This window comes from Pempheris klunzingeri, chromosome 15, assembly GCF_042242105.1.
Source record: "Pempheris klunzingeri isolate RE-2024b chromosome 15, fPemKlu1.hap1, whole genome shotgun sequence".
NCBI lineage: Eukaryota > Metazoa > Chordata > Actinopteri > Acropomatiformes > Pempheridae > Pempheris > Pempheris klunzingeri.
The window spans coordinates 8,289,808-8,358,697 of record NC_092026.1 but is presented as its reverse complement, the minus strand read 5'-3'; the positions used below and the strand labels follow the sequence as shown (position 1 = coordinate 8,358,697).

Here is a 68,890-nt window from a genome sequence, read left to right as displayed (position 1 = left end):
CATATAATGATTATAATGATATAGGTGTGTTTGATGTGGATAAAATCCTCCATCACAGTTTAGGTAATCTTATATAATGACAGGGACATATACCATGACATGCTGTATTTCTTGGACATTCAAGCTATTTATAGATTAAAAACAGATAGAAATGTGATAGAAAGAACCAAGTGCCTCAGGCTCCTTGTTTTATTGATGACCTCTGAATGTAATATTGTCATAAAACAGTCCAGCTCACTCTGTGACCAACAGCTGGGGATATAAGGAAAGAAATGGTTACATACCTCCTAGAGGTAACCTGGAAATCTCTAAAGCTTGGCAAAAAAAAGCCCACCTAATATCATGTTAGGCAATGATGTAATAAATGAGAAAAAGCAAACTGACAAACTTAATGCTACCAATATTTGATTTGACAAACTTTCTGGAAACTACTGTGCTGGACTGATAGCGGTAAATACAAAGTCCAAATCTTAAACCGGTTAGTCAGACTCATTTGTAAACCCTAAAGGAGGAATTTAGCTAAAGTAATTGACATTAGCATGTGTCTCCTATCTAAAGCATCATCTGTTTGTAGAAAATGAGAATATAAAGAGCAAGGCGGTGAAGGTATCACTGTTACTCCAGGTAGCTAAGGAATCATAGCTGAAGCTTTACGCTGACTTTCTATGCCATCCCTGCCAACAGAGACATTTTATCAGATATTTTCCTTTGGCTGGATAAAATCATAGCAGCTGCCATGGCTGCTACATCCGTGGGTGGTACACCCACTGTGTGTTGCCTACGGAAGGAAAGGGGGCGCGTTTGGGATCACAAACAGTGTTGGAAGCATCACAGTTTTTAAGCAAATGTGTAAAACAAGACATAGAATTATTTTGTAATGTTATTCGTATATTTTTAATTTTGTTGGTTTAGTTGCATCGATGTTATATTCATCTGAACATAAAACTGTCTTCCTGAACATATTTTTAAAAGACAGATTACAAATAAAGACAGTGGCATTCAGAAAACAGGAATTGTTCTCAGAAAATTACCCACGAAACTGATTTAAATTAGCTTAAGCTCTATTTACATGTAAAAATTCTGTTATATGCTATCATTGGTATTACATTATTGTTACTCCTGCATGTTGAATATGAGAAAGTGACAGTATTTTAATGTTGTGGGAAATATAATTACTTCAGACGGCTATATATAATAGTCTATAAATTCTTATACAGTAAATTAAACATTATGAGCTCATCTTATGTTTTTACATATATAACATCTTTCTGCAAAGTGGTAATGAAGACATCAAAGTAGTGAAGTAAAGTAAGAAAGTATTCCTCTCTCTGAAGTGTACCATGTAGTACAAAAGTATGTCACAAAATGTTTATTTGCCTTTTGAAAATGATCTCTGATGGGCCTGTACATAAACCTATAGAGGCTACATACTTATATTTACATGTATCACAACACTTTTAACCCCCTGACGCCCATTTGCATTAATAAACAGAAAGGGTTCAGTTTGTAATTTTCATCTCAGTTTACTCTCCTTAGAGGTAATTCCTATCTGATCCACGTAGTGGCAGTATGACGCCAATTTGGATTCTACCTGAAAAAAAGCAACAGAAGAAGAATGCCACGATGAGAACCAATCAGATTCTTAAATACCCGGAAATAGCGCCAGTTTAAATCTTGGGCGGCGTTGAGTTTGGCATGACGGTAAGTCAGATTTTGTTGCTGAGAAAAGATAAACAAACAAATAAGAAAGAATAATATGATTACAGTTTGATTATATACGTGTTAATTTATCGACTACACGAGGATAGAGTTTTATGGCGAATAGGTAGATGACGCGAGTCGGATACCAAAACGCTAACGTTACCTGAATTTTGATTTGTCCGTCACAGCACAGAGAGGGAAATAAAATGGAGAGCAGCCTGTCCAGACTTCTTGTTGGGCTGTCTGTACAAATCAGTCGAAGTGATGGTGAGCTGGTGTTTCTCTTAGTGAAACTTTTACCCTCTGAATAATAATAACTGTGTGCCTCGTCCACAAAGCCAGACTTTGACTTGCTGATTGTTTATGTGTAAAACAGGCCGAGTGCATCCAGCAACGGTGAAATCCGTTGATACCGTCAAGTCCACGGTTATGGTAGAATGGCACGAGAGGAAAATCTGTCGAGGAAAAGAGGTCAGTAAGTCAATAAACACAGAGAGGACACTTGTTACAACCATTTTTGAAACACTTTCATCTATTTAGGGTTTTAAGCAAGTTGACATCTGAGTTAAAGTTGCTGCATTTCTCCTCTCGTTTGGGTGTGTTTTTGATTCAGGTTGAAGTAAGCGAGTTAACCACACTTAATCCAGAGCTTTTGGATCATATAAATGCTGTCGCCAACAAAGCTGCTGACCCACCTCTTCCTGCTCCAGACAAGGTAAGTCTTACTTTACTTTTCCACATGACAAAGAACCAGAGTCCTTGTTGGCCCATATTTCTTTGAACATTTACACTTTCACAGTTACAATCCAGTATTCAGACCTGTGCTGTGCACTTGTTTTGTCTCTTATAAAACATCATATCGTCTAATTTTCTTAATAATTGATGAAGGAGTGTCACGGTTGAATGGTATAGATGATTATGTATAGCAGGCATACAGTAAATGTGATTTTACTCATCCTTTGTGACACATAGGTTGACAGGGTTTGTCATTCTGAAGCATCTACAGTACATGACTGATGCAATGAGCTAGAGCAGAAACGATTAATCAATAAGTTGATCAACAGAAAACTAATCGGCAACTATTTTGAAAATTGAAGACATAGTTTTACAATTCTGTTTCCAGTTTCTGTCTTGTATCACTGTAAAAAGAATATCTTGTGGCTTTGGACTACTGCAAACAAAATAAGACATTGGAGACATCACATTGAGCTCTGGGAAACTGATATAGACATTTTACAGATCAAGTAATTAATGGAGAAGATAATTGGCAGATCAATTGATAGTCCTTGTAGCCCTTCAATAAGCATTTTTTTCCCCTCCTTTGTTCCTTCCATAGAAGTATGACGGCCGACTTCGCTCATCCAGGATTCCTGCCCCAGTCTCCTGTATGTAAATATATCACACTTTGTTTGTTATAGATTGCCATGCCCTGCCGTTTGCCTCCTAACTGCTTGTTTCCCTCCAAAAGCCTCTGCTCCAGCAGTCACCACAGCTGAAGAGTCAGGTCGGCAAGGCATGCATGTTCCTCTCTCTAAAGCAAATGAGTCATGCTTTCTAATCAGTGCTTTGTTAGTGGGATCAGGGTGTAAGTTCAAAAGAATCCACAACTCATGGCGAGCTGATTTTTTTTTTTTTCATTTCTTCTCATACCTGGCTTCTGATTATAAATAAATAATAATCTGCCTTAGTTTAATGATTAGTGGGGATTCTAAATTCTGGGTGTGAATAAAGAAGAATAAAGAGGAGTGCACAGTATCATCACAGATAATGAAGGTACAGCATTTGTACCAACTTGTGTCTCCATTTAGGATAGATTGGACTGTGATGATGCGATGCAATGCTTTTCTATTTTTACACACTCTATTTTCACATACGCTCTTCTGTACATGTGATAATCTCTCATGGCTCACTTGTCTGTCACTCTTGAGGTCACTTGGGGTCACCATGAAGGATCTCGTTTCATCTTAGAATGGCAAACTTGCTACCTTGGTCACTTTTTATTTGACTACAAATGACTTTCCACTGCAGCCCAGAATTTAACTCCCATTTAACACCAGAAAAATAATGCTAGCAGCAATGTTTGACAAAATGTACTTCAAGGCACAGACACTCATGCTGCAGCTGTTTGACTTGGGTTTGTCTTACTTTCAGTCAGTCGGTCTCAGACCAGACAGACGTGTATGTTCCAGGCCCCGGCTCCTGTTCCAGCTCCAGCTCCAGCACCAGCACCGAACTCTGAGTCTTCTCAGGCAAACCCGGAGACAATCCACCCTGATCTCCCTGCTTCTTCAGTCATCACAAGCTCAGGTTGGCAGTCATCCACTGAAAAAAATATTGGTGAAAAAAAGAATAACAAACTGGAACATTTTCAGCAAGACAAACATTTAGTAATGACAACTTGAAGTATTGATGATCTTTCTGAGCTCAAGTGCATTCTCCTGCCTTATCTAGTGATTCCCAATCAACAACGTAGAAAGAACGAGGCCAAGCTCACACAGTCACTTGCCCGTGAGGCAGTAAAGGAAAATGATGAACCCGAGAGAATGCCTCCTCCGCCTGCAGCCAAAGGTCAGTAACAAACTATATATTTGACATTATATCATGTGTATACACTGAATCTGTTGACAAAAATAAAAATATACATCATCTCTGTGCACTTCAGGCAGAAGAAAATCTGTGGCTCCCCAAGAGCTAAACAAAGGCAACAAAAGGCTGTCTTGTGTTACAAAGCCCTCCGACACACACACCAAAAGGGGAAAGGTACTGATGTCCTGTCATTCCTATATTTCTCTCGTTTTATTGGGAAATTGTGACTAAGATTGGAACTTTTAGACTTAAGAAAAGTTACTTCCCATATTTTATTTACATGGCCCTTTGTTGTCCTCTAGTTCGGAGAGGGTTATCGACCAAACCAGAAGTTCTACGAGATGATCCAAGACTTCAGAGAGACCTTGGAAATAACCCCCATTGCAACTACTGACCAGGTAAGTTTGGATTTAAAATAAAGCCGAATGCTATTGTGCCACTATAGTACATATTTATAACACATCTTGTATTTTTACAGATTGAGCCTCACAGGATTTGTGTGTGCGTTCGCAAGCGGCCCCTTAACAAGAAAGGTATTCTGAGTGTGACGCCTAACATCCTGTACAGAATATCATCTGAATATAATGAAGTAATTAATGCACTTAATGTGTTTTCCAGAGATTAATACAAAGGAGATAGATGTGGTGTCTGTACCTGGAAAAGGTGCTCTGCTGGTCCATGAGCCCAAACAGAAGGTGGACCTTACCAAGTACTTGGACAACCAAATCTTCCACTTTGACTACTCCTTTGATGAGACCACCACCAATGACCTGGTCTACAAGTAATCACCTCATTTGTCCTTTTATTTAGCAACAAGGTGGATCTGATTGCAGGTGTTCTAAATAAGATGGGTTATTTACAAGCTCTCACTGGTCAGTCAGAATATCTTCATGGGGGATATGATTTAAAAGCTCAATCATCTTTCTAGCGTTTTGTTTCTCATCACCCACAAGCTGTAAATAACTTGGTTTACAGGAAAGAGTAAATAGTGTTTAATATGGTAGTAGCAGTTCGGTAAGGTGTCTGGAGAATGTTGGACTTAAAGTGTACTTTTCATACGTGCTATCATTGTCTTTTTCTTGGCATGAAAGAGTTCAATTTCCAACGGGTGTATCGTTTTTGTTTTTTTCTTTAGGTTCGCAGCCAAACCTTTGGTGCAGTCCATTTTCGAAGGTGGTATGGCAACATGTTTTGCCTACGGCCAGACGGGAAGTGGTAAGACTCATGTAAGTGTCTGATTGCTGTATATGGGTGACTTGTCTTGAAGCATTATTTTTGTAGAATGTAGGTATTTATTTTCTTGCTGTTTTGATATTTCCTCCACAGACGATGGGAGGTGATTTCACAGGGAGGCAGCAGAACAGCGCTAAAGGAATCTACGCCTTGGCAGGTAGGACTGAAACATCTCCAGTGGCTCTCTGTGCAAAAGTGTGGAAATGGCTCATTCATTTTGAGATCACAAACATCAATCAAAAGCAATTGTCCAATTTGTTTTCATCTGCATAATTTGTGTTTGTTGAAGAATAAAATAATAATAATGACTATAAGTGCCATTGCATCTCCATTGCTTTACTCTTAAAACTACAGACTTTGAATAATTTTCTCTTTCTTTCCCTTCTAGCCCAGGATGTTTTCACCTATCTCAACCACAGGAGGTATAGTAACCTGGATCTCTACGCCTACGTCAGCTTCTTTGAGATATACAATGGAAAAGTAAGAAAAAAACCTCATCTCCATAAACACGTTTGCTGGGCTCATTTGACTGGGGGAAACTAATCCCAAAATGTACCTTTTGATTTTAGGTGTATGACCTTCTGAACAAGAAGGCCAAGCTCCGTGTTCTGGAGGATGACCGGCAGCAGGTCCAGGTGGTGGGCCTGGAGGAGGTCTATGTGTCCACAGCAGAGGAGGTCATCAAGATGATACAGATGGGCAGTGCATGCAGGTAGTTATGCGCTAACACTGTATGTTGCGACCTCATGGAGCATTATTTTTCAAACTTACGTTTTATTGCTCTCGAAACAAAATGTTGGCTGGAAGAGTGCAAAAATATGTAGTGTTATTTTAGCATGGAAACCTAAAACTAAAATATTTAGATACTTTTGTTGCTTCACATTGCTATTTCAAATGCAATTTCTGTTTTAATATAGAAACAATGCTTTAAACATTTGGCACTATAGAATACATACAGCACACTCATGAATCAGAGTTGATTTTAGGATTTTTCTGACATTTCAGTAATTCTTCTGCTGAAAAAGAAATGTGACACATAGCTGCTTTCCTTTTCCTTCTGTCCCACTCTGTCTCCAGGACGTCAGGCCAGACCTCAGCCAATGCCAACTCGTCCCGCTCTCATGCCATCCTCCAGATTGTCCTGCGACGCAACGACCGCGCCACCACGCTGCACGGGAAATTTTCATTGGTCGATTTGGCTGGCAATGAGCGCGGCACGGACGTCAGCAGCAATGACCGCAGCACTTTGGTTGAGACCGCCGAGATCAACCGCAGCCTGCTGGCTCTCAAGGTAGACCATGGACGCTTTGGAGGTGTGCACACACCAGATAAATATGTAGCTGTGACTGCAAAGTGAGCAGAGTCCATTGCAAAGGTGCAGATAAATTAACCCTGATTCTTAAATCAAAGCCATAAAGAAGAATAAATTAATGTCTAAATATGAAATGTGCATGCACAGCACCTAAAAGGTTGTTGAAAATCACACCCAATATGCCCGCGTGTCCTGCAGGAGTGCATTCGATCATTGGGAATGAACAGTGACCACATTCCTTTCCGGATGAGCACTTTGACCAAGGTCCTCAGGGATTCCTTCATCGGAGAAAAGTCCAGGACCTGCATGGTACGTTAAAATGCCAAACAAGCAAAACTCTGGTTTTAAAGTGCAGAATGTATATGCATATAATTTGCCTTTTCTTCCTGCATAGATTGCTATGGTGTCTCCTGGCATGGCTTCATGTGAATATACAATGAACACACTACGTTATGCTGACAGGTACATACTTTGCTTATGAAGTTCATCTCTATTCCAAATACCTTTTCTTTTTTATGATGCTGACTTTTAATCATGAAAAGAATGTCATGCCTGGGAAGATAAAATCTGAAACATTTTCTGCTCTTTGACAGAGTGAAAGAACTGAAAGGAAATTCCAAAACCAGTGGAGTAGCTAAGGTTGAAGAGCCAATAAATAGCTCCACAGAGGTCAGATTACACAACATGTGTCCTTAAACATAATGATTATTATTGATATCCTTTTATATAATTCGCTACAATGTTGCTGTTCACTTCTGTGTGTTGTAGGAATCTGTTGAGGATACCAGTGTGTATGATGCCATATCTCAAGTGGCAGAGCTGGAGGAGAAAGTTTATGTACAGTTACAGGTAGGTTTGTCATGTCTGCTCTTCTTTACAGCATGAAAGTCATGGTAATGCCATTTTAAAAATGACTTTCCGTCCTCACGCTCTCACCACTTTTTGTTTCTCAGAGGGGAAATGAACTCTTCAAGGCAATGGAGCAAACCTCGTACAACATCGAGGCAGGAGTTCCCGACCTTGTGGGTCATTCACAGAAGTTATTGGGTTTGTGTAAAATTTTTTGGTCTTCTATGCATTCATTTAGCAATATTCTCAAATAAAGTTAGTCATCATCACCACATCTGGTCATGTAGCTTCTGTAGTTGTGAAAAAACCTGAAACCATAAATATGTTGACTACAATTAATCATCTTGTTATTCTTGTTCTTTGACCAGTTGGAGTCTGCGTGACATTGGCAAATAGTTAATCTAGCAAACCTGTGGATACAGCATGTTGACTAGGGAGGAACTTATGAGAAACCTTTTGCTGGCCAGATAAAACATCAATAAATCCCAGGACAAAGCCAAGTTGGATAAAGGACCAAAATCTTGCTGGGTGCGTGTACTTTACTTTTATTTATTCGGTCTTATCTGTCATCCGCAGACACAGTCCTGGCTTTGCAGGCTGCCGTGGATCAGGAGAGAATGGCCAGACAGAATCACTGAGATGAACCCAGGACATACCAACATAAACAAAGTTTGTTTATTGAACACTTTGTCTGTTTTAAAGCAATCCCTTTGATTGTATTATATTAATGACCTTTAATAAAATGTATTCAGGCACTAACTCACTACAAATGTTTGAAGTTACATAAGAAATGTCTTCAGGAGCTGCTGTATTATTGGATTCAGCACTTTTTGCTATGGATGGATGTATTTATGTGACAGCATGAGTTCAAGGGGCAGATACTGGATTGTTTGACATTATCATTATAACCTTATTAGTTTTGGTACTAATGTGGAAGAAGCAGCAGAAATTCTGTTGAAAATAACATGCCGTTAAACCTTGTTTTTTAATTCCAAAAACACACATGGCTTCCATCATGTATTTTATCAGATATCAGACCGACTGGAGAAGGTGCACCACCCATAAGCACCAGTGAAAGTGTGGCATGTACTTTTTTTTTTTTTTCCAAATAAATCCATAATTGAGCACTTTGGTCTGAGTATATTGACAGTAATAACTCTTGTGAAACATGCTCATGCTAAAATTCAGTATGCCATTAATGGACTGGCATCAATTTGTCACACCTGCAAATATAAGACGGTCCCATGTCTGCGTTACAGGTGGAAAAGCGAGGACATAACTGCCAACTATCAACTGTCACTCATCCAAGTTTATATAAAATGTCACATTTTAGTTGGCTAGAGAATACAGATGCATCACAAAAGTGGACATCTAGAGTAGACGTAAGCCCTGATGGTGTGATCAGTGGGTGAATGCATGTCCCAAAGGTTAACTTGTGTTTGGGATGCAAATACATAGTTTGATTTGTCGTTTCATTGGGTTGACGGTCTGGAAATAATACACTCAGGTAAATAGTAGTATGGTGCCTAAGATCTTTGCTTTTGGTCACTAGCATTTGTACAACTTGCACATTCAATATTGGCTTTAGGGGATCATTATGAATGTGTTTTAATATTTGATATAAATTTACACTAACGGCTTCAACTATGATAAACTTAGCTCTGTTCATTATTTATTAAGGGTGCACTTCAATGTACACTTCCAGCACATGTTGCACAAAATATAGGCTGTTAGATACACCTGTACTGTACTATACTGTAGTACTACTACTACTACTATACTATACTGTACTATACTGTACTACTACTATACTATACTGTACTACTACTACTGTACTATACTATACTATACTATACTGTACTACTACTACTATACTATACTATACTCAAACTAATGCACACACTGGTCAGCCAGGGCAGTAGGTGGTGCTAAAGGTGGTGCTGGTGGTGTTTTAAATCCAAGATCAGAGCAAGAGGAAAAGGAGGGACCAACCAGTACTGAAATGTTCAGATTAACCCTCCTCACCACCTGACTGAGTGAGGAAACAAACCCCGGAACGGACGGCGATGAAGTGGCTACGATTTTCGCTCCTCGTCTTGGGGGTTTTCTCGCTGTGCTGCGCCACGTCTGGTGACAGCAGTGGCGTGAAGAAGATGAAGATGCAGTTTGCCACGGGACCTCTTCTCAAGTTTCAAATTTGGTGAGCGAAAATCTGGCGAGTCACTGCACGCTAGCTCCCCAGCCCGGCTAACAACATCGTAGGCCGAAAAAGGACAGAAGCTAATGTTAACTAACCGGAGGGTTGTGTATGCTAACTTATCACAGCTGGACCGTTCATGTTACGCCTGTTGTGTTTGCGAAGTTATTCACCCACCTTGTGAGCACACAGTGAGAAAACGTTTTCTGTGAGTTTAAATATGTTTTTTTTTTTTTTCTTTTTTTTTTTTTTTTACCATTTCTCTTGAAGACTTCGTCGAAAACATGGCTCCGCTTCCGCTGTCAAACATGCGAGTTAGCGCTAAAACCAGCAACAGTCTTCTCGGGTCCACAGGTTAACAAGTTAGACAATTCTTTCACAACCCAAGCTAAGTGTTGTCTGGGATTATTTTATGCAACCTTAAGTTGAACATGTTGCCTGTGCTTGGATCTTGTCGGAAAGTTGAAACTAGCTAATGTATCCGTTCATGACTGTGTGGAGTAACCGTAGTTTAGCTATGTAAAGCTAGCTTAAATCAGTCGACTGTAACACATGTTCATAAGTTGTTAGAATAACGATGTTACATGATTTTAAAACGTTTATGTGCAAAGAAATATGATGACATGCTTTTCCCTAAAGTAAGCAGGCAGCACTTGGAGTACCAAGTGTTGAATTCAAAGCAGGCTAGCATGCTGCCTCTAAAACTTTCCACGAAGAAGAAAAATGATCCACAGATAACTGTGGAATTCACATGTGCCAGATCTCAGCTTGGGATCACAGTATTGTTTTGGCTGTCCTTGTTTGTTCTTCCAACCGTGCACTTGTGCAAGTCTTTCAACAGTGTGTTTGTCTTCACACAGCATCTCCTGAGGGTACAAGCGGGTGTTTGAGGAGTACACGCAGGCCTTGTACCAGCGGTACCCAGACATCCGTATTGAAGGAGAGAACTACCTTCCTGTACCCCTCTATCGGTAAGAGAAAGGTTGGGTGTCTGCCATGTTACAAGTGGATTATATCCAGCTTTATTAAAGCGGTCTGAAAGCCGCCTGAGATTAGCTGTGATTGGGTTTGAGGAAACGGACTTCTCATGCAGTCCGGCTTATCTGGCCATGGATTTGTGTTGGGTAGTTTCATGGACGTAGACGAAACTACTGGCCCTGAAAATGATAAAACCTAAGTCAAAGGTGAATCATCGGAGCTGTGCTGACAGTTTCCATTTAAACCAATGAGGGGAGGCTTTGTAACAAACGCCCCTACAATTCAACAGCACCACAAACAATGACCACGCAGTTGATTAAACACCCCTGAAATGTTTTAACCTTTATGAAGGGAGGAGGTATTGCAGGACTGTTGTATTAGACTGTTAGTTTTAGCTGGATGTGCCTAATAAACTGGCAACGGGGTGTGTATTCCCAGCATATTTGTGGGCTACATGAAAATGAAAGCTTTGTCAGCTTTGCTTTGAGTTGTCGCATGATCTCAACCACTGTATCACACAAGAATTATTGTTCTTGATGAATGATAAAATTAGAAAAATCAGCTGATTCACTCATAATGAAAATCACAATCTGCAGCCCTGAGACTAATACTCTCTAATTTTTCTTCAGCATATTTCTCCCCTTATTTTAGAATCGCCCATGAAATGCACAGATTAGGATTTTGCCTCTGAAAATCACGTCATTCGTGTAATAAAGTCAGCGGGCTTGTGAAGCAGCTGTATTTGGATCAGAGTCTCATTTGTGCAATAGTCCCAGGTGTTGCCGTTAGAGGTGTGGCGTCCCTTGGGTCCTCATCAGTTGACTCTTAATAAACAAACCAGAGATTAGCTCCATTAAAGAAAGGAGACGGTATCACACGCTGGGTTTCTAAGTCTAAAGCTGTGTCTGTCTATCTCTGAGTCACTGTTAGAATAAGCTTGTCTACTAATGGGCTGTAGTACAACCAGTTACACGTGTTGGAGTTTAAAGGCAGTCAAACTGGAATTAATAGGATGCAGGCTCTGTGAAATGGATGGCAATTATTTGCACAGGATGAAGCCGGTGACATTCACTGAACTTCAATTCCTTATGTTTCTGCACAGTGAAGCTTAATTTGTGTAAACTGAGGCCACGCCCTGAACAGTGTTCATCTAATATAGTAACAGTTGGTTCAAAAGTGAAGCTGTATTTTCAATAAATTATTGGATATGATTTATTAAAATGCTGCCACTGTGCCCTTTAGATTATTTCATTTATTATGTCTAATATATTAAATATACTGGGGTTTTTTGGTTTGTTTTTTTTACCTCAAATGAAAGTTTTTCTTTGATACCTGAGAATCACGTTTATTGTACATCTATCTGGATAATTGTAATCAATCTTGAAGGCTTTGTACTGACTTGATGTCTATATCTGCTTTATGTTGTTATGTCTAGGAATTGTATTAAAAGCTAATTTGTTTTATTTCCTCAGACACATTGCTTCCTTCCTGTCTATGTTCAAACTGCTGGTGATTGGGCTGATTATTATCGGCAGGGACCCATTCGCCCTCTTTGGTATGCAAGCTCCAGGCATCTGGGAGTGGGGCCAGGGAAATAAGGTAAGGTTTCTAGGACCTAAAGGGTCATTACAGCTCTGATCTTATGAGAGAACTCGCACTGTAATTTTCATGTATCACCACAGATATTGCACCCGTGCATGGATTGGAAAGAGGGCTTTAGTTTGTCTGTGTTTCTAATACAGTTGTGTGCACACATACTGCCAAGTACAATTCACCCGTGGGATTTCATTAGTTGTTCATTCAGGGACTTCAGGTTGTGTTAAGTGTTATTTGATTGGATCTGTTATCTCCAGGGTAACCAACATGCCACTGGCTCAGGGAGACTGGCCTATAACTGCTAACATCAGACATCTGCAAACAGTTGGCGATCTGTATATACAGAATATTATCAAAACAAGTCCTAGCAAAATGCTAAATCTATAATTTCCTTTGTTTACATCTAAACCACAACTTGACTGATAACAGTTAGTACTGATAACTAGTCTGAGGGTCTCCTGCATTGTGTGTGCATTTAAAGTTGCTGTAAGTGTAGATCCAGAATGACTTTGGTGCTATTTGGTTAAACTGTCTTATATTTTCACAAATCAAGTGACTTGAGAAAAGAAATCCGGTCGCATTGTCCCAGGCCCTGTCATTTTCTACTACATAATCCGACTGTGCCCTAATCTCATCAACCAATAAGGAGAGAGAGAACTCGGTCCATTCTTGACTACCCTGCGATCTGTAAGCAGAAAGCAACATGAAACAAGAGACGAGGCAGCAAGAAACAAATAGAACACTTGCACAGAAGAAAACCTGTTTATAAGTTACCAAGTAATTTTTCACACATCGTTCAAAATCCAAACTCAAATCAGTAACACGACCAGTGTTTGGTAACTGAAGCGTTGCTGCAACAATGTCTGCGTGTGGTTGTCTGAAAGCGTACAAAAGATTTTATTTCTGATGTGGACCATTTGAATCTGCTATCACGCCAGTAATAAATGAACTGGACTGTTTATTTTCTCTAAAAGAAAAGCAAACAACCCACTTAAAGTTTTTGTTGATTTAAAAAAAAAAAAAGACGAGTTTATCAACTGTGTCCGTGCGTCTGCAGCTGTTGCTCACCACTCCGAAGTTTTCTAAAGCAGCTTCATGTTAATCTGTCAATTCATCCTGTGGATCAAATGAGCATGATGCAAAAAAAAAAAAAAAGGGCTAACACAACTGGGAAAATGTTTTTGTGCAGAACTTTGTAACTCAGGTTTCTTTCATGCTTTCTTTTTTCCAGATATATGCCTGCATGATGGTCTTCTTCCTCAGTAACATGATTGAAAACCAGCTGATGTCTACAGGAGCGTTTGAAATCACATTAAATGGTGAGCATGGAGTTTATTGACCCCATTAGCTTTTGATTTAAGATTGATTTTGGTTATCAGACACTGGTAATGAGGGAAATTGTGTAGTCAACAGTTGTTGTTTTTTCTGCACCTGTAACTATTTAATATAATAACCTCTCAGATGGCTGCAAATAAGTTTAAAGAAAAAAGAGTCTTTGTGACATAATATTAATGAAGTCATGTGATGCTTAAATTTCATTTAAGTGACAATTGTCTCTCCATAGATGTGCCAGTGTGGTCAAAACTAGAGTCAGGTCACCTGCCCTCCATGCAGCAGCTTGTGCAAATCCTGGACAATGAGATGAAGATGAACGTTCACATGAACACAAGAACACACCACCACTCCTAACCCTACTCTTCACATCTTGGCTGGAGCTAAAAGCCCCTCCATGTGAGTACAGTAGTGGTCAAAGCACTGTTTTCTATTTTCACTAAGCTTTCACTAAAGATGTTTTTAATATAAATATAAAATAAATGCAGTGAAATACGCATTTGCCAGTGGAAATGTTTATTTTATTTTTTTAAATGTGATCTTCCCGGTCTCTCTGTCCGTCTAGGTTTGAGGTGGGTTTCTCACTGGGCTGTGAAGTGATGTTTATGAAGGTCTGCGCTGAAGGCAGGAGGACTGCTAGCACAGACTGGATGCCCCCATCACTCTTCACCATGCCCCTTAGAGACGTCCCGCCCCTGACGCCAGAGTGGGATCCATGGCAACAGTGCTGGCCATTCTGTCATTTTCTTGTACTATTCATACTACTGCAGATTTCATCCAGGTGACACCAGTGATCCCACAGGGAGAGATTTAACATTGATTCTTATAGTCTTTAACTTGTTGCATATAATTGACCTATGTGAATATAAAAAAATAAATAAATAAAAAATAATTGTCACTTGTACCACTGAGCCATACGTAGAGTTTTAAGTTTATTGTTCTAAAAGTAGCCTAGTCATGTAGAAAATGCAACACTTACAATCTGTCATCACTGTTGTGGAAATAGCATCGGGGAATTGTGTCTTGTATGATTTCTGAATAATTTTTATATTTACATAACTTGAAGGAAGCTGAGAAGATTAATAAAACATATTGTAACTATGAAGCTGTCATGTGGTGAAATATGGTGTTAGAAATAACATCCCAAGTTAACCAAATGAAGTGAAAAACATTTAAATTTTACAGGATGGTGGATACTTTTCAAGGTTTTAGTGAGTGGAAGGAAAGGAAACCTGAGAGGAGAAGTGGGAACTCTGAATGTCCTCTGCTTGGCGCTTGTTTGTTTTTGCGAAGCAGACATCCTGCGTTATTCAAGTGAAGAGTGCTCATCTTTTAGCCATCTGCTCAACCTAATGTTATTAGGAGGACTTGAGGATCTACACTAACTTGATCAGAAGACACAAAACGGATTAAGTCTGAGTTGAACGTAAGCCTAAAACATGAGTGAAGTCACAGTGCCATACTCACTCGCTGAATTTTGGATATTCCTGTTAAGGAATATGGTTACTTTCCTACATAATGAGTTCTAGTAGGAACTGCACCCATATTTGTGAGGGCTTGGATTTGTTGCCAGTATAATCCAATATGCGCAAAAGTCAACATGACCTCCTGCTCCCTGTGGGTTTTAAGATTGACTAGGGAGAAAGATTAGGGCATTCTGTGAAAAAACATAAACATTAGAGGTGATTTATTTTCTTCTTTTGACCCCAAGTCGTGGTCTCAAATACTAACCATGAGTGGGGAAAAAAAAACTGCATCCCTGCAAGCCATGAAATTGTGTAGAAGGAACCAGGTTTTAGCTTTTTTGCTAAAAGACAACATAAACATATGTAAGCACACACGTAGCCAATAAACGGTTATTATTTAGTCTGTCAGGTTCCCCTCAGTTACTGTGGAATACTGTATCCAAATCAAAGTTAAAAATGTGAAAGGAATAGTAAAACTGAAAGGCTTTTAATCTGCTCTGTGGAACTTGACTTCACTAATATGCCTTTATGCTGTAATTATGTCGCAGTGTGCTTTAACAGTGGTATCTCAAAGGCGGTCCTGAAGGCACCTGTGTATGAAGGCTCTTTCGCTCTCACTCATCGTCACATCAGCACTGACTTCCTGGAGGCTTCATCCAACAACATGGAGGTGCGGGGCTTACGTGGTCTTGGGCAGCAGGGGACTGGAGGGCGCTGTCAAGTACTGGTGAAGGTGCTGAATGGCCTGGTGGATCCTGATTTTGGATGCCAACAGTAACAGCTCCTCCTTAAATACTGATGGTCCTGGAGCAGCCCCGTCTGTTTTACACTCACCCTGGAATAATGTTTCAGGATCATTGTGCAGAATCAAAGCCAGCAGAAACATCAGTGAAGAAGAGAACGCTTTGCACACAACAATGACTGGAGAGCCGGAAATACTGGCTACTGCAAGATGGACGTGTTTTGTGGTAGTGCACATCACCAAAACATTGAAATAGGTGGTTAAGAATAGAAAGCAATAGTTCACCTGAGCGCAGCAGGAACCCACGCTGAACCTTACTTGTTGGCCTCTTGCCAGGAAGGAGATAAACACTCGCTCCTTCGATAGGACTCGGATCCCAATAGTTTTGTTGAGGGACAGGAAGATGGGTTGCAGGGGAGTGGGAGTGAGGCTCAGACTGCTCCAGCTCCACCGCCGAACCCTGGCACCTGTCACATCCAAACACTGACCGCCTGATCTGTTTAAGGTAAGCCTGCAACATAAGCACACATGTGCATATATCACATGTTATAGACTATTGACACTGTCATACATCATTCATCCAGAAGATGCACCCATTAGTATTAAAACAGGTATGAATCTATTTTATTAGGATAATTATATTACCTATACTTCACCAATCTATCACCAATATAATATGAGTTATGAGCATTTTAAATATAGAACTGATAAATATAAACACTTTGCTATGTACCATATGTTTCCATTGCTGTGATAACATGTCCCCCTGCCATCAGACTGGAACATGGCTCTAATTGGTTGACATGAGGCATCGCTGTCATCATACACAATGCAGACCCTTCCATTTTCTCCAGTGACCACGACAAGCAGAGCCAAGAGGCCTGAGGGATAACTGTTGCCGTGACGATAAGGACAGGAACGCCCACCTCAGAGTACATGTTGTATCACACATACAATCTAACATCGGTCTCTGTGTTAAATGCCACAGAAAATCTAATCACACGAGAGAGAAAAAACAAAAAACCTGCAGACATTCAGTTGTGGAGTGGATACAAGACCTGAGCAGAGCCATCAGGGAACGCAGTGAGAAATGTCATGCCACTGGAGTAATACTTCTGGAGAAATTCTGTCCCACCCTGTGAAAGTATGAGATTAAACACGGTCAAAAGATGATTAATATTCTTCTACATTTTATAAACTTTATCAGAGTACAATACTAGAGTAATCCTTTAATAGCCATTAATGATTATTATTATAACTATTCAGCCTACTCATGGGAAAAAGAAGCTTGTGCTGCATTTTTACAGTTTTATGCACTGATCAGACACAGTGTGTGGACTCATCACTGCTGATAGCTAAAAATTAACCACATAAGATATTCATAGTATTGACTTTAATAGAACAAACTGTTAACTGCTGCACGGGCCATGAAAGAAAACAGGATAATGATTTGTGGGTACCTGATGATGACATATGCGGAACTGAAGTGGTTTGTGGTCACAAAGCGGGACCAGCACCTGCTCCTCATCTGCTTTTATCTTCAAATGCTTCTCAGTTGAGCGAGAAGGGCTCTGTGTCCAGCATCCTTTTCCTGGAGCACAAGAGAGCCGGAAACTGAGGACCTTTGATGTAGGGGCAGCTAAACAACAGCGCAGAACAGACTGTATCAGTCTCACGGGGTTATTTAAAGTCATAATCATTTTCTTTCTCACCAACTGTGAGCAGCCACTCACAGGTCTCTGTTCCAGGTAGTTGAATTGAGTCACCCTCGTAGACTCTCACTTCTGATCGTTCTCTAATAAAGGATACAGATTGCATTGCACTTGATTATTAAGCTTACCATTTTACAATCTTTGTGCTGGATTAAAGAAATGAAGTGCATTTGTACCCAAATCCACTCGGTAAGTCCAAGATAAACTTGTTGTGATCCTCCATCTCTCTGCCTTGGAAGAGAATCTCCTCCATCTCTGTGGCTGGCTTGTCTCCCAGTGATGTTGCAGTGCCAGGCCTCAGGTCGTATCTCCCCTCAACCAAACATCTCTGCTTTGCCAGCATCTCATATAGCTGCCGCCACCGGGCACAGCAGAAGAGTGGAATTGTCTAAGGTGCACACAAAAGAGGATGCAGGGCAGTCAGCATTGCATCAGGTAGATTTGTGGAATTTGTTTTATTGCATTCAGTTTTTTCCTCACCTCAGGCCACTGTACCTGTGTTAGATCCAGAGAAGGTTTGGCCTTTTCTCCACAGTACTCACATTTGACTGGGTGTTCTGTCTGAGGCTGGGACAGGGCGACAGAGTGCTCAATTTGACTAATCATAAAACCACTTTGCTGTACATGCGATTTTATGACTCTAGGTAGAAATGTGATCTTATTACCATTGGAAGAATGGTGTTTATCCTATGGTTGTCAGACTCCCGATTGTACCTCAGAACTCCTGCTGCTCTGATACAATAGCTGGGAGGGTCACTGACAGACTGTGGACAGCTCTGTGGTATCCTCTTACAAAACCCAGAGACAAACACAAACCGAATGAAATAAACAAGTAATTGATCAAAGACTAAATCAGATATTCATTGATCAAAAACATTACTGAAAAGGAAGATTATGTATTGTTCACTATTGTGTCTATATGTGTCTTACATGGTCATCCAGGACAGACAGTTGCTCACTGAGATCATGCTCCAATGTAGCACCGGCAGCATCTGTGTAATGGTAAAACAAGAGTTAGTGCGGTATGACTTAAGTCCCACTAAGAGTAAGAGAGTGAACACAGGCTTGAATGAGTGTTTAGAGCAGACTTACAGGAAAAGCTGGACTTCATCTTTTTGTCAAGTCACTGTGTGAAGTGCATTTGTCCCAGGACAGAATAACAGAAGATGAAGAAACCAATAGCCAATACACTTACTAAATGTATGTGTTCGATAATTCCAAAGTATGATATTTAAATTATATTACTAAGAAAATAGCACCCACACAAAAACAGCAATGTGCACAAGTTAATGCTCTCACCTTAATGTGTCACACTTGCTGGTGTTGTCAGTAACCTTGGAGATGAAGTAGCTGCCCACAGCAGCACATAAACATGTGAGAACTTAATTTTGACTGCTGGCTGACTGGTTTTAATACCCAGAAGTATTATATAAACAATTACAATAGAAACACTGTGCCGACTGTACACTCCCTCAATGTGAGCTGCAGAAGAGTAGAAAGGAGAATCCTGAAACAGCCTTGAAAGTTGAAGTTTATGAATAATATATCCAACTTATGTATTGTGTGTTCTGAAAGGTTTTGTAAGGTAATGTGCTTTTTCACCCAGTGTTTCAAAACCCTCTTTCACACTTTTCCCATATTTTAACAGTATTTCTCCAGAAGATGGCAGCAGTTGTACTTTTTTTTCCTCATTGGTTAGTAATCTGGGTCAGAATGAGCCTCTCTGATAATCAACTTTTATTATCTGCCATATCCATTTATGTAGTTTTTCAGCTGACTTATGATATCATAGCCTGGTTCTAAACTGAAAAAAAACAAGTAATAAAATCTTACCCTAAACTCACCCCCACCCCCACCCCCACCCAGTCCATCAGCCTTGATATCACCCAGGTGAAACCAATGCCATTAGATCACTGAACTATCAGTTAGTCCATCAAAGGCAGCTTTTGATTTGTTGTTGAAGCACCTGCTCTACCTGCAACAGCAACATAAATAACAGTGTTGAAGCAGTATCTCCCTGCGCTCATCATTTCCAGGTGTCACAACAGAATGACGTGTAAAGGAAAAAGGAAAACCGCCACTCTTTGCTTGGCTGCAGCTGTAATTCTGACATGTTTTTTGGCGCAAACGATAGATTGTTATCGACTGAAAAAATCAGAAAGACGAGAAGGGAGAAAAGGCGCTGACGCAGCCAAAACGAGAAGTTTCAAAGAGGGAAAAATTGTGTTTGGGAAGGTTTTTCAGTCACCAGTCATAGATGGGACCAAGAAATCCTCCTCCAACACTTCTATGGAGGATGAAGCTGCTTATCAAGCAGACTCTGCAGGTACAAATTTCTGAGGTCTTCAACTGTATTAAATTGCACAAGTTGTTTAGTTAAACTTGTATTTGTGGTCTTGATTCAGGAAAAAGTGCTGTTTAATGGAGGAAAAAAAAGGCTTGTAATACTACTAATTCTTGATGATCCCTGTCAGGCCTGCCAGGACTGCAAGCAGCAGATCCCAGTTTATGGACCGGCATGTCACCTTCCCTGCGGTGTGGTGGGGACCAGCTGAAGTTCAGCGCACTGGGACCAGAAGCTTCACATTTTGCAGTAGACCAAGGTAAATCAGTAGGGTTAATTAGCTACACTATACAATCTGATGTTTCCACCAAGGATTGCATAGTCACAACAATTCTGCCCCCCCCCCCACAGGAAAACCCCGTTCAATGCCTCTGTCCCAGGTCCCTGCCTCCTGTGGCTACAGCATGCAGAAGAACCCCTTTGCACTTGTTATGTTGGTTCCCTATAATGGCTGCAACATGGTTCAAGAGGTAAAGATTTGTTGAAACCAACTAACTGCCTAAACAAAGCAAAAACATCAACACTAATGGTCAAAATGCGCTTTTAGACATTTTAATTTGGGTGTAACATTGGTACACATTCACCAATATTTTATTTTATAGATGACTTGACGATTCAAGTAAATCTGTACATATTCACTAATGAGTCACTGCAGTCCTAGGCTAACCCAGCTGGTGTAATGCCTTGATTTGTATGCATTTTTCCTCCCCAAGGGTGGTGGGTATATGCTCCCAATGCGTTGGCGGGGAACTCCAGTCTCTCTCTGGTGTCCCAAACCTGCAGCACCTGCTTCCACAACTACAGTACCGCCTCACATGCATCAGCTGCCCCAGGTGCCTCACATGCATCAGCTGCCCCAGGTGCCTCACATGCATCAGCTGCCCCAGGTGCCTCACATGCATCAGCTGCCCCAGGTGCCTCACATGCATCAGCTGCCTCCGTTCAAGGACCCACACATCTCAAATCCCAACTTTCCCCCACCCTATGGCTTTCCATATTATTACCCTTGGTTCCAAGAGCCTGTGACGACGCCAACTTCTGAACCCACGACCACAAGTCAACCTCATTCACTGCCACACCTGCCCTTCTATCCATATCATCCTTTTTTCCATTTTGCCCCTCCTTTTTTCCCATTTCCAACTCCTCAGCCAGCTACAACACCAATCCCAGAAACTGATGAACCAATCCCCCTACACGTTTATCCCCATGATCACCATCTGTCTCCATTTCTGCCATATTACCATCAATGAGTGCAATTGATTGACTGTTCTAATAAATGATGATAAAACTAAGCTTTCTTGTCCAGGTCTTCATATTTAATGCCTTGACTGAAGTGACTTTCACTCCTGAAAATTACACTTTATCAAGTGGTATTCCATGTCTGTAGAGGTTAACATTTACTCTTGACAAAGGGGCTCTCCAGATGACAAATGGTTCAGTCTAGTTCTAACATCCTTTAATATGAAACTAAGTTGCTCCTCGGATGCAATAAGGATCCTTTTTCATTTAAAAAGGGAGACTGGATTAAAAAAATTTTGGATGTGAAATTGATTCCTTTTTTTGCTTCTGAACAGCCTCCAATCTGTCTTAGTCATGGTGGGGCTGATCCTCCAACTGGAGACACCATGGTTCAACCATTTCTAGGTGTGAGTCTCAAATTTGAAGTAACATGAGACATAGAGTTGTGTTGCTACCTGCAACTATAACCTATTCTACAAGAAATTAAAAAAGCTGAAAGACATTGACAGTAAACAAGGTAGGATGATGCCCTATATAACCCCAAATCAGGAATTTGCCTCGACTCTTGCCTTTACTCTTATATATCTCAAGGTTATGTTTTTGCTCTTAACTGTCTGCCTGCCACCACATTTTAAAAACAATGTGACTCGGGGATGACTTGGTAGCCCAAGGGGTAACAGCACTGACCATTAACCACAATATGTCTGGCCCCCATCAGGCTGTAGACTTATTACCCTCTGATTTCCTGACATCTCTCTTCTGTCAATGGCAAATAAAGGGCCAACCCACTGGCTGTATCTGTGATTGAGAAAACTTCGCTGTTTTCAGGGTAAAGAAAACAATTAGATTTATGAATGAAATACATTTAATAAAGGATTTAAGAGGAGGATTTATACACATTCCTTGTGTATTTCAACATTTACTTTTCATTGTCTGTGCTTGCACTGTTATTTTTTTTTTGCATATTCTCCATCATCTAATCCACATATTTTCCCAGTATGACAACAAAGCAAGAACAGCAGTTTATGTAGACTACCCTAATTCTTTTTTTAGATAATGTTTGGATTTGGAGTGTAATCAAAATCCAAATATAACTCCTTTGAATTAAACGTTTCATCATCAACAGCTATTTCAGTTATGGTCAGACAAATACTGTTGTCTCATGTTAGGCCTGTATCAGTCTGCATATTCACTACTGGGGACAATATTGGATTTCACACCTTCACACTTCAAATTAGACATCAAAGGCTCTTAACGACCCCCACCTGCAAGCTAAATGAACACAGGTGTAAGCAGAATCTGACTGGCTGATCATCTGGTCCCACTGTGTGCTCAGTGTTAAAAGCTCTCATTTAGTTGCTCTGCCATGTTGTCATTTCCATCTTCCCCAGGCGTGTAGCTCCAGTATGGCAAGTGAGGATGGAAGAGGAAGCATATCATGTCGAACTGTAGCAGTCATATTACTCCTCGGCTGTTTGGTTCCAAGTTCAACTTGTTTTAGCTTGCGAGGGCTGAGTAAAAAAGTTAAGCAAGACATGGTAATTAGTGAGGCTACAGTGACTGACGTAAGGACGGGACGCATTTTCTTCAATGGAAAAGAGCTCAACTCCCCATCACGGTCTTCCTCTGCTGCTGGCACCACAGAAAATGAGAGACTAATGCAAGATGAGCCACAACAATTTGACGGCAAAGGTAATTTGTTTTCTAGTCAACTGCTAATTTAATAGACTACATTTGAAAAAAATGTAGCTTGATACTCAATAACCAATATGGCTAGTATTAACTTTGTATCTGAACTTCTTTACTCCCAAAGGGATGTCGACGCACATTTCACAGCTGAACAGCATGGCCAATGAAGCAGCATGGAGGCGCTTGAATCCTTCCCTGCAATGTGGTGAAAACCGGATGAAGTTGAAAGCCACGGGACCAAAAGCTGCTGACTTGCAGCTTAGAATGGGTATTCTAACACAACCAAGCTTGTCTAAAGTCAGTTAATGTTAAAAATGCATGACAGGGTGGTGTAGAATAATAGTCTTTCTCCTGCTCAGGTGGTTCACATCCCCTGCCTCTGAGCCAGGTGCCTGAAACCTGTGGCTACTCAATGACTATGAACATACTGGGCCTTGTTTTGCTTGTTCCTTATGACGGCTGTAATGTGACCCAACAGGTATGCTTTCACTCCTAATTGATTAGCTCCCTAAGAGCTTTACATGGTGACTAATGTATTATCCAGGAGAAAGCATTTAATGTTGCTGTTGCTCAACAAGCCTGTGAATGCAGCTTAAGTTCCTTACTACTAGTACTGGATGTATTCATGTAGCTGAAGAAGAAACTATTCGACTGAGTTTGTCAATACACCTGATGAAGCCAGCTCTTACAAATTCTAAATTCCAGGTTTGGTGTGTCTGATCAGCTTAGCTGCTTTATTTGTTTCAGAATGGCAACTACATGTTGCCAATGATGTGGCAGGAGACTCCAGTTGAATTCACCTGTCCCATGTTGTCAGAGCCTACTACTACACCTGCTTCAACTACCCCCAAGCCTGCTAAGCATCCACAGAAAATTCCTTTCCCCTTCAGGCCTGGGGTCCCGACTGGCCAAAAGTATGACCCGACGAAGCATCTCTCCACCTATGACCCTAGTGTTTATTACTATTTGTATAACTATTATATGTATATGATGGCACAGGCCTCTGCTACAACTACTCCTAAGCCTACTACGACTACCAAGCCACATGCTCAGAAACACCCTCCTTATCCTTCCCATATGCATTACCCACCATATATTCCTCACTCCCACTACCCTCCAGCAAAACAAGTGTTTCCAGAAACCCCTGAAAATTCTGGCGTTTACTACTACCCAGTTATCCAGAATTTCTATGGCTATCCAACTCATGGAACGGCTGAACCGACGGTACCACCAACAACTACTTTTGCTCCTACCACTCAGCCCAGCAGCAGCAACCCAGTGCCGACCAGTTCAATTGTTCCTTACTACCAGCTTCCCTTCACTCCACCCCTCGCATTCAACAAGTCTGCCAAATTCCCAGAGGACCAGAAGTACATGCCTCTAATGAGCTATAAATCAGGACTCCAGCCTCGAGCATACGCTCATCCAAGCTACTACTGGCCACCTATGCCCAGGTTTCCCAGCTCAACAGGCCAAGACTATAATCCGTTTAACTGGAAAAATCTACAACCTCACCAACCTTGACGCATCCAACGCCAAATGGTAAGGATCGGTTGTAATGCATGTTTAACTTGGTGAGAAACTTTAATTCATAATGTCTCTCCTTTCAGAAGCTGCTGTCCTGTATTCCTGAGCTTTCAATAAACATGATGTCTAAAGCTTGGTTTCACTTGTGATTCATTTGTTGTGCAAATGTTTCCCTTGTGAGATGACGCTTAAGTAATGTGTGCATGATCATGGGGCAAAGTAATGAGAATTAATCTCAACCTGTATATTGCAAGTATCACTGCTAGTTTTTATGCCAAGGCTGCCTTTCAAACTCTTTAAATCAAGCAATGGACTATATAGTATCTGCTCAGGTCATCTCATTGGTGTTGCAATTGGTCTTAAGGCTAAACAGCACAGCAAAACAAACTGTTCTGTGAAATGTCAAACAGCATGATTTTTAAGCAGATGGTCAGGTTGAAAGGACTGTCTTTATAAACTAATTCTGCTGGTTGCCTCTTGTCTTCTCTCTAACTTGACTAAAATGAGAAATGCTGTCTCACCCAGGTACTGCTCATGTACCCAAGATTAATCTCTCACTGCTCCAGTGAAGCTGCCAAAGGAAGACTAGTTTGGCTGTCCCTGATGGCCTGGAGGTGGCAGCAACTCTATGAATGTGAGATTGCAAAAATCTGTTTGTTTGGAATAACTTGAGGCTGGGTTTTTATCTTAAAGCCATAATGTCCTCTTTTTTTTAAATCTTTGCGACTGTTTTCTTCTGTGAAACTCCCTCACTCCTATATAGACTCACACAGTGTGCACACACCCCCATTCTGTCTGTTCCTATATACTTCCACATGGTGCTCTCTCCTCTGGGCACCCATGACGATGGAGAGAGAGACACACACACACAAATCTACACACATCACTGAAACTGAGCCACACAGACGTGTAATGCTTTCTTTGAGAGCGTAGATGTGCATCTGTATTTTTCTCCTCCTCATTTACCAGAATGAATGTTAGTTGGCTGGAATTATGGAGCACTGAGCCTTGGAATAAGAAGTATTCTGCAGAGGAGCTGGAAATCCTAAAATCATTCCTTTAACGGTGATCAGTCTCTGTCCAGCATGGGAGAAGCAGTAGTTTTATGCAACACCGTGCATATCTCTGTTTTGTTATAACTGTTTTGGAATTTTTATTTCAAGTATTTTAAGGAATGGTGTGCTCCTGAACAATGAAGGTAAGTCCCATGTAAATCATATGTTACACATATGATTTCACTTTTTGATTAGAATTTTGGATGGAATCCAATGCTATGCATTTGTGTTTCAGTAAGTTTACCAGAATTTATGCTGTTCTGTGACCTCTTCCCCCTTTTCATTTACTCTGTATGAAGGGAGGTGTAATCAGAGACTAGATGATCACAGACTAGGAATATAGCAACTGCATGGGAAATATGAAAAATACATATTGCTATAATTTCCTGTTGAAGTCAATTTTGCAATCATATGAATCTATTTATTGTATCTGTATGGTCACAGGAAAGATAAATACGCCATGGAAATGAAAGACTGATACAGCCTGTATTCAAGTGGTTGATTTCAGTCAGCATCCCACCTCTGAATATCTTCAGTCCATCTGTGGCCATATTCCCAGCCAGGGCCCCTAGTCCCTCCCCCACTCCTGACATTTGCGCCACCCACTCCATACAGTCTGTCTGTATGGAGGACTATGATGTGGACATGGATGAGGAAGAGGAGGGAGACGTATTCATGAGAAAGGCCACAACGGGCCATTGGTGGGAGGACTGTGGACATGATGGCAACTGTGGCATACAACGTCAGAGAGGAGGAAGAGGCGGCATGGTGAACAGCCGCAGTTGGGCCGAGGAGCTCCAGGATATCTTTGCACCACAGGCAGACGTCTGTTACAGTGGAGAGCGAACCAGACTGTCCAGCATCTCTGTGAGTGATTGTCATTCTCTCTTTCAGTCTGGACCACACAGTAATTGAAATACCCCCTTCCTCACAAGAAAACAGAATGAGACCAGAAATAAAGGGATTCAGCACAAGTCCATGTTTCTACCAATAACATACTTCAGGATAACAGAAAAACACAAAGATCAAAATTTAAATAAATTACAAGCTGATGACAAAAGAATATGTCCATCACAACATTTGCAATCTGAGTCTATGCATATATGATTTCTGTAAATGTATAGATACAATAAATTATTATAATGGTGTATATGTTGCTCTCAGAGGCTATTTGGCCTCTGAGGATGATGAAGGAAGAAGGATGACCTTTGGATGTTGTGTTGTTAAATCAGCTCTCTGCTGCATTGTGACACAACACTGTGGGAACCGTCTGTGTGTGTGCATTTGTGTCTATGCATGTGTGGGTACGTACACCGTGTGCTTCCTCGTCTCTCTCACGGCTCATCACACTTGAGTCTGGGAATATGGAATGGGGCTGGAGGAGATTCCTCTAAGATACAAAAGAAATAGAATGTGCAATGGAAATTGCTCTGCTTTGGTCCAACAAGCAGATGCAGACGCCATGTCAGTGTTGCTCACAAAACGCTGACATTCATTAGAGGAGCTATTATTGACCAGCCTCTTTCATGGTTTTGTTTTCCAGTGTTGCAATCTCATTTATCAGACTATGTTTAGCCTGGCCTTTTAGCCCACTGCATCACTCACCTTGCTGTGCAACCAATCCTACGTCCTTATTGCTGTAAATCTATTAGGTCTGTCTCCTCCTACCAGGACATAGATTTCTATTTGCTCCTTTCCTTCAGTTTCAAGACAGATGAGGAGGATAAGCCAGGAGAAAAAGAGATAACAGATCTGGAGAGCAGTGGCAGCACTGAGCAGCTCTGATTCTCCCCTCCCTTCTCCATCTCTCTCCTCCTCTTGCTTCCGTCTCTTCCCACTCTTTCCTCTCCTGCTCCCACATTCCCCCCCCTCCTCTTTCTGCCGCCTCCCCTCCTCCCATCGCCACTCTCTCCTCCCTCCCTCGCTCTCCTGCACAGAGCTGCAGTATATGAGAGGGTCTCCTGGGTCTAGCTTCACTGCAGTGTAGAGAAGGGCAGGGCAGCTGTTTTAGTACGATGCGCTGAAGGATGGTGCACCAGGAGAAACGCGTTTACCAGGTATGTGGATTCGTGCCTGTATGTGCTTGCGATTCTGAGGGTGTAGCATATGTAGCATAATGTTTATAGGTATCCATCATGGGTGAGATGCTGTAGATGAGTCAGCCATAATGGATGAGTTGATGTGTGATTGTGAGGTGGGTGTGTTCATATGTGATCTTTTTTCTGGGTTTTCAGTACAATTTGTCTCATGAAATGGGTGTGTGGTTAATCATATATCATGCTTTATTTCAGTTTTTCATAAATTAAATTATTCTAAATCATTTATAGCAAACATGAGGTGCTTTTGCTATACTTTCTACCAGGAGGGTAAAATAGGTTGTGTGTGAACGTGTGTGTGTTTGTAGACAGTCTGCTGGTAAGGAGAACATCCGGCTGTCTAAGGTGGATGATCAGGAGGCAGAGCGTTGGTTGGGCTAGTGACGGCAATCAACTGTGATTTATGCTCTTACATCACAGCCTCATCTTATGATGCATCACAAAAGAAGAGATGGTGTTCGTGTTGGGCCGGTTTTGAGGTTATTCAGGGAAAGAACGTTGACACTGAGAGAAACATGCCTAATTTTTATTAAAGTGTTATTTAATGGTTGTTGGGGAGTGTGTGTGCGTGTGTGTGTGTCACAGGCTCACATGTACTAAGGCAGCCTTAGGACGTGTGGGCACAAACCCATGATATGAAAATACTTTCATCATGGTGCCAGAATAGGAAATCATGTCATGCTCAATTTGTTCAGTATTTCTCCGCAGTATTTGTGAGACTTCAAGACTTTGGATTTGTGAAACAGAAACCCGTGCGGCTCAAATGACCTAAAAATTGTTTGCAGTTCACAAAAAGAGATGAGATTTAAGTGCCGCTACAGAGTGGAAGCCGAGATAAAGTGAACATGATAAATGATTCAGGGTAGGATATACACTGAAAGAAGTCGAATAAGAAAAGGAAGAGGAAGAGGAGGGGAACGAAAGGGGACACAATTAAATCAGGACAGTGAATCTTCTCGTTGTGAACAAAAGTAGGTCTGAAAGAAATAAATAGTAGGAGAGGAGAGAAAATGTCCACAAAGAGAGATTAGCCATACAGGAAGTTGCCAAACAGAGAGCAGAATGACGTGGCATTTTGAACCATCAGCACAAGGCGGATGTGTTTTTAACCATTTAAATGTATATATTGGCTGCTGTCTTCATGATGGACTGTGAATGGACAAGTGAGCAAAGGAAGACTGTTATTGATGACTCACAGCAATCATAGTCCCAGGGCTGCAAGTGATTACCAAAGACCTTGAAGATTTGTTGAATGCTGTGATGTTAAAAGAACATAAGTGTCTTTTTACTGACAGAAAAAAACTGCACACTTTCTCTTCATGTTGCATGTTATCAGGGCACTGTTAATGGGGACAGAAGCTGCCAGATTCAATCATTCGTTTATCCCAATTTATTTATTTATTTATTTATGTTTCCCCAGGACGACTCGGGTGAGCGCCAGGGTACATCCTGGAAAGGTGTCAGCAGGTTGTCGGTCAATAACAGGGCTAATACATAGACAGACAAAAGCATTTATACTAAAATAATCATAGCTGTGAGCAAATTTCGAGTTTCACCTGATCTGCGTGTGCCAGAACTGTGGGGGCAAAAACTAGACCACCTGAATCAAACATTTCAGAATAACAGAGGGACAGAGTATTCGGTTTTCTGTGAATGTGAGTGCTGACATCAACTTGATATTTTTGGGTTAGCTGATTATTTAGAGACGGAGCAGGATGAGAGGAGGAATTACATAAGGAGTGATGTCTGTGCCTATTATTTGAGCTTATGGTTGAGGAGAAATAGACGGTAGAATGTAGAAAGAAAAGGCTAAATAACAAATAGGTTTACTAAGTTCTGATAGTGCTGGTAACATATTTATACCGTGATAATGACAGTGTCATATGGGAGCCCACAGTCGGATTATCTCAATGTGTGAAAGGCAGGAAATTAAATTGCATGACTTTGCTACATTCTTTCCATCTACCTTTTCCTACGTAATCCAGATTTATCCCTCCTCCTTAGTTTGTCTCTCTGTTTTGTTCCTTTTATCCTCCTCCTCTAAAATGGAAAATGTGTCACCATTTGGTACAATGAATGTATTTATAGCTTTACTTTAAATAGCACAACTACACACCGAGTTTAATATTTCTTCCCATGAGTATGTCCCACTTGGTCGCTCACGTAGAGATGGAGCTACAACAGCAGCAGCACTTTTATTAATATTCTCTATATTCCTGCGTTTTTCTCTCTTCTCTGGCAGGCCCAGAGGAATGAGAGAGAGTCTATCAGGCAGAAACTTGCCCTTGGCAGTTTCTATGACGACGAGCCAGTCATCTACACCAGCTGCAGCAAGAACGGCCCGTCCTCCCGGTAGGTTTGGATCAAGTGTGTGTGTGAAGGTTTGGTCAATGTTGTCTTTTGAAGGCTGGCACCATTTTTCTCTTTTAGCTTCTAACAGCTGACACTGTGTTTCTTTAAATGTTATCCCAGACTGAATTATTGGATGGATGGCAGGGAAACAGAGAGATACGCCCTAAATGAAATTAATTATTGATTCACAGAAATCATTATCAGGATCATCTATTTTAAAGCCTGAACCTAAAACTACATTAGCTTTTATAGGCTCTATGCATTATGCCTATATAAAGAACCTGCTTATAAAACTGCTTACTGGCCAACATTTAATTATATACTGGTTCATCTCATTGGCAAACCAGTATATCAGTTATCAGTCTAACCCCCTTTTTGTGATTAATCATGCATGCATGTGGCACACACAGTTTCACGGCTCTTGAAAAGTAAACATTTTGGATTTACATGGTTTTCCCAGCACAGCGACATAATGTTCTCCATCTAACTCTGTGGTCTGTTGTTAGCATCTGTGACAGCTTGAGCTTTGTCTACATGGCACTGACAATGAGTTATTCAAGAGCCAGGAGAGGGAGCTATTCAGCAGCTCACATCATCTACTAACTCAGGCGCCAAAACAAATCAGAGACATGAAACCCATGTGGTCATTTGGCTCGTAGGTGTCAAGTGACATGAAATGACAGCAGGCCCTTTGTGGAAGTCCGCTGGGAAACAATGAGTCATGTAGTAGACAGTGCAGCATAATGTAATGAGTAGATTTAAAAAAAAAGTGTCTGTGTGAATGTTCAACTTGGCAACAAACAGAGGAAGAGAGTGAGTGACTCACATAACATGACAGACGTGCTGCATGAAAATGAAAGGTTTCCCAGAAAGCCACACTGCACTGCTTACAGTTAGTCGGGAATTGACATTGGACTAAACAATCACTAATTTACTATTACCACCAGAACAAAGAGAAACGAGAGTAGAAAGAATAGGCACAGAGGAGGTGGCACAGTGGTTAACCTTTATTGCGTGTTAAGGTCCTGAGATAGAAACTTAGCAATGCTCCAGCTCATTCGGAAGAATTTTGAATAAAGTCTCAGATTGGGATATACTGTACTTTCGAAGTGGAATGTCTCACGCTATAATAGATATCTCCCATTAGAAAAAAGACACCAACTGCTACAAAAAAGCATTACATTTAAACAGATTATAACATTTTTCATATTATTATATTTCATATAATCTCCAAATACTTTAATTAGTATCTTATTTTTACATGATAATTCTGCATTTTGACTTAAAATAGCCATTATTTTACTGTTTATATTTTTACTGTCCTATTAGTTTGTTAATCACCTATTCAGGTGTGCACTGGCATATTTTGGATTTGATATGCAATGTGAAATCAAACTGAAGGAAATCAATTTCCCATGGCATTGATATTTCATGTTGTAATTGAGGTTTTGGAAACCCACATATCCACATACACGTAGTGAAAAGAGTTGCATTACATCAGACATAAGATGGTTAACCAAAGCCACTGCGAGTACAATGCAGCTCTGCTTTCTTTTCATTATGACTTTGACCTCCAGTAACTTTATAGCACTTTGGCTTTTTCATTAGAGGAGGCGTAATGTCAAAACAATGGGGCCTTGCTCCCCCGCCTATGTGCCTGGCTACTGTTAGAGGAAGTGCAGTTCTGTCTGTGGTTCAAATGCTCCTGAAAGAGGAAGTGATGCCTGATATAAGTCTGTGGCGGTGACTGTCCACCAATCACAGTGTGACTCCAATCAAGGTAAAGATGCAACCTCTGGGGTTTAGTTTGGGGTGGAATTTCCAACACCGCCCTGTCCAGTTTGTGAGATGCTGTATAAGTTATTGTTCTGGAGGGGGAGGTTACTTTGACTTGTTAGGTTCTTTCAGAGTATCATGAGGTTTGAGGTGTAAATGCTGTGGAGGGCCTGATCTTATGTATGTGGCTATAGAAGTTTCATTTAAGTTTTCAACTGCTTTTCCTACATGATTGTGATGTTACTGACATCAATACACACCATGGCCAAAAGTATGTGGACACCAAAACATAACCTGTGTGTAATCGTTAAACATATGTTTATTTCTAAAACCATGAGCATTGATATAGTGCTGTTCTGGGACCATTTTCCACTAGAATTTGGAAGCTGGCTGCAGGAATTTGCTCCCATTCAGCAACAAGCTCATTAGTGAGGTCGGGTTTGCCACTGGTGTTGGCCGTTAAGGCACAGGATCACAGTCGACATTCCAGCTCATCTTAAAGATGTTGGATGTGTTTGACGTCAAGGCCTCAAAATATTTTTCTCAAGTATGTTAAAACAGGACAAGATCTTCCCCAAACCGTTGCCACAAAGTTGGAAGCACCCCATTGTACATTTAATTATATGCTGTTATATTAAGCTTAAACCATGAAACACACACTAAGTCCATAAGTACATAAAAGTATACAGATAAGGGTGTCGTTTGTTAGTGTTTCACATTATTGACTGATTCCACATCAACTTATCATTGCTGTTCCTTTATGACACAACTAAACAACCCTGTCGTTATTCCCATGTGAATTTGCCATTGCAATAAAGAAAGAGATACTTGGATTTCTTTTACACTGAATAAACAGCAGAGTGCTCCCTGTCTTGTGCTGTAGAAAATCCCCCTGGAATCTATCATACAATGCACATTGGCGTATACAAATTTAAAATTCTTGTGTCGAAATATTTCCCGGCCTTTCCACTCCTGTCTTTATGATTTTCAATTTTGTAAAACTTCTTGTGGGGTCATGTTAAGGATGAATATAAAGACCTACGTTTCTACCAAGTCCTACATGTTGTGAGTTCTTTCATTTAAATTATGTTGTTTTGTGCATGAACAAAATTAGTATAATCTCTTTATAATTTCCCTTTTCTCTCATTAGCTTTCATTCTGACTGGGAGACATTTTCAGAGCCTTTACTTAAACATTTCCTCTCTCATCTTCTTCACTCTTTGTGTTTTTCTCCTCTCAGACTGCAGAGCGGGGTGAACCTGCAGGTGTGTTTTGTTAACGACAGCAGCAGTGACAAAGACAGCGATGCCGAGGACAGCAGGACAGAGACCAGTCTGGACACGCCACTTTCACCTGTGGTACGCACACCTTAGCTAGCCTCTGTGGTTTTGTGTGTGTGTTAGTAAGTGTGTGTCTGTCTCGTCCCACTACTCTCGTTACTCTTTTAATAATCATGTGTGAGAGCCACATTGGCTGTTACATCATAACTTTACTCACACCACTTCCTCTCCAGAGCAAGCAGAGTTCATCATTATCAGACCGAGACACTGCGGAGGAGGACTCGGACCCGTTAGATGACTGCGGCGGGTTCTGGCGGGTGCAGCGGAGGCTGCAGGAAGAGGCCCGAGTGGCGCTGGCTCTGGCTCGACCCATGGCACGCATGCAAGTGGAGGTGGAGAGGCAAATCCAGCTGCACAGACGTTCACCTGTGGCTGACTTGGTTAGTCAGTGAGAGGGAGAAATACAGATCAGGGGATTTGTGTGTGGAGCTCTTTTTTGCTTGTTCAGTGAAAAGTGCATTTTATGACGATAAGTGAAGAGAAAAAAAGTGAAAATGGAATGACTTACTATAACTTGCTGTTACAGTAAACACAGCACAATAAGAATGACATGAGGGACTTACATGACCTAAGCACATGGTTAGTCAGGGTTTGTGTATATGTGTGTGTATGTGTGACACCAAGAGAAATCCCCTGATACTAAAAAAAACAAAAGGGCAGCAAATTTGTCCCACTGTTGATGGTTGATGTACACTTGAAAACCCAGATTGATACACAGATCAATATCAAATAATTTTGTTAGTCTTCCTTCCCCTTCTGAGCTGTTTTGCACATTTTGACATGAAGTAATTTCCTGCCCTCGTGCGTCTACATATGCAGCTACCCCATCTGCCCCACATCAGCGAGGGTTTGATGAAGAGGAATCTGAGGCGAGGGGACATGAGGGACATGAGTCTAGGACAGCTGCAGGTCATCACAAATGACTTACACTCACAGATTCAGAGTGAGTATACACGGACACACACACACAAACGCAGACACAGATACATGCACACATATGACACAAACATTGCTGCAAGTATTTTATGAACCCAACAAACCTCCTGACCCTCTGACACAATAAAAAAACAAACCTAATGGTCCCAGACGTTCTTCCCCATATGTAATATTTATTACATGGGCTGAAAAACAAGGTTTTAACAATGCTGATAATACTGAAGAGTCATGCTCTAGTGTGCACTTGTGGGTCAGTGGCCAAAGGAGTATACCACTGAGAAATTATGTTGGTTTGAATCAGTTAACCTCTTATAGTAACTCTCTACTGAGCTTTATGGCCTTTAACTGATCATAAATATTGAATGATGGTCAAATTATGAAAAAACTGAACAAGCAACTAACCCTAAAAAGCAACAAGTTAATGTTCTCCTAAATTATTCTCCTCTCTCCCCCTAAACCTAACACAGGTTTGAATGAGGAGCTGGTGCAGTTGCTGCTGATGAGGGATGAGCTGCATGTGGAGCAGGACGCCATGCTCGTGGACATAGAGGACCTCACCAGGTCATTCTCTCTTTTTTTCTCTCCCCTCTCTGTCTTTCTGTCTGCGATATCTCTCAAATTCTCCATTTCTACTGCTAATGTTATCAGAGATGTGTAGTTCTCGCTCTAATGTACTTCTCGTCTTTGTTGTGACAGGCACGCTCACAGCCATCAGCGGCACCAGGCGGAGAAAGCTATGTCTAAATAAACACCCCGTCTACACGTGTGTCTGTCTGCACGCCATCGTACCTCCCAATCTGTGGACCGTCACCAGTGTTACTAATGAAACTCCATCTGTGCTAACTGTTTCTGGAGACATGAATATACCATAAACTGTAATATTAAAGACACACAGACATACACATAATGTTTTGCACCACAGGATGTTGTCGACCTGACATCTAAGAGAAGCTGAGTCATCTCTGCTTTCAGTCTGGATACAGTTGTGCTCGTGCAGGCTTTTCACTTCCACTCAGCAAGATTAATCATGCCATATTTCATAGAATTAGGGGAATCCTCTCAACTTAATCCCATCCCTAACCCTGACTTACTGCTTCGTGATTTTGCACGGTACACTCACATATGTTAATGCTGGGTTGGAGAGAGCGCCTGCACGCCTTGTTTCTCCCTTGTCTCAAAAAGGACGATGACTTCTATGGGCCATATGTGATTGAAGTGAAGATAAATGGACTTCTTGATGATAATCAAGAGGGATGATCAGTTCATCTGTAGACATACTCTGTTCATGTGTTTAGCATTTCTTTAACTAAGAGCACCGTGTCCTCTCCGTTTAACACTGGAACGCACTACTAAACATCTTCTATCTGAGCCGTCGCAACAGAAAATGATGAAACACCCTGTGCTGGTTTGCAGCTTAGCTTTACATGGTGTTTGAATGCTGCAACAGTCCACAGAGGGCTTTAACGATCATTTAGACACAAAATTGGATGTAACTGAATAGCTGCTAAAGTTCCCACTTGCTGTAAAAGATCCATTTAAAGCTATACTGGACAACATTTAAAATTTTATTCAGACATTTTTTATTTGACAAATGACATCCTCTCAGTTTAATAGAAAAAATAACAAGACATGGGTTGAAAATGATATTTATCAATAAACACTGATAGAGAAAGCAAAAGTGCAAACATGAAATGAAAAGTCCCAAAATTAGAATATGTTGTCATTTTTGTTATGTTCAATTTACTAATGCTAAAAATGGTGAATATATACACAAAAGAAATATATGAATAAATCACAGCCTAAACATATATCTATTTTATCTGTTTAGAAGATTTATGGACATACTGTATGTAAATGTTAAAAGATTCTTTATTAAAAGGATGAAGAACATGCCTTGTTGTCTGGCTGTGTTTAAGTGTTTTCACTCTCACCTTTATAAGAATGTCATTTAACACAAAGATAAACTTTTCTTTTTCTACTGTATGCTTCATTGATAAATGTACTGTATAATGATTGTTTTAAAAAAAAAAAAGAAGAAAAAAGCTCCTCTAATAAATGTTTTACATGTGTGATTTTTGGGTTTTTTTGGCTGGTTTTCACATTCCTGCTAACTCTGCCTGCCTTGAAGTTATTCACTGTAAAAACCATATGATTCAAACATAACACATAAAAAGAAACTTGTTTCATCAAGTGCAACCTGGGAAAGTGAGTCTGTTGTTGTTCACATATTCAGTCTCAGCTAAAAGGGGCGTAGTCAAGTTTTTGTGGTCATTCACACGCTCATACTTGTGTTGACACTTATGTAACCGGTTTTCTGTGGAAAACTGACAGTGAGGACAAGAATAAAACTAATGTATCCAAATGAACTGCTATTACATTACCAATAGCATCAAAAAGCAACTGAATTACTGTAATTAAAATCTTACTCATACTTCAATACACTATAATAATTTCCATCCCAAATAGTTGCCCATAATTATTTGGATTTTTTTTTTTACATTTTTAACATTGATGGAAAAGAAACCCGTTTAAGTAAAACAATAAATACAGTCTTTGGGTATGTATTTTAATCCAAATGTCTACACAAACATTCAATATGACGTTCCAGTTTCAGTTATTGAACAGACAATATTTTACCTGAATAACAAAAACAAAACAACAAAAAATCTTTCTATCAAATGAAACAGCATTTTGACATCTATCAGATCTAACTGGATGTTGCATCTAACTGATATATTTTTGTCTTTTGTTTTCTTTCTGGGATTATTGATACACTGAACATGGCAGACAATGTTAGTTAAGACTGTGCAGGATTCCAGGTTAAAATAGCACAGACCATAATGCTTTCCCTCTGCCCTATTTGGAAATGTCACCGATGAACGGTAAACATTGTGAAGCTCAGTTACTCATCAGTGTTTTGTGTTATTTCCAGTTTCACCAAAGCATTTGGTGATATATGGGGGAAAACTTACACAACCTTGACTGTGCACTTTCAATTTACAGTTAGGTGTCACCACACTGCTGTAGTGTATGGGAAATTCCTTCATCAGTCTGGGTATAAAACAGTTAAGGATGTCTCAGTTCAGTCACCGAAGAATCTGAATCCAAGATGCCTCTCGTCAACCTCTGTGAGTATTACGTGCCCTGACTGAACAGCATTTTCTTTTTGCAACAAAGTAGTTGAAGCTGAAGATTAACTTTGGGAACTATATTTTTCTGTTTTTTTCTTTTTCTTTTTTTGTCAGACTTTGCTCCTGCACTGCTGCTCCTCGTGCTCACCTGTCCTCTGTGGCAGGCCGGCCAGTCCTTGCCAGTGATGAGTAAAGGACCGATGACAGACTCCTGCGTTTCATATGCACGAACACTTCTACTGAATATCACTGATGCGCTCACAGTGGTAGGCCTAAAAAAAACAAAGATTAATTTCTACACTGTCACCTCAATCTGTCATTAAATCATAGTGTCAACAGTTCAGTTTCTGTGTCCTAGAATAACCTGTTCAGTGGAATCGACTGCACAAAGCAGAGCATGGAGCTGAACATAGAAACCAACACGGCATCTGTGTGTGTACCAAAGGTAAATACTGACAGTTCACATTTTTCTCATTTCAAGTTTGAGACAAGATGAACGAGTTAAACAAACAAAATAAACACAATGTCCTAATGTGTTGCCGCACATAGAATCATTTTTTTATGTCCAGAAACTTTTGTTAAAATTAAACTGTTTGTCCCACAGGAATCAAAATGCTCAGGAATTGTTCAGTCAGAATTTAATGAGGTATGTTGTCCTCTCTTTATAATACATTTTTATTGCTTTATTTTTTTAAATGTATTTATCTTTTAAGAGTTTATGAATGTCAAGTTATTTTAGTCAGGCTTTGTAAATGTACACCCAGCAGAGTAGCACAAACGACCTTTGACACATCGTCAGAAACTGTGTTTTGATGATGATCGGTGTCCGTTATTAGTTACACCTGTGTAATCTAATGCAATCTAATACAACCTATCTGCCATAAAGTCTTCTTTTATGATGAATATAATGTTCAGCTTTACAGGTGTTAATTAAATTCTATGTCTTAGCTTTGAGTCATACAGTAGTTAGTGATGGTGTTGTACAGGACTGCATTATATTTCGAGTTGTTTCTAACATGCGGCTCCCCTCGTGTATGTAAATGTTTTTCCGTGCAGGAGTCATGTCTGACAAACATCGGCAAGGATCTGCATCACTACTACAAATTTCTAGCTGCTCAGCCGGACCCTAACAGTTTACTCCGTCCCACCCTTCTGTTCAGCCTCAGAGAACTCATGGAGGTAACTCGTTTTAAACCTGCAATACTTGCCTTCACTGTTGTTCAACACCATTTACACCAATAATCTTACCATTAGCAATGGCTGTCTGATGAGTAGCTGTTTGGCCAAATCTCCTACAACAAGCTAGAGATAATATTCTCATATAACACAGGTAAAAATGCATTTAAAAAGGGTGAAAAGGAAGATTTCTGCTGAGAGATAATTGTAAAATTAAAATTAACTGCCACTGTTTGGATCAATAGCCACATCTCGTGCAGTGCTGAATTGATCATGAAAGACCGGAGATATGTATCAAAGATGTTAAAAATGAATGATTTTCTCTCAACAGAGCTGCTTTGCATGGTCTCTGCCAACGGACTTGGCCTCAGAGGAGGTAAGGAGATCTTGTAATGCACGTCATAACCATGATTTAAAGCACATTCGTGTGTTATTTTCCAATTTACTCTGAATTCAAACTTGTAGGCAGCACTGCATATTTCAAAGAAAGGAGCTGTTTTCTGATTGCCAAAGAACCACAGATTGAACAGAGTATTAAAATATAAACTTCTTCAGCTGTAGTCTACTTGAGATGAATCATTCATAATTCCTCTGTGTTTCTCCAAGCCTGCTGCAGACCACACGAGCAGCTACGATGACAGACTGAGCCTCTGCAAAGTGCTGAAGGGCTTCCAGGTCCGCACCATCACAATCAACAGATTCGTCGCATACATGAACTCTGGTGAACACACTAAATGACACGCTGAGCTCAGACACATCACTAGTTGGAAATTGTCATAAACTACAGTAACAGTCAATATTATTCAGATGATCTAGTTGTGACAGAAAACACTTTTTATCTGTTTAAGGATACATATTTATTATATTCAAGAAGTCATGTAACTTATATTTGATATCAAGATGATGTGTACTTTTTTTTTTAAAAGTGCATTTACAGGCTATACTATTTATTTATTTATTAAATTATATTTGGTTTATTCTGGACTATTTATTTTCAACTATTTATTGTATTAATCATGTGGCTGTGGGAAGCACCAAATAAATATTTTCCTGCATAAACCCTGCTGATTTACTGTTCATTTACTCACTGTTGTTTTTTACTCTTGTCACATGCAGAGAGCGTATTATTGTGAGGGGATTTAAGTAATATTCCCCTTAAAGAACTCCACAGTGACACTTTAAGTCACGGCTACTTCATTTTCTTCTTTCAAGTGAGAGCTTGACAGCTACTGTTGGTTAATCTGTTGTAACCATAAAACAACAATATATTTGATTTATTGGAGAAAAAAAAAATTCTCCATTGGACTAAAGTGCCCAGCTGATTTCCTATTTTCCTGTAAACACCTCATTTTATAAAGCAGATTGTAACACATTGTTTGTTCACACTTCATTTGGAAAGTCCAGTGTTAATTGTTAACTTACTATCAGGTGACCATAATAAGCTCAGTCTTTTGATAATCAGAAGGATGTGAAAGTCAGTCAAAACATATTCAGTGTTTGGTTTATGGCCTGAATTCAATTAGTGATAATTGGAAATGGAGTTAGTTTACAATAAGGTCACGTTTTGGGTTTGAGTTTACAGAAATACTGCAGATAGTCAACTGTCACTCTATTGAACATCTTTTACAAAACGCAAAAATTAACAGTGGAAAGTCCAGATGAAGTTTTCTTAGTCAGATGAAGACTCTGTGATGTTTTCGTGATTTCGCTGACTGAACTCATCTATGTTGACATGGAAAATTGTCACTGTTGGACTCTGTTTGTTTTGGAAATTATGCTTTGACAGTGAAAGCAAACCATGTTTGCTAAAACCTCACTGATGATGAAGTGATGCATGGCACTTTGTTTCAGTTTGTATCCCTTTCAGGTTCACAGGAATTTGCAAAACTGAGATTTGTGGCTACTAGGGTTGAGAGAGACCTATGACGTTCTCGCCACAGAAAACGTGTGAAACAGTTGAATGGGTGGATCAGAGTCACACAGAGGAGAGACAGAAACTGGACACATGAATACAAGAGTTGTAAAAAAAAAAAACCACAGCATCATACGGGGCTATCTCTGAGCATTTCACTAAGCCCAACACACAAGCAGAACGGTACACAAGAGAGTAGGTTTGGTTTCAGAAGTAAAGGGACACAATAAATCATAAGGGGAAAAAACAAAGTGGTAGCATAATGGGAACAATGGCGTATTATCAATGCACAAACCCAACTAAAATCAGTTTAGTGTCATTAATAGAGACCTGATACTCGATGTTTTTCAGTTACTGCCTTGTCTCTTCAGGAGAACATTAACATAGATCATGATTCTTTTACACATAAAAAAAAATCCTTACTAGCCTGCTCATCTTGCAACTATCCCTGTAGCCTGAGAGCCATGATCCAGGGCTAAAAAGGTTCATACGCCTCTTCTCTCTCTTTTCTTCTTCTTTCTTCCTCGTCATGTCTTTGTCATGTCAGACAAATGCATCAACATCATTGCCTTATCTGCACTTTTCCGTAGTTGAACTAAAAGTTCCTACCTTAATGATTAAATTGATGCTAAACGCTCCTTCACACTAATAAACAAACTAATAAACCCAAAACAAAAACACTTACATACAAAAATAAAACACTAATTAGCTGAAATGATTTACTTTCAGGTACACTCATTCAAACAGAGTCCATGCAAACACCCTGAACTCGTGCTTGCAGTAATAGCGCCACCTGGTGGAAAAGTAGCGTATAGTATATTTAGCTTAGCCCAAAGTTCACAGTGCTGAAATGCGTCCATAAAGTTGCCACTGACGAAGGTGATCAATTAATGATATAGACTAAAAATGCTAAACTCTCTTATATTTCCACAGTGCACAGACAGATAAACAGACACGCAGGTTATAATCAGTCAAACCTGCGCTCAGGTGTGTTTAAGGACTTCAAATCACTCACAGCTGCGGTGATATGTTCAGAGGCCGTCGGACACCGCCACTCCTTCCAAACCTGCCCCACGCCGAGGATGGACCCCAACCTCCAAAAAACCTCTTTATGGTGGATTTTCGTCCTAATATCTGTTTCCACGCTCTCAGAAAGCCGGCTGGTGCACAGCCGAGGCCCCGGCGCAGCAAACCCCCACATCCCAGGCAGGACTCCCGGTAACATCCAGCCTCATATGAAGCGGCAGGAAGGCGCGCAGCTCGGCGTGCGGCCTCGGCCTCGGCCTGTCGTGGTCCACTGCCGCCCGGACTCCATGGAGGTTGTTGTGCAGGCGGACATGTTTGATGCGGGCCTTCAGGTGGACGGCAGACATCTGAGGCTGGGCCCGGATTCAGTGAGGGAGGGGAGTGCATGCGGAGCAGTGCCGTCAGGAGAGGCGGAATTCACCATCCATGCCCATCTGATGGACTGTGGAACCAAACTCTCAGTAAGCAAGATGTGTTAATGGGGAAGAAATGCATCGATTTTTACCTCTTTTTATGTGCACGTGTCTAATTTTTGATTTGCTGATAAAATGATCTTCTCACTCAGTGACTGGCTGTAGGATTAAAAGCTTGTCTTGTTTTATTATGTAGAATTACCCGTTCAGAAAGACTAACATTGTCCATTTCAGTCGACAAAAGAAAAGATCATCTATTCTAGTGTTCTGGTCTACTCACCTGAACCTTCATCTGATGGTTTACTCAGACTGGATGGAGCAACTATTCCAGTTGAATGTCATTATGAAAAGTAAGTCCTTCTTTTTACACTTTCTTGCGTTAGGCCTCCCCAGACACTTAACATGTACCTGTTTCATCTTAAAATATTGCTGTAACAGGCTGTGACATTTCAGGTGGTATGCTGTGGATGGCATTTCCCTGAATCCCGCTTGGGTTCCTTCGGTCTCCTTGGCCTCAGCAGAGGATAAGATAGACTTCAATCTGCTACTCATGACTGGTACTGAAAGGATGGCGTTGATGGATCCTCCTTGTCTCTTCTCAAGCGTCTTTAGATTGTTGTTACGCTGTTGGATCTCATTTTTAGCTCATCTTCACAGACGATTGGCAGTTTGAGAGGGGGTCTTATTCTTACTTCCTGGGTGACCCCATTCGTTTTGAAGTGTCTGCCATCCTCGGTAACCACATGCCCCTGCGAGTCTACATTGACCACTGTGTTGCCACGGAAACCCCTGATGCAGAGGCTACATTAAGATATGACTTTATCGAGCATCACGGGTGAGCTCATCGTGCAGCCATAAAATGAAGATTGTCACAGCTTAAACGTTTCGTTTCTACTTTTTGTGAACTGTGTAACTGAACGTAGCTTCGTTCCCAACATGCGTCCTCTTTTGCTGCCCTAACAGATGTCTTGTTGATGCTTACCTGACAAACTCAAGCTCCCATTTCCTACCAAGAGTTGAGGAGCACAAGCTGAGATTTCAGCTGGAGGCGTTCAGGTTCTACCAGGAGCCCAGCAATCAGGTTGGTTAATTTACTTGTCTTTTGTTTTTCTATTAAAGGTGTATTGTCCAAAGGGGGATGTCGGTGCAAGACCCGTACTGTTTACATTATTCTGTTCAGAATGCACGAGAGCAGAAAGAGCAGCTTTGATCATCTGTCACTGTAAAAACTCTCCCCCACAGGTCTACATTACCTGCTACTTGAAGGCTGTTCCAGTTGTGTCAGCAGTCAGCTCTCAAAACAGGGCCTGCTCTTTGATTGATAACAGGTATTCTACTAATGATGCAGCAATTATCCGATCAGCTCGACCGGTCTGCTACTGTCACAGCATTATCAGAAAAGGAGCATCAAAGTAAAGGTGCACCTCTTGAATGTCGTGTCGTGACATGCTACAGTTTGAGATGCAAGAATGGTCTCAATCATTTCACACGAGCGAGTTCCCTTTTATTTTGAAACTTTCCTTTTTATCCAGATGGAGGTCAGTTGATGGGAATGACCAGGCATGTAGAAGCTGCGACATCGCCCACAGGTTTGAGATGTCCACGGAGCCCCCCAAACCCACCATCGGCACCAAAGCGTGGCCCCCCACGACTCCACAGGAGAGTTCAGTCCAGAACAGACCAGAACAACAACAGCAAGCCAGTTTTTTCCGTGTCCGTCCAGGAACGCATCAGAGTCAACACACTCGTGCTCAGTCGTCCTCTGGACTGATGAAGAGAGGAGCAGATTACAAAGCAGGCGAGTTCAGCAGATTTTACATTTACTGAATTCTTCTTATGTTTTTTGTTCTTTTATCGAAGCTCAATCCAAGTGCATATTAAACAAACTTGATGGAAATATCTCACATTTTAGCCAGCTTATTGACAGGTCTGTAGCTCGGAATATGTGATGAAATTTTAAATCATTTTACAATTTTTTTTCCTCTCTCTTTCTCCTGCTCCATCTTTCAGTAAATGTGCTCTGTTAAGATTTTGTCCCCTTTATGATGTCGTAAGGGGATCTGTTGATCATGTGACCTCCTCCAACCCTTCAAGGAGGCCGACTGTCCCCGCTCACTGAAAACCTCCTGATTCCACCTCACTGTCACTACTGGTTTTTCCTCGCTAACGCCAGCTCCTAGTAACGCCAAGATGTTGAAGGCGAGAGCAGAGCAGCAGATTGTTTCTGTTCTTCTACAACTTAGCATTCAGACAGAGGCTGAACACGGCTGCAGCAGCCATGGCTGTTTTGAATGTTTTGGGGTTTTTTTAACAGTAAACCCGTTCTGGTTAGACTCCCAGATTCAAGTATGATCTTGGAAAAACCGCAGAATGAGATTTTTTTTTTTTTTTTTTAAAGGCACACATTTGGTTTATGAGGTGATGAGCACAATTGATTTTTTTTTTTTTAAATCAGAGGTTGAATTCTTATTTATGTGGTCTGATTATTCACTGAACCTTAGGTGCAGCTGAAAGAGACCCTGTCACGTTTTTGAATAATGTGATTTTGTTTTACAGAGCAAACTGTGCAGCTGGGACCCGTTGTTGTTGTTGCCCTACCATCGAACAAAACCGTCACGAGGCCAGCGTATTCCAAAACTGCACTTTCATCAGAGAACAAGAGCACCTGAATCTCAGGACAGCACAGTGGAAACTGCTGAGGAGAAAACATTTTCGCCGCCGTGTACGGGACAAGCAAATATCTCAGGCACACCTGTCAACTCCTGTGAATGCAGAGGTTAACCTCGTCATTCGAAATACCATCGCGCTTGAAATAAAGATTTCCCCCTGAACCTTACTCTCAGCGCTCTGCAAAGTGAAATTACTTCCACATTTCCCTTTATTCCCTTACAGTTCTTGTATTCTCTGTACGTATGACAAACCGTTTCTTTCCAATAAATATTTTACATTAACTTGGCTTTTTTTTTTTTCATTACACCTTCCCAATACGAAACACAGGAGCATTACAATTATCTCAATTATTTGATATCTGATGTTTACAAAATCCTGCATCCAATAGTTGCGTGCGAACTTGATACGTCTTTGGCAAACAATTTAATTAGCATTGGGTTTTAAGCACTTAAAGTCATTAGGCCCAAGCAACAGGAATGGATGTTGAAATGATGCACTGTGTGTTGTTTGTGTTGAAATACACAAACACACAATGCACCCTTTTAACATCAACTGATTCCTCTAACATAATACCAGATATTTTGACAGGATAAGAAATAGACCTGCTATTAGAAAGCACTTCCCTCCATTACTACCCATAACCACCTCATCATGTAATCACATTATTGATTCTTCATTGTCAGGGCGTATGACGCAATATAAAATGTTGGCACAACAATTTAATATAACAACTCACTGTAATGTACATGCCAAAATTGTACATTAACATTTTTGGTCTCTTAACTCGATTAGAAGTTATATTTGTGTTGTGAATAATTTCATGAAAATTACTTCTTACTGACTATTGTGAGTCAAGAGTACTGCTGCTCTTTTATACCAGCATCTCACAGAGACAGCAACAATCCTTGCTGTGGGGTGGGTAGGGCTTGGCACTTCCGGCATCACATACAACAATCAGCCTAAATGGACAAACCATTGCAGGCTTTTAAGGAAAGGCCGGACTTGACCCCTTAATGTACACCAGTATTGATATTGCAAATGGGAATTCTTTGTGCCTTTGCCAGCTGCAACATTTAGTTATTTGGGTTTAGTTGTGTCAGCACCTCGGACAGCGCCCTTCATTGTTTTCCACAGAGGGCATGTTGAGAGCTGTCCCTGGTCCTAAGACACCAACTGTGGCCTCTTGTTTTGATGCCCCCCCTCCCTCCCACCTTCACCATAAATCACAGGCCATTTCTCATTCTCAGTGCTTCCGACGAGACTGGTCGATCTCCTGGGCGCCTGTTTACTTTCAGATCAAGTGAATAAGCCACTGTATGTAAGCTGTGGCCTAAGTGCATGATGAATTAGGGGCACACAGAGGTGAGCTCAGGAGGGGACGTTAAGCTCATTAGCATATTCATATGTTGCAGAGACGCATCGAGCTGTCTGCGTCGCCCCAATTTGGTGAATACTGGGTGCTGACTGTTCAATGGGTGACACAATGGGTGATATTTGTGTTGTTTTGACTGCTTCTTTTTGGGGATATTTCTGTGTGTCCTCTGGGCATGCGGTGATGTCTCTGCGTCAGCGTTTCAACCAACGCATCTTTCAGCGTTTTATCATCCACAAGTGAAGCGCCTTCGCTTGCACCCTGCGTCCGAATCTTTAACATCGATTCTCTGGATCTGTTCCCTCTTTCGAACACAACAGCGATGCTTTTCTCCAAATGCCAAGCGCTGGCGATGTTCACTGTTTGCTTTCTTGTTCGCGCAGTTGTTTATTCCATCCGAAAATGCGGACAGGACCTTTGTCGGGATGACCAGGTCTGCTGCGCGCAGGGAAACGACACCACTGCGGTCACCTGTTGCAAGCAGTTCGTGGACAAGACTTATTACAACATCGCCATGGTCACCCGGAAACTTTCTGGGGTGCTTATTATGCTGCTTCTCTTTGCTGTGGGATACTTCGTCCAGCGAGTGTTGTGTTCCAAAACCAGGCAGCTCACCCCGCCGAACAACGCACGCCCCGTTGTCACCACATCACAGGATCCGCTCATGGAGAGCTGCACACCGGACAGCTTTGTCGATCTGGCTCCGGCTGTTCTGCTGCCTTCATACGATCAATGCAAGCGCCTGCCGACTTATGAGGAAACAGTGCGGGATGGGAGCAGAGGACGGCCGGAGTCCAGCGTGGGACAAGCGACAAGATGAGGAGGACATCGGTACACTGGAGCTTCACTATGTAGTTACACAGATTTCGAAATATGATTGTGTATTTTATCAGTATAATGGACATCTCAGAAAAACAAAGCGCACGGGACTTTTTCCGGTATTTACCCAGCAGCAGTTTTAACTGTGCGCCTTTGTGCGAGATATTCTTCTATACAAGCTCTTAAAAATCTCTTTGGCTGGTGTGCATGACAATAGCTTTGTCTTTTTTGCTCTTAATTGATTGTGACTTATAAAAAAAAAATAAAAATCAACATCTATGACTAGATGGGAAGGATTATTCTAAAAAGTAATGATTTAATTGATATACTTTTCACCACTGTGTTTCATGATTTTTTTTTTGTATGAGTTGAGAGAAGCCTTTTTTATTTAACAGTTTACCTAATGCCTTATTTATTGACTTAGAAGTGTCTGGCACATCTGCCAAATCGGTATACTGTATATTCATTAAGTACAGGATGGAGGATAAATGCCTGCCAAAGGGATTTTTCTCAAGTGAGGATCACCTCAGCAGTCCACATCTTCAAACCCTACATGCACTTATTCACTTATCTGGCTGATATTGATGCTGTATCAGTGAGGTGCCTCTATGAACCCAAGACATGAAGGTAAATGGCTGCGCGAGATAATCGCTTCTGCTTAATAATTGAAGGAAGATATGCTGCACAGAGTCAAATCATTTCTGGAGTAACATAATGTGGTTTTATTGCAAAGTAATAGACTTCCTGGTATCTTGTGTTTCCTGTGGTGTCCATAATAGTGTCATCACGGTATCAAATTCACACTCTCTTGAGCAGCTTGCAAGATTCTGTAGCTCCAGCTGGGATTCTGTATGTGAAAGAAATTATAGACTTAACCAAAAGATGTCTTTAAATATGATTTATTGCTGGTAGAAAGGAGTTTAGATTTTAGAACAAGATTCAGTGGTTAGAAAATATTAACACATTTCTTATAAATAAAACTTAATGTCTGCGAGTCGCTCTGAGGTAGTGTACTGTTTCCTTGATATTGTCTTTCATGGCCCCAGAGTCTGAAGGGAGTTTGACCATGTGGACCACTCGTCTGAAGGCCTCTTCAACTCCAAATCCCGTGGATGCGGAACAAGGCTGAACGAACCAGTCCCGACCCGAGCAAATCTTTCTCAGGTTGAACGCGTCCTTGATCTCGGTGGCGGTCAGAGAGCCGTTCACGTCCTGCTTGTTGGCGAGCAGAACCAGCGGACTGCCGCGCAGCTCCTCGCTCCTCAGCGTGTTCTCCAGCTCCCGGCGCGCCTCCTCCAGACGCTCCCTGTCCGAGCTGTCCACGACGAACACGACAGCTGCTGCGTCCTGGTGGAAACTCCTCCAGTGCTCGCGCAGCTTTTCCTGACCACCGACGTCCCACACGGTCAAGGCGATGCTCTTCCTGTTCTTTCTCGCCTCGAGCATTTCCACGTTGAAGCCGATGGTGGGCACTGTGCTCACACACTCGTTGCGCTTCAGCTTGTAGAGGAGAGTCGACTTGCCAGCGTTGTCCAGGCCCAGAAGGAGAACCTGGGCTTCTGGTTGTTTAGATCCTCGCAGTCCCATGGCGACGTGTCAACTCGAGTGGCACAGGCACATCCTCCACCTGCAGCTCTCCTTTGACGCAGTGTTTGCTTAGTGCGTTGCCCGGAGTTTAATAGATAAGCCATTCGCTCCATGCTGAGTGCAGCTCACAGCTCGCCGATAAGGCGCCACGCCAGGGAGCAAAGTTTGTACCAACCACAGGATGGCCCTTGTTTATATGTGCTGTATAAATAGTCATGCAAAGTTACTGCCGCTGCAGCACCAAGATTGTCCATCCACATTTTATGCAACGTCAGTGTGGTAATATTGGTATGCATGGGTTAAAAAAAGTTATTTTCCTTAAAGATATTTTGTAACTTAAGTCATGATGTGAGTCACTGTTTCAAAAGCACATGACAGGATTATTTACAGGAGTCATTTCTAAGTAAAAAAAAAGCAAAAGCATGAATTCAAAAGTAAAAGGAGGCATTTGTTTTATTATGTAAGACCATGGTGCCTTGGATACAATCATTTGCACTTGAATCACAAATTCATTTATTGATCATTCTCATTAAACAACAGTTGCCTCAGTTACAATCAATCAATCAATCAATCAATCAATATCCAGACTTCACCTGCCAAAGAAAGAAATGCAGTTTCTTACTGAACCAGACGCCGCCTCCTCTATTTGGTAAAATAATTCAATTAATGTGGTTGTAAGTCTTTAGATTATTCGTTCCAACATTTTAAACAGTCCACACAGTCCAGCTGTGCCTTCAATCTTCCTCTTGACAGAAATGACAAGTGGATGTTGTATATCCCAGATTCATCACCACTTTCTTCAGCCCTCCTCCAGAGTGTCCCAAAAACAAAAGGAGCCTTAAACCTGTTGGACATCATGCTGCTGTTACATTCTTCAGTTACTGAGAGACATTCTGGTTAAACATTCACTTCTTGTTCGATCAACACTGACCTTCAGTCTATCACTTTCAAACTACAATCAATAAAAAAACACATTTCATTTTTTTGTGCTATCACATATACAGTGATCAAAATAGTTATAAAAACATTAAGTTAAATAGAAAGGAAGGAAAAATAAATTAAGGTGGGTCAGCCTTTGGAAGGATGCAGTTTTCATCTAGACACATTGATTACAAACCAGATCAGTTCATTTAGGTATCATAGTGCTTGATGCTGACTTAACCCGAGCTCCCTCCTTTCATTTAATATAATCCACATTATTCTGAACCTTTCAAAAAGAGTCACTCAGAATGACTTCATACTAACACACATAAATTAATTCACAATGGGTGGGAAACAAAACATTATGTTTCCAAAGAAGACACATCACAACAATGCGCATGACGCGTGGCCCTCTTCGCCTCCACTATTCATCTTCAGGTCATGCAGTCTAACAGTAAATATATGAACGTATCATATAGGCTCAATCAATAAATTAGGAACCAGTCCAGCCAAACCCTCAATGTCGTCGAGACGATTTAAATCCACCTTGACTCCATAAACTGCAGTGTGGATGCGCACCGTGAGGCGCATTTCAGCACCCAGATCCACGGCATCCTGCAGCCCGGAAGACGCCGAATGCATCCAGTCAAGGGGGTCTTGACTTTATTCCTTCGAATAATTCGTCGGCATTTCCCCTGAAGATTTTACTTTCGGATCAAGACCTGGTCCATTTCTCTTCCGGCTTTACCCAAACGCCTCCGGTTGGATTATCCATCACATACACCAGCCCTCCGTCATCACAGCGGCTTTTGGGCCAAGAGTGGGATGATGACTTCTCCAGTGCCCGAGGGGAAGAGTGGACACAGGCCTGACTGGCCACCTTCTTCTGGATGCGGACAACGGAGGCTGGAGTAGAGCATGTGTCCGTTTTCTGACACATGTCCACTGCGCCAACGCGCTGGAAAATCACCCGAGCCTCTATGGAGGACTTGGAGCCTTGCTGTCCCATGTTGTAACTTAAATTCAGACTGCTCTTCCAATGGAATTAAGACGATTGCTTACTTCTGAATATCTGGCGAGTTTCTTGCGCCCGTTTGCTCTTGTCTCACTTATAAAGAGCCAAATCCATATAAAAACAGGGCAAAAGGCTTCCCGTAAAGCTGTGGCGTCACACACTTGTCTTTAAGGCTATTAGACGTCTGACTGTGGCAACACGGGTCTTGGTATTTCGATGAGTCCAAGTCAGAGTTATTCTGAGTCTCTGCACCTGGTACTGGCCGTCACTGACCCTGCTCATCAAGCATTTCCGAGCTGTCTGCGCCCCTCCTGAAGGCTGCAGCGGGGTCGAGTTGCCTTCAGTGCCACAGCTCAGAGTTATGGCATGGCAACTTATTTGTGATCCGATAAAGGCATCCCAGAAACACTCAAAAGACGTCACGTATTTCCCCCCAATCCACGGCGTCAAATACCGACGCTTTGTCACCCCTTTGGTGTCTGATACTGACGCACAAGGCAGCCTTCTGCGTCAAAACAAGAGCCACAGGGCCTGCTGTTCCTTCATTCCAAACGGTTCTCATCCCCACTTGGTCAAACAGTGCTGCTCCTCACTGTGTAATGTTCACAGTCATACTGGGCCTTCATACTCATGGTAACAATAAAAAAAACAGGTGCTTGACCATATAAGACTGCTGCAGCTTGGTGAGGTTTTGGCAGTGAAGCTACTGGGATGGGTTTATGTTAAAATAGGAGTAAGAACCTTACTCAGTTAACTTATGTTCCACTTTTGGTCTCACAGGGGACATGAGACCCTGTCTACTGTGTCAAAGTGTTGACGCCCTGTGAAAGAGACCAGCCTGTGTGAGCTCAACAAGTTTTCTTTGGGATTTCTAACCGCTATATGATTTACAAATAGTCATTGCTTAACTCTTTTACAGTGCTTGTATTTATTTATTGGCCCTTTGAGCAAGGCACTTAAAGCTCAATTGCCTCAGGAGGCTCTTCAGGTGTTTTACGAACAAATAAAAGTAATATGACTATGTGATGGAAAATAAAAATCTAAAATCATAAAGTGAGAACAAAAATACCCTACGCTTACTACTAAAATTTAGAGAGGACCCTTAAAAATAAAGAATCTGCCTGTTTAGTAGTGATTAAATTGATGTGGTAAGCATGCTGCACACTTCATGTAGACCACAATGCAAAGTCAGGCCTTTGAGGTAATAAAGACTGACTACAGATACATTTAAGATGAAAGAGTTTGTTTAATACTGATAGTTTACATACAGAATTGTTTTACACTTTTTTTTTTTTTTTTTTTTTTTTTTTTTACAGCGAGCATTAGCTCAACATGTGTGACTCACGGACTTCCTCTCAAATTAAAGTGATGGGTGTCTAATTTTTTGTAAACTTCTGCTCATGTGCAGAAGGGCAACAGAAATGAATATACAGTATACCGATTTGGCAGATGTGCCAGACACTTCTAGAAAGTCAATAAATAAGGCATTAGGTAAACTGTTAAATAAAAAAGGCTTCTCTCAACTCATACAAAAAAAAAAATCATGAAACACAGTGGTGAAAAGTAGTCGAACATAAACCAGTAGTAGATCAAGTATGGTTTACTGAAACTCTTCTCAGATACTTCTATTGCTTCATGAGCATATCATATGACTAGCTACTAGCATTCTGGCTGCTGCTGTACAGTTCATGTTGTGTCATCTTTTAGTTTCTCATGGCAGCCGTTTCATGGGCTTCCAAGTCCAAGGCAGCCACCGGCGTCCATGGACACACACTGTATGTAATTTGTTCATGAACATGGATAAGCCAAAGCACATGCTCTGATACAGGTGGTGTAAAACCACTCAGACGGAACAGCTAATGTTAGCTCCAAAAAATTTAATTACCACGAGGTGATGGTCAGGAAGTAAATCAGGCTCTACATACATTAAAACCCTCTTATGTTACTGAGGATATACAGTGTTTACATTGGCTGATATGTCAGAATTTACCATTCCAAAAAAATAAACATCTGAAAAGAGCATTTTTCAGGATGGTGTGTGTAGATGTGTGTAGATGTGTGTATATGTGTGTGTGTGTGTGTGTGTGTGTGTGTGTGTGTTGTCTGTTAAAGTAACACTCCACCATAAATCTACCTTCTGAGTATCATTAACTCTCTGTGCGCTTGAAAGAAAAGAGGCTGCAACATTTTGCCGTTTCAGCCTTCAAAGACACGAGTGTCTGTGGTCAGTGTGGATGATAGTGGCTGGGGATTTCAATAGTGAGGATTCTTTACAGCAGAAACTAACTGGAAATATCCGTAGAAACAAAAAATTTAATTTCATAATGTAATTTACTTTCTGACGCTGCATTTAGTCATATATTTGTCTTTGGAGTAGAAAAGTAGAATAATGCATTTATCAATTTGTGCCACCAAAATAATTACATACTTTAGCTGTGTTCAATCATAAGCAATTAATAAACTGATCAACTTTAAAATAGATCATTAAATGTGCCTATTACTAATTCTATTTCCTCATTCTGTCTTCAAACAATGACACATAATTACATTTTAAAATGGAATCACATTATTTTTAAATGTGACTTTCGGTATTTGAATAACTTATGCGTCTGCCTTTCATATTCTATCTTACAATTTATTCGTTTCCTCCCTTCCATCTCATTTGAAGATTTCTAAGCTGTATGCCATCTAAAATTTAAATGAAATCCAGCTCACAGAACAGCAGAAGGAGCTACTTTTTCCTTCCACTGTGGTGTCCGCGCACTTTAGCACTACGTTGTGACCAGCATGAACTGGAGGAGGCTACAAATGGTTGACAGCTACCTCTCAAACCTACAGAGGGTGATTATTTGATACTCAAAAATTAGATCTATGTGTAGCTTCACTTCAAGTTAAATAAAAGGTATGGATCCACTGGAGTCTTTTTTTTTTTTTTTTAAAGTTGACAACCTTTTCCAGGTCAGAAATGTAACAGACGAACACAATAGTTGAAAGCATCATCGAAACGCAGCAAGCACGGTGGCGTTTTCGCACATTTTCATTAGCATCCTGTAGTTGTACAGTAATTGTTGGGTAGGCACTAGTTGAAACCTCCACTGAGGAAGCCTCCAGTGGGGCTGTACCATTCACGTGCATGTACAGTAAACAGTAATAAATCAATCACAGTCTAATGTGTGCTGGTTAAGAGATAATCCCCTGTTTGGTGTCCCTCTTGTGTTCATGCATCTCCCCTGTTCAGTATTTTAATGTATTCATCATCAATTGGCAGATGGTTATGAGATCTGTAATGTGTCCGAATGCCCTTATCTCAATTAGAAACCTACAAACAAAACACAACTTAATTTGTATGCGTTTTTGCATGTGTGTGTATGTATGTGTGTGCACTTATCCAAAATACAGTTCTCAGTGTCCAAATTTCAACTTCCGCCATTCCTCCTGTGATATCACATTTGCTGCTCCATCCAGAAGATAGGGGGGGCGGGGGAAATCATAGAAAACATTAATCACAATGTGAGCCCTGACCTACTCCCCGGCCTTGCTACTCCCCCCAGCTCCACTTTTGAACTTCACCACCATGACAGTGATGTTGTCGGGGCAGCCGCGGTAGAACGACTGAAGGACGATGCTCTTGGCGCCGAAGTGAGGCTCGTCCAGACGCTCGCGGACGAACCGGACAGCTTCCTCGTTGCTGAAAGCGTCCCACAGGCCATCTGACGCCAGGATCATGAACTCTGGCTGCAGTTTGTCCAGATCAAATGTCATGATGTCAGGGTCAGGGATGACTACGTTGAGGTTCTTCAGTGGGTAGTCCCCGAGAGAGCGAGACATAGCCAGGATCCCCTGGACTCTCCAGGATCCATTAAAACTGATGAAACCTCCTGGATGTGAAGAAATGGGAATGAAAATGTTTAAGCACAGTCTGCTGATCTCTTAATCAGAAAATGATTTGTGGACGAGCTGTACATCAATTCAAGAGAGTACAAACAAGAATGCTTGATTTGCCCTACTGTGAAGTGTAGCAGAAAACTAAACTGAGCTTGAAAAGCTGATGTTTTAAATACCTCTACTACTTGATAAACGAAGCTCACCTGAGAAAATCCTTTAATCACACAGCTTAGGCACTATTTCAGACTGACCCCGTGCTTTGTTTAACACAACGCTATTCCCAAATAAACCAGCAGATGGCAGCCAAGGACCCCAAATTCAACCACAGGGGTTTGTAGTACAGGTGCATTCAGTATAAGCTTGATACTATAGGGTCGTTTCCCCATCATGTACCTGCCCTCTTGATCCTCTTGCGCTCTTTGAGCTGATACGGTTTGTGGTCATGTGATAGCGCAACAGCGTTCCCATCTTTGTCACACAGCACTCCCCGGGAGTCTCCAACGTTTGCCACTGTGAGTTCTCTGTCTGACAGCAGCGCCACCAGACATGTCGTTCCTGCATGCGAGATCAAAAGAGAAAGACAAAAATGAGAGGGGGCAGCCCACACATGTCCTCAATCAAATCTGGTTGTGTGTTTATTTAACAGCTGGCAGCAGCAGAAGCTTGAGGTTTTCTACAAAAAAAACATTTTTGTAGCCTGTGATGCAACACAGTTTTTCCTGTCATTAAACTTCTCTTTTTGCTGTTACACAGCCCTATGTTGCAATTTTTTTTATTTTTGATCAACTTTAAAATAGGGCTAAATATACGTAGGAATGTTTGACCATTAAAATGTGATCTATGGATTTGTGGAAGAAAAAGACATTAAATAAGTGGTGCAAACTGCAAATGATAAGGTGTCAAGGTGGAAGCACCAGCTGGGAGGCCACTTTAATATGATGAATGGACACAATGCCAGTATGTCGAACACATCAAAAATAAAAGCGAGCCAAAGAAATGAAGGGAAATGTATCAAACGTCACCAACTGATTAAGCTCTGACTTTCAAATCAGGTGCAAAGATGAACAACTACACTAATGTCAATGTGCAGCATTTGTGTGGGTGGAATTTCGTGGCGTGTTTTCACTATACAGTTCATCTTTTCACTTCCCAAAACGCTCATCCAGCTTTCCCACAAATGTTCAAACTCTCTCTGTTGGCACATAAACTTCCCCAACCCCCCACAAACTTACACACACACGTACACACACACTCACTTCCCACCACTCTCCTCCCCCTTCTGACCTGCTTCATCGTGGTTGGCGGAGAGCTTGTCCAGCATCTCACGATCCACAGTCAGGATGCGCTGCTCGAGGATGCTGGCGTAAGAGAGAGCGCTCTCCCTCTTCTCTCTCTCAAAAGCCTGCAGCTGCTGCTTCAGGGTTTCAGGCAGGTGGGCCTTCACGTAGTCAGCTGCAGCCTGGGAGACGGAGGGAGGGTTAGGGGGGAAGGGAAGACACAGCGAGGATTAGATGGCGGAAGGCGAATGCTCAGGTGTTTCTGTGTCAATCTCAAACCTGTTTAGAAGTTCAGAAATATCAAGCTGCACTCTATTTCAGTGACAAAAATAACTGCAACAGATCTGACTGCTTGATTAACTCATATATCAAACTGCAAGATTCTAAGTTGTCATGCACTTCCCTTCAGCTTAGAAAGTTTAGCACCTTTCAGCACATTGTTTTGGTTTTCCGAGCCATGACTTTATCGTTTTGGCCGGAGCAATCAGCTGTTTTCAGGTTGAGAGGCTGTGATACACCCACACAGCAGACAGACACAGTTGGCAACTAGCTGGTGGACATAGTGAAGCGTCTAGACACTAAAAAGATTTCTTGAGGGGTTAGTGGAAACTAAAACAGCTTTAGGAAAGTTAATGCTGTCAGTGGGCCAATAACACGACTTAAAACACATGCCAATGTGGCTCAGTCTGGATTTGTAAATAGGCAACTCTTCCTAGCGTGGTTGTCAATCTCGTCCTTATAAGATGCATATAGTATGTGTATGTACATATATAGTACTGTGCAGGTGTGAAGAAATGCTGTAAAATAAACAATAAAAAATATTTTTGAGTGAACAGAAGAAAAATCTAAATCAAATCAGTATTTGGTGTGACCACCCTTTGCCTTCAAAACAGCATCAGTTCTTCTTGGTACACTTGCACCGCAGTGGTTGGCCAAGGAAAATTAGTGCAGCAGATGAAAGACACATTATGTTTACTTCCCTTTGAAATCTGAAAATGTGCAGCAGTGCCATCAGCTCAGAACTAGCAGAAACCAGTGGGACCTAGGTACATCCATCTACTGTCTGGAGAAGTCTGGCCAGAAGTGGTCCTCATGGAAGAATTATGGCCAAAAAGCCAAGCCTCTGATGTGGAAACATGGCCGAGCGACTCAACGAATACAGAGGAACTGGGGTGCAGAAAAATGGCAGCAGGTGCTCTGGACTGATGAGTCAAAATTTTAAATATCTGGCTGTAGCAGAGGGCAGTTTGTTCACTGAGGGGCTGGAGAGGGGTACAGTAATGAGTGTCTGCAGGCAACACGAAAGCATGGTGGAGGTTCCTTGCAAGTTTGGGGCTGCATTTCTGCAAATGGAGTTGTGGATTTGATCAGAATTAACGGCGTCCACACTGCTGAGAAATACAGGCAGATATTCATCCATCATGCAATACCATCAGGGAGGCGTCTGATTGGCCCCAAATCTATTCTGCAGCAGGACAACGACCCCAAACATACAGCCTATGTCATTAGGAACCATCTTTAGCATAAAGAAGAACAAGGAGTCCTGGAAGTGATGGTGTGGCCCCCACAGAGCCCTGATCTCAACATCATCCAGTCTGTCTGGGATCACGTGAAGAGACAGAAGGATGTGAGGCAGCCTACATCCACAGAAGATCTGTGGTTAGTTCTCCAAGGAGCAACCTTCCTGTCAAGTTCCTTCAAAAACTGTACAAGTGTACCTGGAACAATTGATGAAGGGGTGGTCACACCAAATATTGAGAGCTTAAAAACTCAAAGTTATTTCTTATTTTCTACTAAACAACAGCAAAGATGAGAAAACCCCGCTCTTCGTATTCATATAACTGACTGCAGTTTATCATACACACATTTCATTACATTTTCAGATTATTTCTGCCCAGTTTGACAAGTAACCAGCATGGAAATATATATTGTGAACCCCCCCGTGGTTGCCAGGTAACATGGTCCAACACAGCTTTAATTTAAAGGAGTGCCTTTTTTCGTTTCATACAGCAGGTGCTCTGCGCTGAATTATTGAACAGCCTCCTCATTCTCCAGCCCACTTGGCCTCCTCCTCCTGCCCTTACTTATCTGCTTCTTCACTCATTTTCTCTGCCAAGATTTCCATTATGCTAATGCTGCTGAATCAGATCGAAATGGAAATGTTTCATACCATCTTAATGTCTCGGTTGATACAGAGTACATATTTCGTATTCGCTGTTCCTGTGGAAGTTAGGACACTATCGGCCATTCGATCTACATGCATCACTGTTTCGCTTTCCAATGTACTGACTTCTACAGCACAAATATGAGACCTCAGTTTGAGTTTTATTTGAAGTTTGACCTTTCAGCATAAGAATTTTTCATGGATATGATTAATACCCATTAAAAATACAGCCAAAAATGGTAAACATGTGTCTCTGGGCATTGGGTGGAAGAGTTGTACTTTTCTTTAAAAAATATATATATATATATATATTTCACTCATAATGTTAATCATTATTTATGTAGAACTGGGAGTTAAAACATAAGGGAACGAGACCTGGACATGAAACTGGACTGATTATGATATTGCTAATGATCTCTGGAGTGAAACCATCTCTTTTTGGTGCCCTCCTCCTCCTCCTTTCTTTCCCTTTCACTGGACAAGTGTTCTCATTCATTTATTTAATGAGCGCGAGAGAGAGAGAGAGAGTGGGACTCAGGGAGTGTTGATTAGGGAAAGAGCTTCAAGTGTAAATTTCCATTTGTCGTTAACAGCTGAAAATGCCAGGACTGCAGCAGTAACAGCCTTCATAAATGACTCAAATATTTCACTGTTTGCGGATTTAATGATTGAATGTAAAATATTGGACCAACTGTATTGAAAGTTCATTAATCTGTATTGTGTATTGACCTTTCTGCTTTGTTAAATCCTATTTGCCTGTCGAGTCAGTGTATAACTATAAATTTCATTTTATACAGCAAAGTAGTGTGAAAGCCTGTTAAAGTTCCTGCTTCAACAGCAAATAGTCTCAGTAAATCATGTTAAAAGAGGAGCAGCAGCTTGTGCTGACTTTTATAATTCTGGGCCATAACTCAGGGCCTCAATAAAAATACATAAAAAGCACAGAGACTTGTTTGAGAAATTTCTTTGCATATTTTTCAGAGCCAGAACACAATTCACTGCCAGAGACAGCCTGATCTATCCGCGCATATTTGGTTTGGCAGCATTGCTTCATTTAATACTGGTGGTGTGTGTGCTTAAAGATGTGCCAAACTGCAAATAAATTCTCAAGGATGTCCACACATTCCTGTGTTTACCTTCTGGGGCTTTCAAGAGTCCCAGAAGGTAAACACAGCTTTCCCAAATGACCCTAAACATTAGACTCATTTCCCGTTGATTTACTTTCTGCATTTACTGTTAGTGCTTATTTTTGGACCAGGAACTGTGATTATGGGACCCGATGTGTTTCCATATCGCAGGATGAGATCTGTGTAACGTAATTATAGGGTCTATCATAGCGGAGGTCTGTGTTCGAGCGACCCATTCTCCCCGAGTCCAAACTGACAAAAAAAAATGATATGAAATGAAAGGATGGCAATGAAGCGAAAGTGAAAAAATATAAGGAGAGGACAAACACACAAACACATATGAAGACACAATTACAGAAATACAAATTTGACCTCAAAATGGAGGAAAGGGTGAAAAGCAGGAGTGAGAAAGTGAAAATCACGGAGAAGGAGTGAGCGGTCAGGACTGACAGGAAGGATAAATATTTGTTTGGGGGACAGGAATAGACAGAGCGATGTAGATGGGTAAACACCATCTACTCTGTTTGTCATCTCTCTCTCCCTCCATGATTGAACACAACCCAACGGCAACTGATGCAACAAATCTTATTAAAGAGAGAACCGGCAGTTCCCTTCGCTTCATATTTATTCTGCAGTCAAATAATTCAAAATGTAGATGTGCAGCATGTCCGACACATGGATGAATGTTCTGGTGTGACATTGGCAGAGAACATTTTATTCGACAGACAAAGCTCCCAGTGGTGACGGCAGCACTGGACACAAACTGATTTAGTTTCTTACATAACCATCAGAGTTGTTGATGTTGGAACTTTATAAGTCTGCGAAACCCTGCCATTAATCTTTTAGTTATATATACACTTTACTGTCCACTGAGCTTGAAAGGACCTTTTTAACAAAACATGAGACTTATTCTTGGACTAAAATATGTTGAAGGATGTGTGCTATAATAATCATTCAAACTAGACCTAGAACTGGATTCAAATTAGAAAACACCTTATTGTAGTTAATCAGCACTTTCTTTACTTAAGACTAATACATCTTCTGTGGTCAATGAAAACCTAAGAATGCTAATGGATGGAGGAGAAGTCATTTTTCCCTGCTTCCAGCTTCTCAAGTGTGAATAACTGCTGTTTTTCTTAACCATAAATGATACTAAACTGAATGTCTGTGTTTTAGATTGCTGCTCAGACAAATTAAGCTGCTTGAGGATGTCATCTCGGGCTCTGGGAATTTGAATTTACACTATGTGCAGTTGAGGGAAACGATATCACCTTTCTTTATGTTTCTCACGCTCTGGTGGCTCTTGTTTGAGTGACCGTAGAATTGCTTGCAATCCAAATATCTGTTACCGTGCAGGAAATCATGTGAAACGGGAAAACGGGGCTCTAAATCAGAAACTTTCAGTGAGATGCCTCATGGACTGGAACCTCTGGGGGAACCTCTGCTGTGACAGATGGCGTCCAGGACACGTGGTCTGAGGACAGCCATGAGAAACCACTGACCCTTGACGACACAGGGAGTGGAGGAAAGATAGACAAAGCTCACACACACACACACACACACACACACAAACACAAGCTCTTTGTGATAAATCACAAGTTGACTCCCTGATTGGCAGCAGGATGGAGGAGGTGTTCACACAAAACACAACAATGGTAGAGAGGGCAGGGGGGGGTTCTTCTGTTTGAAAATGGGGTGAGCATGAAGTGAGTAACTTGAGTGGTGTGTGTCTGTGACCCAGTGCAAATATTTGTGTTCCCATAGGACCTCATCTCTATGGTGCTAAACACCACATGTGCTATTGATGCTCTCAATGTCTTATAATATCAGCTGAACTTCCTTCCCTAGTATATCTTATATGATGTCACATCATCTCCCTGTGCCTCTGCTGCTCTGACGATGCTACAGCATGTGCTGCAGCAGTAGGTCTTTGGGTCTGGGTGGACGAGTCCACACACACACACACACACACACACACACACACACACACACACTCACGCATTATGAGAAAAGCCTACCTCTCCACCGTGACCGTCAAATATCCCGAATATGGACGGGTGGGACTTGTTGGTGATGTCGGTGAGCACCTCGAAGCGGTCCTCCATGTGATCTCGCCTCCCTTGGATGGAGTACACGGCTACGTTGTTGTTCTTGAACTCCCAGGTTTTGGAGAACTCTGCGTCCAGGATGCTGAGGCCTCCCAGCCGGTCATTCTGCATCATCTCCGCCACTTTCCCCTTCACCATCTTCACGGCATCCCGGCTGGACTTGACGATGGTTTTCACCTCGTCCGTGTGGAAGAAATAACTCCACAGCGCCAGACTGATGCAGAGCAGAAACAATGTCTCAGGCCTGAGGAGAAAATAGCGCATGATCCGACCCAGAAGAGACAAGAGCGTCATTGTGTCTCCTATCATCACACGCAACCAAACTGCAGTCTGTCTCTCTCTCCTTTTTTGCTCTATTCACTCCATCCGCTCAGCGGAACTGCGAAGAAATCGATTCACTACCGCGATGTCTGCCAGAGACTAAATTTCAACATCTGAGGTTCTCCTCGGAGGCCTGACTTCTCTACTTCGACCGCATTTACACACTGTGAGCGGCTGGCTGCCAGACACCAGGCCGAGAGATGCGGGACAAAAGCGGACAGGCCAGCCTCATTGGCTCGGTCCGATGTCTCGGTCCTTTCCTCGGCTCTCTACTCAGCTGCAGGCGGATTCTCCGAGCTGAGCCGATCTCCCACAACCCATTGTTGGATGACGGATCTTTTGGGTTAGCCCGACATGGGAGGGAGAGGCTCGGGAGTCACCGGAGGAGAGCGAGAGTCGACGGTGTGTCTTGAGGGTGTCCTCTTTTCCTGTCGCTGACCCCGTTTCTTCTCTCCGATATGTGTCTATTCAGTCTCTGCATCAGCACAACATTTTTCACACACACACCCCTCCATACTTGAGCTGTGTCAAACCAGCAAAGGGAACTGGGAATAAGATCGGAAGGCAGGTGTGGTTGTCTCAATAAAGCGAAACATTAGCGGGGAACTGTAGGCCTCTGCACAATGGATGCTTTTGAGCGAGGGCTTTAATTTGAAAGTCCGCAGAGGAAGTGGATTGTAATAAAAGTGAATTGACTCCGGCTCGTTCTTCAGATGTAGACAGTGCTGACAGGAATGCGCAGCTGCAAACTCTTATCTTGTTCAAGGAAAACATTGGAACCGGTCAGGGCGGCTGCGGAATCAAATAATGATGTCATCTAGTATGATATGACATATTATAGTCTAATATATATCTAATCCAGATACACATCAACTCCATGTTATCTGCCATCCATTTTATGGCATGCTGACTTTTTTATGAACAACTACACATGAATCAATATAGAGTATAAATCAAAACAGAATAGAGTAGGATCTATACATGTAGACACACACAGATAAAGTAAATCTAATGCACATGAAACTGATTTGGAAGCAAATCATTCAATAATATCTAACAACATATTATAATGTAGGCTACTGCTGCCCAGTAGTTGTGAGACAAGGCCTTTGTTCACATGTTGGTTACAGCATTAACAAAACAGCGTCCCCTGGTGGCTCCCAGGAGCCATAAATCTCTGACAGTCAGTTAAAGTGTTAACTTATTCATAAAGGAGATGTCACTGAGATCAAGAGAGACCTGAGAACAGACTTCACATTCACAGCATCACAACAAGGCCAACGGCCACACATTACACCATTTAAAACAGTCACATGTGAAAAAAAATGTGATTATGTAGAACTTAGAAGAAGAAGTCAGTTTGGTTTTCAGCTCATTGTGGTTGAGAAATGTCAGATAGTAATGTTTGATGAGTGAAAACACAAGTATTCTTCATACACCTCACAGCAGTGAGCGTCACGGCTTGGATAATGAATCAAATGGCGCTGTGGTACATGGTACATGATACGTTCACAATTCAGTGTAGATAGTATAGTGGACAATGTTTTTTTTTTTGTATGTTTGTTTTGAAAAGTGAATGGATGGATCACCAAGTTATTGTACCCTCGAACTGTCAGTAGAAATTTTCCAGTTAATGATTTCAATAACTGCAATCTATTTTAACAATGAAAAGCTTGAGGACGATGCTTTTCATGGACGTTTTCATTTTATTCTTGTGAGCTGTCATTGTTTACAGTACAGAATATTTCAAAACGTGTGTAATAAAACCAGCCTATTCCCTTTATTTGCCAGGATACACTCTGGATATATCCTCAGCTAAGACAACAAAAGATGTCCAAAGCAGCTTTCTCTGCCTTTTTGCTGTGTTGGCCTTGTGCTAATTTGAGTTGTTCACCCACTATTTTGCCACATACAGTATCACATGGCTCCTCGTCAGATTCTGTGCGCACCCGACAAGGAATTATTCAAAGTTAATGTCAGAGGCTGAAACTACATCCAACACGTTCTGAGAAAGCTTGGTTCAGTGGGGCCAGGTTTCCGTGAGGTGTACTGGGTGTACTGGGCTCTTCGGGTTGGTTTGATCAAGGAGGTGAACGGTCAGATCAATGCTGCCACGGCGTCTGTTTTTGGGACATTGATCCTTCTCCCACTGGGTGGTGGTGATCCATTTTCTGCTTTGAGGTACTGCCAAACGGTGTGGTCACTACAAGGTGTTGCACTCGGTAACTCTCATATGAGATGTTATTCATTACCAACAATGTGCGAGCTTGTGTGTATACACTGTACGTGTATGTACACATGTTCTGCAAATGTGTATCTTTGTGTGTAACCTTATATTTCTGCTGTTTGTGTACAAAGCAAGCATGTGTGTGAACTACACTTTAGCAGTGTGCGCACTCGGGCCCTGAAATCATATCCCATATCACAAAGTCTTGCCTTCTATACAACCTGCTTTATTTCCTATCCCTCAGGAGTCATGTAATCTGTCTCTGCCAGCCCACCTACCTCCTAATAACCTCTGGTGTTTTCCGTCCCTTGTTCTCTTGTTGGCTTAAAGGTGCAGAAGTTGCGCTACCACGGCAATATAAGGACGGAGGCAGCCGACTTCGATTGGTACTTGAAGGGGATGGAATGAACAGTCAGCACCATCTACATCAGGTAAGATACATTTATTGCTTTATTATACGCTGCATTTCATTAGAATAGATCTTTTCCAAAGTGCTGCATCTGTTTTGTCTGTATTCTCCAAACGTCCACTCTTCTCCCTTACAGATTATTGCATCAAAGGCCTCAGTATGCCATCCATTCGCCTAATCTTCCTGACCGCTCTCCTTGTGGTACTGGTGGCTGTGCTGACCTCCGGCGCCAGAACTACACGCTGGCCCAAACCTCAGAGTACCAAGAAGCCGCCTCGAGCTGGGAGCAGCGGCGGCGGTGGGGGTGGAGGATTCGGACGGACCACCACCACCACCCCTTCCAACAGCCTGCACACAGACGAGACAACCGAGGTCATGATGGACGCTTACACCCTGTCCCCTACAGACAGCACCACCTACCCCAGCGACACTTACCCCACTGAGTTCCACACTGATGCCATAGCACCCCCTGGGAACACCCATGGAAACTATACCCTTGACTACAATGAATGCTTCTTCAACTTCTGTGAGTGCTGTCCGCCAGAGAGAGGTCCTGTAGGGCCCATGGGAGAAATTGGGCCACCGGGACCACCAGGAGAGAAGGGCCCTCTAGGTGAGGGGTATTACCGTTTTCAGGAAAGTAAACCTTTTGGATCTTTTAACTTTCACTCCTTTTTCATACCCTTCTCTATTTTCCAGGGTTACCAGGAGAGAAGGGAGAGACAGGACCCAGAGGATCTCCAGGACCAGCAGGACTACCTGGAGCCAACGGACTCAATGGCGACATAGGTACAACGGGGCTTAACAGGAGGAGAGTTTTTGAGTGTCTCTCCATTTCTATCTGTCTGTCCTTCACTCCTTCTTTGCAAAACGCTGTTTTGTATAAGTGCTTTGTGGATGTCATTTTCTACGCTCTATTTATCAACACTACCACAGGTGAGAAAGGTGATCAAGGTCCGGTGGGTGTTCCTGGTGCCCCTGGGATGGCAGGAAAACCAGGAGATAGAGGTTTGTAGTTTTATATGAGAACTTCAGACAAAATTGTATACAAGTGCGATCATTGCTGATAATGCTGAATTACTGAAATCATGAAAATATACAATTTGAAAATGAGAGCATTCTAACTGAAACATGTCTTCCTGTGTGAACATAACCTCACTACATACTATAGGTGATCCGGGCCCCAAAGGAGATAAAGGTGAACGAGGCTTCAGTGGTCTGAAAGGGGACCCCGGAGAAAGAGGAGAGCCTGGCCTTAATGGAACTAAGGGCAACACTGGGCGAGAGGGGCCTATGGGTCCCCCTGGGGTACCTGGGACAAAGGGTCAGAAAGGTGAACAGGGACTTACAGGAGAGTGTTTACCTGGCGAAAAAGGCGAAGTGGGCGAGCGTGGGCCCCTTGGTCCTATAGGCCCCCCAGGAGTGAATGGAACCGATGGTGCAAAGGGAGAGAGAGGGGAGCCAGGGCCCCTGGGAGGGAAGGGGGATACTGGTACTAGAGGGCCCCCTGGACCTCCAGGCGGGAGGGGCATGGCAGGGCAGAGGGGGGAGAGGGGAGCTAAAGGTGGGCGTGGGCCTCGGGGCCCTAAAGGCTCACCAGGTGAGAGCGTGGAGCCAGTTCGCTCTGCCTTCAGTGTGGGCTTGTTCCCCAGCAGGTCCTTCCCCCCACCAGGCCTGCCTGTGAAGTTTGATAAGGTGTTATACAATGGGGAGGGGCACTGGGACCCAACACTCAGTAAATTCAACGTCACCTACCCGGGGGTCTACTTATTCAGTTACCACATCACTGTGCGAAACCGGCCTGTGCGTGCTGCCCTAGTGGTTAATGGTATACGGAAGCTGCGCACCCGGGATTCTCTGTACGGACAGGATATCGATCAGGCGTCCAACCTCGCACTGCTGCAGCTGAATGAGGGCGACCAGGTGTGGCTGGAGACACTAAGAGACTGGAATGGAGTTTACTCAAGCAGTGAGGATGACAGCACTTTCTCTGGCTTCCTGGTTTACCCTGACCCAAAGAACAAACCTACTGCTATTGAAAACCTGTGACTGCAACCTTTGACCTTGAAATGAGCCCTGATGTTAACTTCTTGTAGACGCTGCATAACCTTCAGCCTATTGCACTGCTCTGTCAGATTCATGTGATTCAGCTAAATCCTCCTGCTTCAGTTTCTGCTCGCTGCTGTTGTGCTAATCAAACCAGAGATGGATGAGGCTTGATTATACTGCTGTATGCAACATTTCATTTCTTTGTAACAATGCATTAAAAATGACTATGCTTGAAATGGATGACCCTTGAGTTTTATTTATTTAGAACCACAACTAGAAGCTAATTTACAAGCCATTAGCTGTTGCAATTAGAATAGATAAACTCCATGTCACTGGGGCCAATGCACATTTGGAAACAATGGAAGTAAATAATCCATGATTGCATTTGGTTCCCACTAGAGGGTGTAAGGTGCCCAAGTTTTGTGAAGAGGCATGGACGGGTATTGTTGAAAGCAGAGATCAGTACGAAGCAACAAATTAGAATTTTACAAAAGAAATCAGTTTCAATTAACAAAAACAAGGGGAAAAAACAAATGAAGACTTTATTGACTGCAAAACAACAAGACATAAATACTTAGGCCAATAAAGCAAATACCGTTCACACAAAAAGTGGTAAGAAGAATTCCTGTGGCCTTTCATACTCCATTTTTCACTCCCACTTGCAATCTACCACAGCTCTGTTTCTGCTGAAATTCCTGAATTTCATTCATTATGTTGATTCACGAGGCCTGTAAGGTAGCACATTACAGAGACAGTGGCAAGAACATGAGTGAAATCCTTGTTGTTTCTGCTAATTATCAGCACAGACTGAAGGCAGCAGTGAAGGTGATTCAGACCCACAGGAGCAGAGAAGGCAGATACGGGTTGTTTTTTTTTTTTAAAAAAAAGAAAAACATCACCCAGAAGCTGATACAAGTAAAAATAATGCCTCATTGACATTACATACCCATGACAACAGATTAGCTGCCTTAGCACTAAACGGGAATGATAACCCTCTGCAGCAGAGAGAGATGAATGCACAATTAAATTATACTCTGGTCTACCCTCGCTGTACAATGGAAAATAGCACTGACTTTTACAAATGCTATATCTCATTAGACTCTAAACAGTCAAGACCTCTCTCCAGATTACAAATGATAACTCATTTTCTAATATACAACAGCATCCACCGAGAAGATCAAGTGCATTTTGTATTTTATTTCTGTGAGAGGCTACTCAGACATTTTTATGTTGTGGTGTATTTTTGCATTCTCCAGCTTTAAGAGATGTTTCAGTGGGTCGTGTTAGAATGATTACATCAGGGGATCAGGGACAGTTTCTCACTGAAAAACACAAAAGCCTTTGTCTAACTTCATCTTCAGTAATTGGAAAAGAAATATTAAATCACTGAAAATCTTCTTACATGTAAGATAAGACTTGAAAGTCTTATCTAAAGTGCTTAAACCTTATAAAAGAGATATTCTTTCAGATCATTATTGTTATTATTCTCATGTTTTTGAGCAGATTTTATGCAGTAATTTGGCTTCATATCTTGGGTCACTTCTATAGGTTTTATTTACAGATTCAGTGTGTATTAGGTTGATTTTTCAACACAAAGATGCTCAACTCTGTGGTGAGTCATGGCTTTATCCTCTTAAGTTAGAAATTCAATATATGTATATTGAAATGCTTAAAATTTAATATTATATATCAAATTAGTTGTACATCTATCTCACACATTGATAATTAAATTGCAATAAATTTCATTTACCAATACAATATACATTAGAGTTGTTGGCATTCATTTTTATACATTTTTCTAATTGCCTGCGGGAAAAATACAGTCTAAAGTGCACACAAGATAAACAATTGAAATAACATGAAATACTTCGACATAATAAACATCAGGGAATGACCTTTTTAATCATTTCTTTAATCACATTTGCAACTGATTTCATCATTTTGTATGAGTCACAACAAGACTGGAAGGATTTTAGTTTCCAGCTGAGTTTAGGTCTTTTAAGCTATACATTTCTCTCAGTCTGAGAGGCTTTATTGTTTGGTGAAAACAACAGTCTTCATGAACTGAAAGATAACTTTAATCATATACATTATATAATACTCCACAGAAACATAACCTGTTAAAGAGGAAAGCCTAGAATGACATCTCCATCTACTGGTGAAGGACATAAATTTACCTCAAATTTCCTCCTTATTTATGCTGCTGTTGGGGGTGATAGTGGCGTGTGTGTGTCTGTTAAAATGTTATTTTGCTTGTTTGTTTACCGGCCTATCTGTGTGTGTGTGTGTGTGTGTGTGTGTGTGTGTGTGTGTGTGTGTGTGTGTGTGTGTGTGTGTGTGTGCATTTATGTATTTTCTACTACTCTGTGTGAAAATATAAATAACTACCTTGGCGGTGTGTGCAGTGTAATCTGTTCCCAGCAGGCTGGATTCCCACTGTGAGAAAGACAGTATATTGTTCCTGCAGCACCACAGATAACAACTCATTAGCATACTGAATCATTTGGCTGCAAGAGCCACTCTGCCACCCATCTGCACTGAGCTGATAAACACACACACACGCCAGCTCACACACACACGCACAGATCTATGCAGAGCAAGCACATACACACTCACACAAACCAGCTCTCACAAACACACAAACATGTACACACATACACACACACACACACACACAGACACAAGCCCCCTCTCGTTCCCTCCCTTTTCAGTCCCTCATATACACACCCTGTATCCCTCTCTTTTTGTGAGTCTGTGTGTTTCTGGAGAGTCAGGAACACTGAGGCAGGTAAATGTTTGGCAGGTATTAACCCAGAGAGCCCCTCAGTCAGTCCCAGCACAGCCGGAGCGGAGCACAGGAGAGGTCTCCAAACACCTGGATGTCTCTGATGCTCTCTGGAAGCAATTATAGTTTTTAGAAATGTCTAAGAGCTAATGCTGGTGTAGTGGTGCTGCTGGTGGCAAAGTCTGCTGTGTAGAGTTATGGAATATAGGAAAATAGACACCAGAAAAGTAGCATTTATGTGGAAAAGCTCTACACTCTACTCTACACAACGCTAATTTCTTATTGATGACCACAGGTTGGCGAACATAACATTTCGATTGCGTAAGTAAAAAAAACTTACAGCCGGTGGGAATCTCAACCAGTATGGCTGTTTCACAATGTGTGCAGACACAACAGTGTGCAAACGAGTGCAATGGAGGCTGTCAAAACCACTTTCAC

General features: G+C 41.6%; 9 protein-coding genes and 1 long non-coding RNA gene across 10 annotated transcripts; 7 read left to right on the top strand and 3 right to left on the bottom strand.

The window, feature by feature from the left end:
- The first annotated feature begins 1,684 nt into the window (after positions 1-1,684).
- On the top strand, positions 1,685-8,440 carry kif2c (kinesin family member 2C). Its single transcript, XM_070844899.1, has 23 exons — positions 1,685-1,701; positions 1,890-1,968; positions 2,078-2,172; positions 2,315-2,416; positions 3,038-3,086; positions 3,170-3,205; positions 3,853-4,008; positions 4,153-4,269; positions 4,364-4,461; positions 4,590-4,685; positions 4,766-4,820; positions 4,906-5,068; positions 5,423-5,513; positions 5,614-5,677; positions 5,909-6,000; positions 6,090-6,232; positions 6,598-6,811; positions 7,031-7,141; positions 7,227-7,294; positions 7,426-7,501; positions 7,601-7,681; positions 7,786-7,879; positions 8,258-8,440. The coding sequence occupies exons 1-23, from the start codon at positions 1,696-1,698 to the stop codon at positions 8,317-8,319; spliced, it is 2,148 nt and encodes a 715-aa protein (XP_070701000.1). The 5' UTR covers positions 1,685-1,695; the 3' UTR covers positions 8,320-8,440.
- A 1,275-nt stretch (positions 8,441-9,715) lies between these two features.
- Positions 9,716-14,688, top strand: selenot1a (selenoprotein T, 1a). The gene is made up of 6 exons (XM_070845023.1): positions 9,716-9,881; positions 10,739-10,849; positions 12,329-12,455; positions 13,684-13,771; positions 14,017-14,183; positions 14,350-14,688. Exons 1-5 carry the CDS (start codon positions 9,748-9,750, stop codon positions 14,139-14,141), a joined length of 585 nt encoding a protein of 194 aa, XP_070701124.1. The 5' UTR covers positions 9,716-9,747; the 3' UTR covers positions 14,142-14,183; positions 14,350-14,688.
- A 1,241-nt stretch (positions 14,689-15,929) lies between these two features.
- Positions 15,930-18,815, bottom strand: LOC139214129 (glutamate-rich protein 6). The gene is made up of 9 exons (XM_070844887.1): positions 18,797-18,815; positions 18,635-18,696; positions 18,200-18,271; positions 17,936-18,092; positions 17,453-17,583; positions 17,046-17,128; positions 16,726-16,884; positions 16,278-16,503; positions 15,930-16,085 (listed from the first exon to the last, which is right to left on the bottom strand). Exons 1-9 carry the CDS (start codon positions 18,813-18,815, stop codon positions 15,930-15,932), a joined length of 1,065 nt encoding a protein of 354 aa, XP_070700988.1.
- A 924-nt stretch (positions 18,816-19,739) lies between these two features.
- Positions 19,740-20,871, top strand: LOC139214849 (uncharacterized). Its single transcript, XR_011585481.1, has 4 exons — positions 19,740-20,030; positions 20,179-20,307; positions 20,400-20,518; positions 20,762-20,871. It is a non-coding gene; the product is annotated as an uncharacterized lncRNA (long non-coding RNA).
- Positions 20,872-27,543: 6,672 nt separating this feature from the next.
- On the top strand, positions 27,544-35,135 carry LOC139214637 (schwannomin-interacting protein 1-like). The gene is made up of 7 exons (XM_070845538.1): positions 27,544-27,615; positions 29,897-30,006; positions 33,023-33,140; positions 33,296-33,502; positions 33,942-34,065; positions 34,526-34,619; positions 34,755-35,135. The coding sequence occupies exons 1-7, from the start codon at positions 27,586-27,588 to the stop codon at positions 34,804-34,806; spliced, it is 735 nt and encodes a 244-aa protein (XP_070701639.1). The 5' UTR covers positions 27,544-27,585; the 3' UTR covers positions 34,807-35,135.
- Positions 35,136-37,167: 2,032 nt separating this feature from the next.
- On the top strand, positions 37,168-39,103 carry LOC139214790 (interleukin-12 subunit alpha). Its single transcript, XM_070845714.1, has 7 exons — positions 37,168-37,186; positions 37,304-37,455; positions 37,548-37,634; positions 37,794-37,835; positions 38,246-38,368; positions 38,697-38,741; positions 38,972-39,103. Exons 1-7 carry the CDS (start codon positions 37,168-37,170, stop codon positions 39,101-39,103), a joined length of 600 nt encoding a protein of 199 aa, XP_070701815.1.
- A 2,251-nt stretch (positions 39,104-41,354) lies between these two features.
- LOC139214662 (zona pellucida sperm-binding protein 3-like) lies at positions 41,355-44,507 on the top strand. Its single transcript, XM_070845566.1, has 8 exons — positions 41,355-41,764; positions 41,951-42,066; positions 42,170-42,273; positions 42,374-42,551; positions 42,680-42,797; positions 42,959-43,044; positions 43,249-43,514; positions 44,273-44,507. The coding sequence occupies exons 1-8, from the start codon at positions 41,360-41,362 to the stop codon at positions 44,383-44,385; spliced, it is 1,386 nt and encodes a 461-aa protein (XP_070701667.1). The 5' UTR covers positions 41,355-41,359; the 3' UTR covers positions 44,386-44,507.
- Positions 44,508-47,466: 2,959 nt separating this feature from the next.
- arl14 (ADP-ribosylation factor-like 14) lies at positions 47,467-48,280 on the bottom strand. The gene has a single exon (XM_070845403.1). The coding sequence runs from the start codon at positions 48,162-48,164 to the stop codon at positions 47,559-47,561; it is 606 nt and encodes a 201-aa protein (XP_070701504.1). The 5' UTR covers positions 48,165-48,280; the 3' UTR covers positions 47,467-47,558.
- A 5,297-nt stretch (positions 48,281-53,577) lies between these two features.
- ppm1la (protein phosphatase, Mg2+/Mn2+ dependent, 1La) lies at positions 53,578-61,475 on the bottom strand. The gene is made up of 4 exons (XM_070845249.1): positions 60,572-61,475; positions 55,270-55,444; positions 54,379-54,540; positions 53,578-53,978 (listed from the first exon to the last, which is right to left on the bottom strand). Exons 1-4 carry the CDS (start codon positions 60,968-60,970, stop codon positions 53,623-53,625), a joined length of 1,092 nt encoding a protein of 363 aa, XP_070701350.1. The 5' UTR covers positions 60,971-61,475; the 3' UTR covers positions 53,578-53,622.
- Positions 61,476-63,777: 2,302 nt separating this feature from the next.
- On the top strand, positions 63,778-65,787 carry otol1a (otolin 1a). Its single transcript, XM_070844383.1, has 4 exons — positions 63,778-64,231; positions 64,318-64,407; positions 64,555-64,626; positions 64,790-65,787. The coding sequence occupies exons 1-4, from the start codon at positions 63,778-63,780 to the stop codon at positions 65,665-65,667; spliced, it is 1,494 nt and encodes a 497-aa protein (XP_070700484.1). The 3' UTR covers positions 65,668-65,787.
- Positions 65,788-68,890: the final 3,103 nt, after the last annotated feature.

Excerpts from the sequence above, each read along its gene's own strand:
- kif2c (XM_070844899.1), top strand. Across the intron at positions 6,812-7,030 it reads GCAGCCTGCTGGCTCTCAAG|GAGTGCATTCGATCATTGGG; the intron begins GTAGACCATGGA and ends CGTGTCCTGCAG. Across the intron at positions 7,880-8,257 it reads TCATTCACAGAAGTTATTGG|ACACAGTCCTGGCTTTGCAG; the intron begins GTTTGTGTAAAA and ends TGTCATCCGCAG.
- LOC139214637 (XM_070845538.1), top strand. The coding sequence starts at position 27,586 with ATGGTGCACCAGGAGAAACGCGTTTACCAG. Across the intron at positions 30,007-33,022 it reads AAGAACGGCCCGTCCTCCCG|ACTGCAGAGCGGGGTGAACC; the intron begins GTAGGTTTGGAT and ends TTCTCCTCTCAG. Across the intron at positions 33,141-33,295 it reads ACACGCCACTTTCACCTGTG|AGCAAGCAGAGTTCATCATT; the intron begins GTACGCACACCT and ends CTTCCTCTCCAG.
- ppm1la (XM_070845249.1), bottom strand. The coding sequence starts at position 60,970 with ATGATAGGAGACACAATGACGCTCTTGTCTCTTCTGGGTCGGATCATG. Across the intron at positions 55,445-60,571 it reads TTGACGGTCACGGTGGAGAG|GCTGCAGCTGACTACGTGAA; the intron begins GTAGGCTTTTCT and ends TCCGTCTCCCAG. Across the intron at positions 54,541-55,269 it reads CGCCAACCACGATGAAGCAG|GAACGACATGTCTGGTGGCG; the intron begins GTCAGAAGGGGG and ends TCTCGCATGCAG.
- LOC139214662 (XM_070845566.1), top strand. The coding sequence starts at position 41,360 with ATGGACCCCAACCTCCAAAAAACCTCTTTATGGTGGATTTTCGTCCTA. Across the intron at positions 42,274-42,373 it reads CAATCTGCTACTCATGACTG|ACGATTGGCAGTTTGAGAGG; the intron begins GTACTGAAAGGA and ends TCATCTTCACAG. Across the intron at positions 42,798-42,958 it reads ACCAGGAGCCCAGCAATCAG|GTCTACATTACCTGCTACTT; the intron begins GTTGGTTAATTT and ends TCTCCCCCACAG.
- LOC139214129 (XM_070844887.1), bottom strand. Across the intron at positions 17,129-17,452 it reads TCCGCATATGTCATCATCAG|GGTGGGACAGAATTTCTCCA; the intron begins GTACCCACAAAT and ends ATACTTTCACAG. Across the intron at positions 16,504-16,725 it reads CACAGCAATGGAAACATATG|GCTTACCTTAAACAGATCAG; the intron begins GTACATAGCAAA and ends CTTATGTTGCAG.
- otol1a (XM_070844383.1), top strand. The coding sequence starts at position 63,778 with ATGCCATCCATTCGCCTAATCTTCCTGACCGCTCTCCTTGTGGTACTG. Across the intron at positions 64,232-64,317 it reads AGGAGAGAAGGGCCCTCTAG|GGTTACCAGGAGAGAAGGGA; the intron begins GTGAGGGGTATT and ends TCTATTTTCCAG. Across the intron at positions 64,627-64,789 it reads AGGAAAACCAGGAGATAGAG|GTGATCCGGGCCCCAAAGGA; the intron begins GTTTGTAGTTTT and ends TACATACTATAG.
- LOC139214790 (XM_070845714.1), top strand. Across the intron at positions 37,836-38,245 it reads TTCAGTCAGAATTTAATGAG|GAGTCATGTCTGACAAACAT; the intron begins GTATGTTGTCCT and ends TTTTCCGTGCAG. Across the intron at positions 38,369-38,696 it reads GCCTCAGAGAACTCATGGAG|AGCTGCTTTGCATGGTCTCT; the intron begins GTAACTCGTTTT and ends TTCTCTCAACAG.
- arl14 (XM_070845403.1), bottom strand. The coding sequence starts at position 48,164 with ATGGGACTGCGAGGATCTAAACAACCAGAAGCCCAGGTTCTCCTTCTG.